General features: G+C 38.9%; 1 protein-coding gene across 1 annotated transcript; it reads right to left on the bottom strand.

Moving 5' to 3' along the window:
* Positions 1-14,781: 14,781 nt before the first annotated feature.
* On the bottom strand, positions 14,782-69,715 carry LOC118857537 (calcium-binding mitochondrial carrier protein SCaMC-1-like). The gene is made up of 13 exons (XM_036768193.1): positions 69,567-69,715; positions 68,814-68,858; positions 66,340-66,356; positions 64,735-64,842; positions 59,216-59,303; positions 48,921-49,032; positions 45,243-45,405; positions 44,897-44,927; positions 41,033-41,147; positions 28,618-28,725; positions 27,651-27,818; positions 25,688-25,838; positions 14,782-14,966 (listed from the first exon to the last, which is right to left on the bottom strand). Exons 1-13 carry the CDS (start codon positions 69,713-69,715, stop codon positions 14,782-14,784), a joined length of 1,440 nt encoding a protein of 479 aa, XP_036624088.1.
* Positions 69,716-72,089: the final 2,374 nt, after the last annotated feature.

The raw sequence follows: 72,089 nt of genomic DNA, 5'->3' as shown, positions 1-72,089 counted from the left end.
TGATGGGGGCCTCTAGCAACAATGTTTGTAAGAATAGCCACACATAGGTATATACCTAGAACTATAGGATTAGTAACCATCACCCTGGTGAGAACCAAATTGGTCAGTGACAGTGTGAACTAGGCAAGTGACTTCCAGGGTTTATGTGTGTGTATATATGTATATATGATACATGGGCAGAGTAAATTAATGTAACTGAGTCTTGAAATTGTTATTCTTTTTTTACAGATTAGGAAAGTGAGATTCAGGGTCTAAGTGACTCGGCTGTGGTCACAGAACTGTGTCAGCAGCAGGATTTGAACTTAGGTCTTACTGACTTCTTGTCTAATACTCTTATCACTTCCTACTAAGAGAATTTCTCCATCCACCTGTATTTGAAGTGTCATGTTAATACATGTTCTTCATTTTGACTAGTTCTGCTGTAAACTGAGTATTTCTTTTAAAAATATTTTATAAATTAAAGACTGTAACTATGATTGACTTCTCAGTAATACAATGATCCAAGACAATTGCAAAAGACTCATGATGGAAAATGCTATCCATATCCAGAGAAAGAACTATGGAGTCAGAATGCAGATTGAAGCACATTATTTTCATGTTTTGTGTGAGGTTTTTTCTTTTTGTTATGTTTCTTCTTTCACAACATAACTAATGTGGGAATATGTTTTACATGATTGCATATGTATAACCTATATCAGATTGCTTGCCATCTTGGGGAGGGGAGAGGAAAAGGAGGGAGGGAGAAAAATCTGGAACTCAAAATCAAAAAGTGAATGTTGAAAATTATCTTTATCTGCAATTAGAAAAAAATAAAATACTATTAAATTTTTGAAAATAAATTAATCAATTGAAGATCATACCTGGAAATTTGGGAAGTTAAACATTATTGTATTGTCTGTGGGAATTCCCATACCTCCTCTGGTATCCACACACACACACACACACACGCTCACATACATATGCATACATATGTATGTATCACACACATATACACATAAACACCTTATAATTCACATTCAATTTTAACATACTAGAATGCATCTAAATTTAAAGGAATGAAAACTGAAACCTTAAAACTAAGTATATTGCTATTGATAATGCTAAGCTTTGAATAGTTTTCTTTCAGTGAAGATAAAGATCTCCTGTGTTATTTTAACAGTTTTACTCTCAATTAAAAATCCTGAATGCACTAAGAAATCTATGTCTCTGACACTTTGTTAGCCAAGAAGTTCCTATTGAGGTTACAAATAGCGTTGATTCAACTCATTGGTCCTAGAATGCAAGTATATCTTAGCAATAAAGGCTAAAGGTGCTATAACTTGAAAGTTCTATTTCTGAACACGTGTACATTACTGAACACTTGGCATTTCTCAGGGGCATAATGGAGTCCAGTTTGCAGCCAGATGAGAAATTAAGAGATGGCTGAGCTGGGCACCTGCCTTAAATTGATGTTCTGGGAAGAGCCATCCAATCTAAGGGAGTGGCCATAGGGACTGAAGGTACCTCTGAGGTGTGAATTCCAAGGCTGAAATGATCTTCTGAAGTGAAGACTTTTCTGTGGTATAATGGAAGAGTCCTAATTACAACCTACGGATAAATAAAGTCCATTTATGTGAAATGGTCAGACCTAAGCTGATCACAATTATTTTCAAAGATATTTGCTGACCCTCTCAGATGTCCTGTTATATATTTTCTTCAAATAGCAAAACAAGAAGTTCTATTTAGTCTACAGAACTTCAACTCCCAAAGTGCAATCTTTTCACATCAGAGAGATACCACTAGTCAGTTACGTGTAAAACAGATTACATTAAAAAAAACTAGATGATTTCTAAAGGCCCTTTCAACTCTAAATCTGTGATCCAATAACCCCGTGGGTAGAATATGGAGTTCTGTTATCACATCTCTAACCATAAACTGAATATTGCTAGGAGAATTTCCTTTACTAAATATTGTGCCTCAGTTCTTCCTTTTGGAAAACATAGCTAGTGATAACTGTCTACCTTAAAACTATCCATGAAGTGCTACAAGATCCTTCGGATACTAATGCCAATGGAGACAAAGGTGTTACTTTTAAAGTGCTTTAAGGTGTTACCTAATAAGGTGTTGACCTGTCAACTCCAATTTTATTGAGAAGAGGAAAGTAATACACACTATTGGAAAGTGTAGCCAAAGCCAAACATCTGTAACAATTGGGGGAAATGATTTGGCTAAACATTTTATTTTTTAATAGTATTTTATTTTTCCCAATTGCATGTAAAGGCAATTTTTAACATTCATTTTTTATAAAATTTTGAAGTCCAAATTTTTTCTTCCCTCCCTTCCTCTCCCTAAGATGGTAAACAATTTGATATAGGTTATATATGTGCAGACATGCAAAACCTATCTCCATATTAGTCATGTTGTGAAAGAAGAAACAGTTTACAAAAAAGAAAAAACCATTACAAATTAAGGAAAGTGAAAATAATATGCTTCTATCCACATTCAGACTCCATCAGTCCTTTCTCTGGATGCGGGTAGCATTTTCCATCATGAGTCTTTTGGAATTGTCTTGGATCACTGTATTGCTGAGAAGAGCTAAGTCAATCATAGTTGATCATTGCACAATGTTACTGTTACTGTGTACAATGTTCTCCTGGTTCTGCTCACTTCACTTTGCCTCAGTTCATGTAAGTCTTTCCAGGTTTTTCTGAAATCTGCCTGCTCATCATTTCTTATGTTGGCTAAATATTTTAAAGGTTTTAATAAGTAGGGCAAAGGGAAGAAGGATGAAACATCAGTGGAGAATCAGTGAAGGAAGATTAAGAGAAGAAAGGTTAAAAAGGTCAGACATGACCGGGGTCTGCTAAGTCCACAGAAACCAAATAAGGCTAAACGGGTCCACCAGAACTCTTAGGAGAACTATTAGAATTTAGCCTATCTCCTATCACATTCTCCTACTATTCAAAGATAAACAACAATGAAAATTATCAGGCAGGATCTTTGGATCAAATTTTTGACTGATAGTCAAAGGATATTTGGAATGAAGAGAAGACTTAATTACAACTGGAACTGATGATGTCCACTCATATATAAACAAGACCAGAGGTTCCATTCAAGGATATTCAATGTACTTTTTCCTTCTTGGCAAGTAAAGCATTGCTGTGATGTACCAGGTGGTCAAGTGGCATTCTCCTACCCAGATGCCATGTGACCATGAGCACAAGGTACCTCTGTTCTTTGTGTTGTTCTTCTCTAGTCTTAGGCAGCTGAGTATCCAGGGGCAGAACTGACCAGGTCATAACCTTGTGAACTTCAGGTCAGAAGAACTACTAGATAGATGTTTCACTGCAATCAGAGAGTTAATAGCAGAGTCCACCAGAGAAAGTAGCAGTGGCTGGTAACAGAAGAAGTGACTACAGATAGATATAGACAGACACCTGATGGTTGTAGCAGCTTCAGGGTTACTGACTCCTGATGATGTGGAAAAGTATTGACTCTCAACTATTGAAAGTCACTGATCCTCAGAGATCAGCAAACAGTCATATCTAAGAGGGAACTTCATAAGAAGGTCCATGAAGTTAGAAAAGAAATTCCAAGGCGAGGAGCTCTTTACACAGAGTACCTCACTACCATCGCTCCTTAAGTGTGAGCTCACTTTCCCTGGGAACCTTGTGTGTGCTAGAGGAAAGTAAGCCTAGTATTGGGAATGGGAAGGAGTGTTTTATAACTACTGTTCTTCTCAGTAAGTCCCTTTTATAAAAAGGGACTGCGTTTGTCTGGAAGACAAACACAGAGAGATTCAGGAAGAAAGGGATCTGGTGGCACTTATTCAGAAGTTAAATGCTCAGCATATGTCAGTACTGAACACCACCATCACCCCCCCCCAAAAAAAAAGAATGCTGAAATGGTTAAAAACAAAGTGTTGTGTGCCTGGGGGTGGGGGGGGATGGGGATGGGTTAATCAATAATCATGAGACTAACTAGACATTGTCATTTCAATCTCTCATTCTGAAACAACTGTTTCTAATTTTCTAATAAAATTTACAAATCAAACATTTCTGTTTCATTTTTGTCTTTCTATTCCCAGTACCTATCACAGTACCTGGAATGTCATAGGTATTTAGTCAATTCTGAATGAATGGTTTTCTTTATAAAAATATCAAGCATTGGGGCAGCTAGGTGGCGCAGTGAGTAGAGCAACAGCCCTGGAGTCAGGAGTACCTGAGTTCAAATTTGGCCTCAGGTACTTGACACATTTACTAGCTGAGTGACCTTGGGCAAGTCACTTAACCCCAATTGCCCTGCCTTCCCCCCCTGCAAAAAATATATGTACATATAAATGTATATTAAATATTTTATTTATTAATAAAAATATTAAATATTTTATTATATTAAATATATTGAAATATTAAATATTAAAAGATATATCTCAAGCATTTAGAAAATAAAATTGTGCCTCTGGCTAAAATTGGATAGGATCTCACTGAATCTCAGCCCTAGTCCCTTTCTACAACATCTTTTTGATTCCCTTTTGACACAGCAAGCTGGCTTTTTTTTTTAAGCTGGAAGGAAGGAAGGGAGGAACCCAGCACTCAGTGGTCATTTGGAAAGTCTGCATAAGCAAGATTTCATGGAGTCATAGACTGTGAGAGCCAAAGAGACCTGTATCATCAAATAATCCAGCCTCTCCATTTTGCAGAGAATGAAGCTATGGCCCAGAAAGTTGAAATTACTTGGCTGAGGGTTGTGGTTTTGGTTGGTTTATGCTTTGTCCATTTGTCTGTTTGATTTCTGTAGCTCTTTCTTCTGAGGACATCAACTTTGCCTTCAAGAATTATTCACTACTTCTTGAACCATGAACTGATAAACAAAAATAAAGAAGGAGGAATAAAAGGAAGAAACAACAGAACAAAAAAGATATAAGAATCATGGAAAATGAGATTCAGGGGGACAAGAATCCAATTCCCCCAAAACCCAAGTTTCTGCCATGAGAATGAAGTTGAGAGTAGCTGGGAAGGCAGTAAGTATGGACTCTGAATCATAGAATCTCAGAGTTGGGACCCATCTAGCCTAACTCTAACCCTTAACCTTCTCCTCCCCTACTCCACTCCCATCCCCACTCCACTAAAAACCTCACTACAACATATTCAACAATCTGTTATTCAACTTTTGCTTAAAGACCTCCAAGGAAGAAGAACCCCACCACCTCCTGAGGCATCCCATTACACTTTTGGGCAGCTGTAGCATGAGGAGGTTTTCTCTGAAATCAAACCTAGATTTGGCTCTTTTCACCTTCCATCCACTGTTTCAAGCTCTGCTTTCTGGGCCAAATTGTAAATACCTGTGGAAGTTGCAAAGAGAAAAGTCTGGGTCTAGATGGCTCTTGTGAGAAGAAATTCGAAAAGGTGCTATCCACTCCCCCACTTCTTCCTGTTTCTGAATTCAAGTCAAGTTAAAAATAAGTGTTTACCATGTGCCAGATACTATGCTAAACCCTGGGAACAAAAATCCAAGCAAACAGAAAGATAATCCCTGAATTCAAGGAGTTTACATTCTAATGGGTGGTGGGGGGGAACAATATTACATAAAAAGGAGTTGAAGGGGGGAGGGAGAAGGTATCCACATGGGGGCATAGTGAAGTCCAGAGAGTATGGAATGAGGCTGAGAGAGAAGTGAAGGCCTCAGCACGAATGGCCTGGACACTTTCTCAAAATGAAGGTTGTAGCAGTACTCACCAGTAAAAGTAAGTGGCCACAGAAACTAAGGAATCTTCCAAAGTGAGAAGGGTGCTTGGAAGAAGATGAGAACAGAGCCAGGAGAGGGGAGAAGGTATGAGCTTGGCTGTCCTGAGACTTTCCTCAAAATGGAAGTTCCAGGACAAACTCACCAAATGGAGAAGGGGGCCACAGGGATGAAAGGGTCTTCCAGGATTTCAAATTAAAGTTCTCTGATCTAAATTTAATTTAACCTCAACCCAATAAAGAGGGTGCCTCAGTGTCATAATCTTCTTATACAGGATTCGGTGACCAATTTTCCTGTTAAATGCTACCCTTTTGGGTAGTATTGAGGTTCTAAGAATCTCCCTGAACAAGCCTGTCTTAAATTGAAACTCCCTTCCAATTACTTTTTTTTTTGGAGGTGATGGGTGTTAAGTGACTGAAATTGGATTTGAACTCAAGTCCTTCTGATTCCAGGGCTGCTGTTCTATCATCCACCACCACCACCACCAGCACTGTTGAAGGGGAGAAGAAACCCAGGGATGCAGGGATCCCAAACCAAAGTTCCCAGGGCGAGGCTGCCTGGAATGAATTCACAGACACAAGCATTCTTTAAGTCAAGGAGGCAAAGATTTATTATGCTTTTTCAGCGGGCAAGAGTTCTTAGGGAACCTGCAACCCTAGAGGGGTGCAGGGGGAATTTTTATAAAGGGTTAAAAGGCAAAACATGTCAGTTTGGTGTTTGCGGGTGGGATTAAGGTGTGTTCAAGGAGTGGTTAATTCTTAAAGGAACATGTACATTTAGTATCTACTGCTCAGGCATATTACTCAGAGTTCTCTAGGAAATAGCCCACAGTGGGGTTATTGGGGCTGTGATTTTCACTGTGAAACGTCACTAAGTTCACTCTCGGGCAGGGGCTGACGGAAATCTCTATATACTTTCTTATCTAGGGTCTTGTTAGACAAAATACTACATCTAGTATACATGTTTGAAAAGGCAGTGAATAGTAAATATGGTTATGACTCAGTGTTCAGTCAATTATCAACATCCAGAAATCAATCTATAATTGGGCATAGTTGCTTACTGAGGAAGAAGCAGAGATAAGTTGGGTCATGCTGCCCTTTAACTGGAGAGAAACAGCCTGAGAGAGAATATGTTTTGAGAACTGTATGTGTTTCGGAATTGGGGTTCAGGCACAGGCACCCAAGCAGAGGCTGTTAGAATTTAGGGTCCAAGCACAAGCACCTCATCACCACCACCACCTAGGAACTTCCGGCAAAACAATGAAATTCACCCTACAAAAATCCCCGAATGAAGACATAGTTACTTGCAACAAACTCAAAAAGAAAAAGAAAAAGCCCCATATTTTATTTTAGTTTAGTTTTTCTTCCTGTTCTTGTACTTTCAGATGTTCATCCTGGATACATTTCTAAAATTAAACTAAAAAAATATTCACCACACATGGAATGTCCCAAAATACTCTCCAGAGTGGCTGCTTTTCACCTGAATGGCTCACTGTATTTATAGCAAATATATCCTTTATACATCTGCAATGGGCCCTTCCCGTTGGAGTGTCGTATGGCCTTTAGGTTTGATTTTTGTCTGCTAAGTAGTTCATTTCTCTATCTCACGCTAGATTCTGTGCACTTGGAGTTCCCAATCTACACCTGTGTGCCATTCATAATGAGCCTGAAGTCTGGTTTTGGTCTGGATGTGATTTTATCACAGTAGAGAACTCCTGGGGAAAAGGCAGGGAGAAGAAATCCTCCCTAGAGATGCAAATCAGCAACTTTCCTTCAATGTATAGTTTTTTGTTTTGCTTTGTTTTTTGAGTGGGGAAGGAAGGGCAATTGGGGTTAAGTGACTTGCCCAAGGTCACACAGCTAGTAAGTGTGTCAAGTGTCTGAGGCCGAATTTGAACTCAGGTCTTCCTGACTCCAGGGCTGGTCCTCTACTCACTGCACCACCTAGCTGCTCCTGAATGTATAGTTTTAGAGAGTGCTTTGATGAACTGAGAGGTTTTACCCAGGTATGTTTCAGAGGCAGGATTTGAACCCAGATGTTCCTAATTCCAACTCAATCCTCTCCACTCTATGCCACATTGCCTCTCAGTAAAAACTACTTAATTTATGGAAAATTTACCAGTAAAAAACAGTCATTACTTGTAATAATAGGCAAGTTTTATTCAGGTTTGTTACATATTAATTGAAAAGCTTCATGCAGTCATTCTTCATTAGGCATTATCAATCTATATTTCTATCATGTATGTACAGTATTTACTTTAGATTTATACTCTACTTTCTTCTTTTTTTTTCTTTTTGGAGGGGTGAAGGCAGAGCAATTGGGGTTAAGTGACTTGCCCAAGGTCACACAGCTAGTGAATGTGTCAAGTGTCTGAAGTCAGATTTGAACTCAGGTCCTCCTGACTTCAGGGCCAGTGCTCTACTCACTTCACCACCTAGCTGCCTCTTATACTGCGCCTTCTTAATTAAGGTCAATAGCTTGGTAATTACTATCCAATCCCAGGGAAACTAGGTGGCAAAGTAGAGTGTTTGGCCTGGAGTCAGGAAGACTTATCTTCAAATCTGGCCTCAGACACTTACTTGCTGTGCGACCCTGGCCAAGTCACTTAACCCTGTTTGCCTCAGTTTTTCTTCTATAAATGAGCTGGAAAAGGAAACAGCAAGAAAACCCCAAATGGAGTTAGGGACAGCTGGAGACAATCCTTAGAATTTATAAATGAGAATACCCACAACCCAGCTGGGTTGAGCCCATGAACACAGGAGGAATTCGATTCTCAGTGGGATGAAGCAAGCATCAAGGGGTCCAGTGAATTTCAACCTCAGCCTCCACTATGAGCATGAGTTATACGAAAAATGCAGGTCAGTGGGATTAACAGGCTGCTTATTTTCTTTCAAGAGAGCCCTAAAACACGGGGTAACTCTCTAAGTCCGGAGAACTGTATGTATGGTCCCTAGTGGAGAGAGATGCTCACCAAAGGACAAGAGGTCATCTCCATGGACCTCAAATGCAATTCCTTTTGGGAGCCGTCACAAGCACAGCATGGCACCATGAGTTTGAAGGATATCCCGCTGACATAGAAAATGGAACTTTGGAGAGGGCAAGAAGAATAACCTTGATTACTTTTAGAACATGTGAGGCCTTTTAAAAAAAATCTGTGAGGTGAAATAAAACCTGTCCTGTATCTGATATATTTAGCTAACTTGAGTGCTTGAATGGTAACTGAGAGCACTTTTCACCCACATTTGTAGAGACCTATTTATTGTTCAGTCATTTCAGTAGTGTCTGATTCTTCATGACCCTATTGGGGGTTTTCTTGGCAAAGATACTGGAGTAATTTGCCATTTCCTTCTCCAGTTCATTTCACAGATAAGGAAACCCAGATAAACAGAGTCACGCAGCTAGTAATGTGAGACCAGATTCAAACTCAGGAAGATGAGTCTTTCTGACCCCAGGCTCAGTAATGTATGTACTGTGTCATTTGGCTGCCCCTGTAGAGACCTAGACACAATCTATATTTTGGTATTCTCAAAGGAGACCCTGAGTCACAGAAAAAAAAATGAGACAAATTCTGAGGTTGTCAGGGAAAACGCTGCGTGGAAATGAGTCAGGATGATTTGTGAAAAGTCTCTCAGATTAAACCCTATCTCTATAAAACCAGATTTAAGATCCTGTGACAAAATTTACTTAAAAGAATTGGAAAGATCTCCAATTCCACCTTAACTGCCTCATCCTCATAACTCTATTCTTACTGTTATGTGCGATGAGGGTCAAGATAAGTTGATGGGGTGGGGGGGGGGGAGGGGAAGAAAGAAATAGTTTCAACCAAGTCTGGGACATGCTAGGGTAAATATAGCCAACAAAGGGCCGATTTTAAAATATTCAGTGATGGTGGTTCCTTGGTTAAAGATGTATATACACTTGCCCTACAGTCTTCTAAGAGTTGCTATTGCCTATTATAAGATTAATGAGTTTAACCAGGTGTTTTCCTCTCTAGATCAAGCAATTATCTCAACAGAGGAATCTGGTGAAACAGTCTTCCCATTCCAGATATCCCGTTAATAAAGCTTAGACAGAAATTTTACTAATCTTGGCATTGAGTCTCCCAGAATAGTTAGAGCAGCTGATGGATGCTTTGAGAACGTGATGCTAAGAAAACTATCATATTTGTTCTGAACAGCTGTAGGAATTAGTGTAAATCTGTAGGAGGCTTATATACACTAAGACATATTGGATTAATCTTATCAGGGGGCTGGATCAAGACTAGGAGAGATATGTCTATAGAGAACAAAGATAGATGCCTTTAAAACTGTGAGTACTACACAAAGGAGCAGGCTGAGCCCTCTGCCTCAATCACCAGCACCTTGCCCTCCTGGAGACAGTCTATACTTCTAAACAATATATCCATATCAAGAAGGCTGCCTAAAACTAAAGGAAAAGATATCTCTGTCTTGAGGTGAGCAGTCATATGTTGGGCATGTTCTTAAGTGGACCCACCTGGGAAAAGCAATCTTGGAAGTACTGGTTTCTTGGCTTGGTACCTAAAAAGTTTACTGCTAGCTTTTCTCGGGCCATCAACAGCAGTCATAGATGCACTTACCTCTCTCCCCACTGTAGTTTAAGGTTCTTTGATTCCTCTTGGCATAGGGTTTGTTGTTGTTCAGTTGTTTCAATCCTGTGCAACTCTCTTTGACCCCACCTGGGGTTTTCTTGGCAAAGATACTAGAGTAGTTTGCCATTTCCTTCTCCAGCTAATTTTATAGATTTTACATTTTACTGAGATCAAACATGGTTAAAAGTTACTTGCCTGGGGTTCGCACAGCTAGTAAGTGTATGAGGAGAGATTTGAACTCAGGAAGATGAGCCTTCCTGGTTCCCAGTCCAGCATGCTATCCACTGTGCTACATAGCTGCCCTTCTTAGCATGATAGTCTCAGATATATTGATCCCTCTTAGTGTTTCCATGGCTTCTGCCATGATAGTAGTCTCAGCATGGCCTAGATATGGCTGCCATTTTCCCTCATCTCCCTGTTTCTCTTTGCCAGCCTGCTTCACAAACCTTCTACAACCCTTGAAAGTGGAAGTGTGAATATGAACTTAGAGAACAGGTTGAGTGGTGTTGCATACTGCAGAGGCTATGCTAAGGCCTCTGGGAATCTAGGATTCTAACTAAAGAGAATTTCTTCTGACAAATGCAGCTCTCTGGCCCCAAACACTGTGGGAACACGGAGGGCATGCTAAGATAGTCACCTTCCCATATACGTATAGATGTTTGGAATATATTATAAGGGCTCTGGGGTTAAAAGAGGAAACTAATCACTAGGAATCAGCATAGCTATTAACCGGAAAAGACCTTTTGAAGTAGGCTCTGAGGATCTGCCCTTTGACCAGTACTATTCAACATTCTTATCAGTGATGAGAAGGAAGGCACAAGATGGCATGTCTGTCAAACTCCCAGATGGCACAGAGTTCAGAGGGACCACTAACAATAGTTAGGATTCAAAAAGATATTGATAAACTAGGACAAAGGACAAAACTTTGTAAGATCAAATTTGGTAGGGATAAAGTCCTTCTGTAAGGGAGGGAAAATTTAGTTCTCAACTGCTCTGTCTACCCCCAAAGCAAAGCATAGACAGAGGGATAATATAGTATTACTATATTGACAAGGTGTTAATATTCAGTGACTCCTTTAATAAATGTGAACCTTTCTCTATCAATGAATCAGGTTGACTGGGCTGAAAAAACGATCCATGCCTCTGGGGACTTCAAGTAGTTTAGCCTGGGGGAGCTTGGGTTAGTGTAGGAAGAAAAGATCACTGCAATTCTGCCTCACTTAAATCCAATTCATATACACGTCAAGACATTCACCCTGTGATGTTAGTGGTCCTCTTTGATAAGGAAGGACAACTAATAACAGAAACAGTGGAAAGGAAAGGATTTCTCTTTCTCCTTCTCCCTCCTACCCCCACACCCTCTACCACTGGCCAAGTCCTCAAATAGCAGAATTACTATATAATGGGAAGAAAACTAGTTTGGCCTGGATTGGAGAGTGCATGAAGGGGAATAATGTATAATCAGACTGGAAGGATAGGTTTGGGGCCAGGTTACAAATAGCTTCAAATACTAATTATTAATACACAAGCATTTATTAAGCAGCTACTACATTCCAGGCACTGTGCTAGACATTATGGATTAAAAAAAACCCCAAACAGTTCCTACCCTCAAAGAGTTTACTTTCTACTGGCCTGAATCTAAAATGGATCTGAATCTAACACCAAGACAGAATTCCCCCTCTTTCTCTCTTCATCCTTCCTCTTGAGGAAACCAAGATTCTTCTTGGTGAAGGGGTGTTGAAGAAATCGTAAGGGGAAGAGGTATTGCCCCTGATCATGAAAGCCCATTCATTAGGTCCTTACCTGTCCACAGTTGACCTACTCACTTCCCTGGGACCATGTGAACATGATACGCTCCATATGTTTCCAGCTTCTGGAACACACAGGACATGGGACAGACATATCCTCAATATACTTCTACTCTCCACCGACCCCAGAAATTCCCAAAGGAAGGAGAGGATCTTGCCCTCTCCCCATTTCTTTCCCTCTTCAGAAGCCCCTTCCAAACACAGACTTACATATATACACATATATACCTCTCACACAAACACCCAGTTTCTTATACATTCACTCCTATGCTCGTCTTAGAATTTACTACCCCTATTCTCTTTCAATCCCCAAACTTATTCCACAGCCCCACACACCACAGGCACATAATTCCTGCTGTCTAGTGCTTCTCTCCTGTTCTCCACCTCCTCCATTAATTCCAACACTAATCATCAGTTAGTTCTCTGATCCTCTCACTAGGAAAATTAAACCTAATTTTTGTGATTTAACAAGAAAAAACACTATATACTATCCCCAATAGGGTTGTTAGGATCTGTATGCCATCTTTATTTTGACGTGAGAGAAAGCTTTGAAGGTAAAAGCTTCCAAGGGGGGGAAATGTCAACAATTTGTCTTTAAATCCTGAACACTATTGGAGGTTCTGTGTGTTATGCGTATACTTAATTTAAATGATATGATTGGGGACATCATAGAAATAAACTGAAGAACAATTTAAATGATCTGGCATCCACTTTTTGATCAGACCACAGGGCTATTAAAAAAAAAACCAGAAAGAACAGCTTTGTAGGATGAGGCACGTGGGTCACCTTAATCTTAACTTTGACCTAGAAGATCAAAATCGGGAACCTATGGCAAATAAGGAAAAACAAATGAAAGGAGTGTTACTCTTTAAATCTTCCTCACTCCTCAGAAGATATGAGGCCATAAGTGGTAGAGGCCTAACTGGCTGGCAGGCCAGTAGATATATTCTATTGTACTCAAGAAGAGTTCAGATCCTTCATTTCACAACCACATGAGGGAAGTGCATAGGAACCAAGGGCAGCACCAGCAATGCTTTGGGTATTGGGACTGAACTGGAAACAAAGTAGATGCCCATCAATTGTGGAATGGCTGAACAAATTTTGATATAGGAATATAATGGAATGTTACTGTGCTGTAAGAAATTGTAGACACGGAGAAGCATGGAAAGGTTCATGTGAATTGATACACACAATGATGACAGAAATACAATGGAAAGAATAACAAATAATTGAAATTGAATGTTTAAAAAAATTAATTACCAAGCATGACCCAAAGAAGAGATATGAGAAGGCACTTCCCACAGATTGTTTGTGCAAGTAGGGAACGATGAGGGTGGAACACTGCCCATAATACCAGAATTTTTTTTATATGTTGATTAGTTTTGCTGAACTCTTTTCCCCTCTTTCATATTTTTTAATACAAGAGATGGCTCTCTGGGAACAAATAGAAGGAAGAGAAATGTAGGAAATCTAGGTAATGTTTAAACAAAGGATATCAATAAAATTTAATTTTTCTAGTATTTTTTGTTTTGGAGGGGAGAAGGCAAGGCAATTGGGGTTAAGTGACTAGGCCAAGGTCACACAGCTAGTAAGTGTCAAGTGTCTGAGGCTGGATTTGAGCTCAAGTCCTCCTGCTTCCAGGGCCAGTGCTCTGTTCACTGCACCATCTAGCTGCCCAAAAATGTAATTTTTAAAAGGAGTAATCTAAGCAACAATGAAATGCCACAGATTTAGCCTGAGATCTATGTATCTGTATATCTGATCTTCATCTACCTCCCTCCCATCCTTTGAGCTGGGATGTCCCATGATGGGCACTAGACATGACAAAAGCTCCAATCAGCAGAGAGAATGAAGACAGTGCTCGCTTTTTACAAAATTGAGGTTCAGGAATGTAAGATTTCCAAGGGCAGTCCCAAGTGGCTTTCTGGAAGGAAGGAAAGGGAGGAAGGGAAGGAAATAAGCATTTATTAAGTGCCTACTGTGTATGAGACACTGTGTGCTATGTGTTTTACAAATATTTTCCTGTTTGAAAAGGCCTGGTGGCTAGAGATTACACCCTTTACTACATCCATGAAGCTCCAGTTCAGCAATCAATTAAAAGACTTTTTGTCATCACACGGTATTATTGTCCAAAAACATTCTCCCAGAACATTCTATTTCATTTTTTAAGGAAAAAAACACAAAACATATTTTGTTTTGCTATTGAATACAATTTTAAATGCACTGATTTCTCTTGGTAGTTTTAAAATACATCCAAAATGCATAAAGCATTTTTAAAATTAAGCAGTGTTATTTAAGTATAAAAGGCTCAACACAAATTGATATGAGTGACCAAACATTTTACAGCTGTACTTTATAAATATAAATGGCACCTAAAATATTTTTCAATTCATTCCAGTGGAAGTCTCTTCAAGGGAGAATCAGAAGGAAGATAAATAGAAGTCTATGTTTTTTAAGGATTTTAACTTAGATTCTGTCACTATAAAATTAAGATAAAATGTTACAAATGCTAGCTGATACATTTCTCCCTCAAGGGATAAAGATATAAGACCTGTTCACAAGGGCTGTTACAAGTTTAAGAGAAAAATCAATCAAAATTGTCATTCCTTTAAGCAATTATGCTAATAACAGCAGTTCAACATTTCACACATCGGCTACTCCCAGCCTCCTCTTTGTTTTCTCATAAATGATGTAGCTTATGCAGACTGCAGGAAGCACCTTCACAACATTTGGTATTATGCCCTTGTAGAATCCTATCATTCCCTCAGTGACAATTATTATTTTAACAAGACTGATCATCTTCATTGGTGGAATTCCTCTCAACGTTTCTAGAAAATGAGGAACAAGAAAAAAAATTCAGCCTAATATTATAATTCAAGTTTGTTTTTCTCCATTGGCTAAGCAAATCCATATGATGAAATAGAACACAATACTAAAATTCAGTAAGCAAATCTGGGATAAATCTCTTTCATGAGAGATTTCAAGGAAACATTTACTAGTCCCTTGCCCTTAAAAAGAGTCCCACTCACAGTTAGGTCATTCATGACAAATTTTACTAGATAGTGATAACATTTTTCATGATAATCTTTTAATTATAGAATTATAATTCTAATGATTTATAAGTATACTTATCTAAAATTCTCTGCCTTCCTGCTCCTCCAAGCACCATAAAGAGCTTTCTCCCTCCCTCCCCACTCCATTTATTTATTTGAAAATGAGTGTCCCTGAAAATTATAGACCAATTTCCCTAATGAATATTGATGCAAAATTTTTTAATAAAATATTAACAAAAAGATTACAACAACTTATCATTAGAATAATACACTTTGATCAGGTAGGATTTATACCAGGAATGTAGGGCTGGTTCAATATTAGGAAAACTATCAGCATAATTGATCCTATCAACAACAAAACTAACAGAACCCATATGATTATCTCAATAGATGCGGAAAAAGCTTTTGACAAAATACAATACCCATTCCTATTAAAAAAAAAAACACTAAAGAGCATAGGAACAAATGGAGTCTTCCTTAAAATTATAAGTAGCATCTACCTAAAACCCTCAGCAAGCGTAATATGTAATGGGAATAAGCTAGACACATTTCCAATAAAATCAGGGGTGAAACAAGGATATCCATCATCACCACTGTTATCCAATATGGTACTAGAAACATTAGCTTTAGCAATAAGAGAAGAAAAGGAAATTAAAAGAATTAGAATAGGCAAAGAAGAAACCAAGTTATCACTCTTTGCGGATGATATGATGATATACTTAGAAAATCCTATAGAATCAAGTAAAAAACTACTTGAAATAATAAACTTTAGCAAAGTTGCAGGATATAAAATAAACCTACATAAATCAAAAGATAGAGAAATTCCATTTAAAGTTACTGTAGACATTATAAAATATTTGGGAGTCTACCTGCCACGACAAACCCAGGAAGCATATGAACACAATTACAAAACACTTTTCACACAAATAAAGTCAGATCTAAATAATTGGAAAAACATCAGTTGCTTGTGGGTTGGCTGAGCTAATATAATAAAAATGACAATTCTACCTAAATTGATTTACTTATTCAGTGCCAAACCAATCAAACTACCAAAAGGTTATTTTATAGAGCTAGAAAAAAATAATAAAAATTCATCTGGAAGAATAAAAAGTCCAGGATATCAGGGGAATCAATGAAAAGAAATGCCAGGGAAGGTGGCCTAGCCATACCAGATCTTAAACTGTATTATGAAGCAGCAATCATCAAAACTGCTTGGTACTGGCTAAGAAACAGAGGGGTAGATCAGTAGAATAGGTTAGGTGCACAGGACACAGTAGTCAATGGTTAAAGCAATCTACTGTTTGATAAACCCAAAGACCTCAGCTTCTGGCATAAGAACTATTTGACCAAAACTTCTGGGAAAACTGGAAAATAGTATGGCTGAAACTGGGCACAGACCAACGTCTGACACCATATACTAAAATAAAGTCCAAATGAGGACATGATTTAGATATAAAGGCTGATACTATAAACAAATTAGGGGAAGAAGAAATAGTTTATCTGTCAGATTTATGGAAAATGGAGGAATTTAAAATCAAGCAAGAGGTGGAGAACATTATGAAATGCAAAATGGATAATTCTTATTACATTAAATTGAAAAGTTGTTGCACAAACAAAGCCAATGCAACCAAGATTAGGAGGGAAGCAGAAAACTGGGAAAGAATTTTTACAACCAGTGTCACTAATAAAGGCCTCATTTGAAAAATATACAGAGAACTGAGTCAAATTTGCAAGAATACAAGTCATTCCCCAATTGATAAATGGTCAAAGGATATGAACAGGCAGTTTTCAGAGGAAGAAATTAAAGCTATCTATAGTTATATGAAAAATTGCTCTAAATCACTATTGATTAGAGAAATACAAACAAAAAACTCTTAGGTACCACATCACACCCATCAGATCGACTAACATGACAAAACAGGAAAGTGATAAATGCTAGAAAAGATGTGGGAAAATTGGAACACTAATTCATTGTTGGTGGAGTTGTGAACTGATCCAACCATTCTGCAGAGCAATTTGGAACTATGCCCGAAGGGCTATAAAAATGTGTATACCCTTTGACCCAGCAATACCACTTCTAGGGATGTATGCCAAAGAGATCATAAAAATGGGAAAAGGACCCACATGTATGAAAATATTTATAGCAGCTCTTTTTGTGGTGGCCAGGAACTAGGAATTGAGGGTATGCCCATCAACTGGGGAATGACTGAACAAGTTGTGATATATGAATGTAATGGAATACTATTGTGCTATAAGAAATGATGAACAGGTGGACATCGCAAAAACATAGAAAGACTTATATGAACTGATACTGAATGAAGCGAGCAGAACCAGGAGAACATTGTACACAGTAATAGCCACAGTGTGCAATGACTGACTTTAATAGACTTGGCTCTTCTCAGCAATGCAAAGACCTAAAATAATTCCAAAAGACTCATGATGGAAAATGCCATCCACATCCAGAAAAAGAAATATGGAGTCTGAATGCATATTGAAGCAGACTATTTTCTTTTGTTTTATGTTTTTCTTCCTCATGGTTACTCCCATTCATTCTAATTCTTCTACATGACATTACTAATGTGAAAATATGTTTAATAGGCGTGTATATGTAGGGCCTGTATCGTATTGCATGCCATCTTGGGGAGGGAGAGGGGAGAGAGGGGGAGAAGATTTAAAACATATGGAAGTGAATGTTGAAAATTAAAAATAAATAAATTAGCTTATTTAAAAAAAAGAAAAGAAACAAAAACGGGTGTCCCTATCTCACCCAGGTTAGAAATGCAATGGCCACTCATTGACCAGCCTCATTGCTGATTGACACTGAAGCTTTGACCAGCTCCGTTTCCAGTAGGGGCTTGGTTCACCCTTTCCTAAGTGACTTGGTTGTCATCTGCTACCCAGGGCTCAGCCCAGTATATTGATACTGGAATTAATGTTGGACCCACTGCAACTCAGAACTCCTGAACTCGAATGATCCACTGGCCTCAGCTTCCCCAGTAGCAGAGACTACAGGCTTGTGCTGTCACACCTGGATGCAGTCAGATTGACATAGCTATACTAGGATGACCCTATCAGAAACGATTCTCAGACCAACATTATCATTTCCATAACAGCCCATGAGAAGCAAGCTGGGAAAATGGGAATGTCTCCTCAGCAGTCTGGGATGGGGAGTCAGAATGCAAGGAACGTCACACAGTATCCCAGAGTCCAACTGTAGGTTCCTGTCATGTAACACTTGGTCCTTCTTGCTGTTTCCACAATCCGGCTAGCAGCTTCTGTGGGGGTGTAAGATCCACCCACAGCCAGCACCCGGAAAGCTGCCAACAGCACAGGTTCTTTTGATCTGCCTTAACTAAGGAAAGCGAGGTGAAGGGGTTAACAAGTTTACTTTAATCCAGCATATAGACAGCATTCATTTAGTTCAGGGGAAAAAACCAGCACCCAGAACTTCAGAACAAAATACAAACAAATTACAAATATCAACAGACAGACCCTATACAATTCACAGTTACCAACATCTAAGTTCAGCCCGGGAGCTCAGAACAAGGGCTGGCCCAGAGTCACGCGCCACCACTGCTGTGGCAAAGAGCTCCAAGGAATGGACAGCCAACCCCTGGTTTTTATATCTTTTTCAGCATCAGGGGTGAGTCACACATGCCTTACCCAAGTGACCCAGAATCATCACAAAGAGGCAGACTTAAACCCCGTGGTCTAAAAGCCTCTGCTCTCCCAGACATGTAAACTAGGCCCTCCCTGGAGTTAGCCCCACCTTAGTTGCCAATCCACACCCACTCAGGTTTTACACCTAATAGGGGTTTGGGCCTGGGGGTTAGCCCCTAGTAAGGCTCAATGAATTACTCAAAAGGAACAAAAGCCAAACTACTCAAGGGCACTTGTTGAACTAAGTGCTAAGGAGCCTGTTTTGCTTACTAGCACACTAGCATAGCTCCCCTTATCAAATTCCTAGCAGATAAGTATTCTTGGAATCAGCTTCCAAGAAGATCTAAGATTCCTGACATGGTGGGTCTTCAAGCACTCTGTACTTAGAAAATAAATAAAATGTAATCTTTTACTAAAACTTACATTAAACTAAGAAAAATGTACCTTTCACTAATTGCCAAACACCAAAATATTCTAAACCATGATAATAAATGACAGCTAGCATTTAGATAGTACTTTTTTGTGAAGTTCTTTACATACATTATCTCATTTCATCCTCACAACGACTGTGTGATGTAGATGCTATTATCACCCTCCTTTTACAGATGAGGCAAGGTTAAGCAACTCACCAGGGTTATAAAATTAATAAGAGTTGGGAATTGAACCCAGGGGTTTCTGATTCCAAGCCCAGTGCTTTACCCATTGTACCAAGATAATATTGAACCACAAACCAAACTGATCACACCAAGGTCCATCACAGACAGAGAGGAGCATCACTCACGAAGGGATATTTTAGCATTTCAGTCAGTAATTCTTGATCTTTTACAAGGATGTTTTTGTACCCCATTCCAAAGTGGTTATTGTTTTAATCAAAGTACAACAAAATGGATTCTTTATTTATTATCTGTCCTTCCCACTACCTAGCCAGAACAGAAAAGTAGGCTTTAACTTAGTTATCTGTGACAAAATGGGGAAAAGAAACAGGTACCTGTAGCCAGAATGGCCTTTGTTTTCTTTGAATGACTCAGCTTACCTCATTGAGCCTCTGGACACTGTGGCTTGCTCTTCCGGGGCAGGAGGCCCGGGGAGCATGCCGGGAAGCAGGACCAGAACTTCCTGTGTGATGAGTCATGGGGCTGGCTGAGGGGAGGTGTTAATGTCTATGCTAGGGGGAGGGGCCAACTCAGGAACCAATCGGCCCTGGTCATTTGGGCGGAGCTTGATGATGTCAAAAACCCTATAAGAGGGGAGAGGACAGCTTGAAGACTCTCTCTTCCTTTTCCGGTTGGAGCCAGCGACAGTTACAACGACAGTTACAGAGGCAGTTACGACAGTTACGTCAGTTACAGCCACAGCGACAGACACAGCTGAAGCAGGAGCTGCCAGTAGCAGAGCTAACCTACGGGAGAAAGCTGAACAAAGACTTCAGGCCATTACAGCGACAGTTACAGCGACAGTTGGAGCCAGAGGCAGTTACAGAGGCAGTTACGACAGTTACGTCAGTTTCAGCCACAGACACAGCTGAGGCAGGAGCTGCCAGTAGCAGAGCTGATCTACGGGAGGAAGCTGAACAAAGACTTCAGTCCAGTGGGTAATCTTATTACCATAAAGGGGGAAACATGATTTTGCTTTACGCAATCATGCTTCTCTGTAGCCTCCTGGTTACTCTTGCAAGGCGTACTTATTGGGCCTGGAAGATTTTGATCAACATATCAAAATGGGGCTTCTGGTTCATGGGTTGGTTACTGTGGAGCCTAAATAAATGTTTTGATTCTTCTGCCTTCTACTTTGAGAGTTTCTTATATCCAGCGGTTCCGAACCTTTCAGACATGTTTATGATCCTCTTTGAGATTATAAACTCTGCCCTCCTGATTACATTTGGCGTCACGAACAGGATCGCTAGGTATAAGATCTCTATTTAGAAGCAGAACAATTTCAGAGGAAGAGATGTATATCCCAGGATGGGAGGATCCATTTTATTCCTCCCTAGCAAAAGAATTGGCTAAAAAAGCTGGACCCTGTGAAAACTGGGAACCAAGGCTACGGAGAGGAGATCCTAGGGATTTGGAAAAGTGTTTACGAGAAGTTGGGATTCAGTCAGGGGCATCACTATCTAGGCAAAGCTGGATAGTGTTATCAGCCTACCGGCTAGTATACGAAAGATTGAGATTAAGTGAAAGACATGGGGGCACTCCTACCCCACAGGAAGAAGGGGAATCTCAGATAGCAGAAGACCAAACTGACTCAAATGAGAACTTTTCTATTAATGTGGCTAAGAGCAACAGGAGACCAAAAAAGCCCAGAGTGCATTTCAACCCAGCCCAGAAAGAGCCTGACTGCCTGCTTCGTCCTAGCCATGGTGGCAGAGGAAGTGAGTGGGGAGAGAATGAGACAATGTTAGGGGCTGAGGCACAAAACACTACTGGGGTTCAGGATGTGCCTCACACAGAGAATAGGAGATGGTTAAATGATCAGACAAGGGCTTGACCCATACAAAGGAGGAAGACAGAAACCCGAGGTGAAGATTCAGTTACAAGGGAAATTCAGGAAGATTTCTCACCGCAAGAGGTCACAGATATTTTGAGTAGATTCAGCCAAAGAATAGGAGAACCATTGATATCTTGGATGGTAAGACTCAGTGATCAAGGGGCCGGTGGAATATCAGTAGATGGGACAGACTGCATGAGATTCATAGGTATCAGCCATGATCCTCTAGTTCAACAAGCTTTTAGGGAACATCATCAGCAAGGAGATGGTGATAGCAGGACTACTCTGTTGGCATTAGCCGCTGTGGGATGCAATAAGAGATATGCTACTGATTCTATGTGGCCCACTGAGCACAGACCCTGGTATTCACTTAGAGATTGTATCATGAGACTAAAGGAGGAGGTAATGAAGACTGCCATTATGACAGGAACTGCAGACAAATATTACAATGATTCAATGGAACTGCCTCATAGGAATTTAATAATTAGGACAGCTCCCCCTGCTTATAAACAACTAATTTTGAATTTATTACTTGGAGAAGTAGGGAGCCGTCTTACAACAGTGATAAATAAGATTTTACAGTTATATGACTTAGGTGACTGGGGAAGGGATAGATCTCCTCAAGAGAGAAGGGTGAATAACCAGCAAACTTGGCGCCAAAGGAGAGTAACAAGGAAAGAAATGTTTACTGCTTTATTGAGAGCAGGAGTAGGTTTTGAAATGATAGATGGAATTCCAACCAATGAATTATATAGAATGTACAGAGATAAAGGCCTTGATAACAGGAGAGATAGGGAAATCAGAACTGCTCCTGCAAGCCCACAAGCCACTCAGAGTGAAGGTGACCTTGTGTGATTAACGGATGAAAACTTGTACATTTGGGGAAAGGCTGGGAGGACAATCTTAGTCTCTATCTAGGGTGGGATCCTCTTGGCTTCCTCATTATGTTCCTTTTGAAAAGAAACATTTCCCACCTGAGTTTGGCTCTGATGTTGGATCTTTGCATAACTGAAATCTCAACCAAACTTGAGATGATTTTATTTGAAGAATTATAGTCCATACTTGTCTATTCTTTTTGTCCTTTGTTTTGGCTAACCTTGTTGCTAGTTTTGTTTCCTTCAGGCTTAAGCACCCTGTACTTTCCGGTGACTGCCTAAGCATGTAGCATTCTTGGAATTCCTGCCAGCTTGTTAAAGAAATGACCTCTGGAATGGGACTTTTTGGGGGCAGGGCCATCTCTACATCCAATTTCAGCATGAAGAAGCTATGGAAAATGAGACCTTCACCCCTCACCCCAAGATTTTGAGCCCCAATCGTTCAAGGGGGGTGGAAATGATGATAGTGTTCTGTTTACTTATTTTGTGTTATCCTTGCTGTGTTGTTTTATTGTTATGATATTATTGATCCTATGTAATGGATACAAGGATTTAGGGGTGGACATTTGAATTATTAATAATTATTTTGGGGATGATTGATTGAAGAGATTATTTTGCTGGGATCTAGGGGTGGATCGCATTTGAATCGTTAACCAATGTTTGGGAATGTCACTGAATGATATGTTTTGCTTTATAATGAATGATATGTTTTAGTTTCCTTTGTAATTGGATCACAATGTATGTTCTAGGATACATGGCTGATTAGATTATGTATCCTATAACAAGGGGTGGAGTGTAGCCAGAATGGCCTTTGTTTTCTTTGAATGACTCAGCTTACCTCATTGAGCCTCTGGACACTGTGGCTTGCTCTTCCGGGGCAGGAGGCCCGGGGAGCATGCCGGGAAGCAGGACCAGAACTTCCTGTGTGATGAGTCATGGGGCTGGCTGAGGGGAGGTGTTAATGTCTATGCTAGGGGGAGGGGCCAACTCAGGAACCAATCGGCCCTGGTCATTTGGGCGGAGCTTGATGATGTCAAAAACCCTATAAGAGGGGAGAGGACAGCTTGAAGACTCTCTCTTCCTTTTCCGGTTGGAGCCAGCGACAGTTACAACGACAGTTACAGAGGCAGTTACGACAGTTACGTCAGTTACAGCCACAGCGACAGACACAGCTGAAGCAGGAGCTGCCAGTAGCAGAGCTAACCTACGGGAGAAAGCTGAACAAAGACTTCAGGCCATTACAGCGACAGTTACAGCGACAGTTGGAGCCAGAGGCAGTTACAGAGGCAGTTACGACAGTTACGTCAGTTTCAGCCACAGACACAGCTGAGGCAGGAGCTGCCAGTAGCAGAGCTGATCTACGGGAGGAAGCTGAACAAAGACTTCAGTCCAGTGGGTAATCTTATTACCATAAAGGGGGAAACATGATTTTGCTTTACGCAATCATGCTTCTCTGTAGCCTCCTGGTTACTCTTGCAAGGCGTACTTATTGGGCCTGGAAGATTTTGATCAACATATCAAAATGGGGCTTCTGGTTCATGGGTTGGTTACTGTGGAGCCTAAATAAATGTTTTGATTCTTCTGCCTTCTACTTTGAGAGTTTCTTATATCCGGCGGTTCCGAACCTTTCAGACATGTTTATGATCCTCTTTGAGATTATAAACTCTGCCCTCCTGATACAGTACCTAATATTTTTTGAGGTAGGTAGGTGGTACAGTGGATACAGCACCGAACCTGGTGTCAGAAAGACCTGAGTTTAAATCCAGACTCAGACATTTAAAAGCTGTGTGATACAGGGCAAATCACTTCTGTCTACCTATTCCTTAATTGTAAAATGAGACTCATAATAGCACTTACTTCACAGAGCTGTTGTAAGGATCAAATGAGATAATATTTGTAAATTGCTTAGCACAGTGCCTGGAACATTACTAGACACTCGATAAAGACACTTCTTCCCTCCTCCCTCTCCTTTCCTTCCTTCCTTTTTAAAATTTTGTTTAAAGTAGATGGCATCTTTGCTACAATCCTGAAGGGTAGTTCCTCATCTCAATCTTCGCCAAGGGGCCAGTATGAATTAAAGAAAATATAAATGATTCCAACTGTAGGGAGAACAGCAATGCGGGAATGCAGAATCAAAAGTCACTAGGACCAACGGCATGATGATCAATTATGGAAAAGAAATTTCTCACCACAACCCGAAGAGAAGACTGAGTTCCTAGATCAGGTAGATTAGCTAGAAACAAAGTAATAGGCTGTCTGAGCTTCTGCTGGCTTTGACTGACTAGCTGCCTCTGACCCACAAAAATTGCTGAAATAGCCTCTGAGGCTATGGTTAAAGAGAGCTGAGACCCCCTTCCTGTTGTGGAGAGGTGACATAGAAACCTGCCACTCAATGGAGAACAAGAAGATGGCAGAAGAGAGTAGGAGAACCGACCAAAAGAGACCAGCAGATGACAACAAAACAGAAGACCAGTAGGTGGCAATACAGCAGAGAGAATAGTCCGGTGGGGAATGCAACCAACTTGACATCTCCAGACCAACATTAATAGCTCTGTAGGAAAGCAACAAGTGGTCATAGAAGGGGTGAAGGAATCTAGCCCTAGGAGTATAAAGTGCCCTGGCAATTTGTGTACTCCCTACACAAGTGCCCCCTCCCACATGTGTTCCTCTCCCACCAGTGGCATGGGAATCTATGGGAAAGTATACCCCTATGAGAGAAATGATATTAATAATCAATTATTGAATTAGGGACTGGATTTTTTCAGAAGCCTATAGTTTGTTGTCTCTGAAGGACATTGCTGATAGTGCAATTGAATTAACTTTCTCCTCAATCTTGTTCAGACCCCACTCAGGTGGGGAACTCCATTATGTTCTACACAGGTATGGGTGGGGGAAAATATTTTGATTAGATTGCCCAAGACTGACCAACTTAGAAGTAAATGACATTATCAAAGTTAAATCCTCAGCTCCTCATTAGAATAAGTCCACCTCTGATTGTAATATTCATTCTCTCTTGTTAGTTGTTAACCAATCAGAGTTGATTGCCACTGTTAGGAACACCCACTCTTCCAAGGGTATGAAAACTGTGAACCCACCACCATGATTCATCTTTGGCATTTGAGAGTGCCACTGACCCATTTTATTGGCAATTTTCTAGCATTGTTAATAAAATGATTACTTACCCAGAAACTATGGCTCTCAATCTTTTTAAACATCACATCTACATGTATGGAAAGAAATGTTCCTTGTCTCTTATTGTACTATATTGTTTAATTAAAATGTCTTTTGCTTTTAACTAATGTATTTGGTTGGTATGGTAAAAGAAACATTACTAAGATATGGTTTTGAATGGATACTGACCTAAAGTGTCCCTCAAACTTGACAAAGCTTTCAATCCCATGATTGGAATGAGAGAAAAGGTTATCAGACTATACAACCAATAAGATATGAAAAGGTCACTCAGCCAAAACTCACCTTCGGCCTGCATGCGAGTTCTCACCAGAGTGAAAGGGTAGCTGGCTAACTGACCACAAGTACTAGACAAGGTACTACATGCCAATAGTACTATGATCCCAGGGTTTACAGAGTCTCTTGAATGATGCTGCAACCAAAAATTCTTCAGCAGCTGCCCAAGAAAAGAGTAGTAAATATGCATTAACCATTATATAAGTTTAGGCAAGATGAAAATTATAAATCAACTATATAACACCTTCTCTCAGCCGAGTAGAGACCTCACCATAACAACTCACACTCTTTTGACTGTCCACTTAGATCCCTTCAAAGAATATGTACAGGAATATTCCTTAAAACTACAGCTTGTACAGAATATGACTCATCAAGCCAAAGGCATCTAACACATTTTGTATGGTCTGCCTGTATGTTTTAAAATATGATGTAACGTCAATAAAATCCAAGTGTTTATGGACCCAAATTACTACAAATTTTGCTCTTCTCCATTTACCGTGTCCTAGCATTTAGATTGGCCAGGGTAGTCCATCTACATGCTTAAAGACAATTAAAAGTCACAGAGCATCATAGACAGAGTACCCTCACTATTAGGCCTGGACTACAAAACTTCAATTTCCTGACCTTCAAAAAAGACTAATCTTTCCAAATCAGATCTCCCAGAAACTACTTTGAAATACTGAGTTTAGAAATAAATTTTAATGTAAAAAACAGAAATTTTGTATCACTGACAACTTTCTTTTTTTCCTTATGTTTTATTGAAGAGATTATAATTTTATTCTTGTATCCTCAGGTAAAATATATAATTTGAAGTGGAATAATAAATTTCAATGATGTCTTTATTCAATGTGCATATATCATCATAGCACAATAATAAAGACAGCTGTTAGGGTTTATAAACACTACATCTAAAGGCAAAAAGTTCTCAGTTATAAAGACAAAAGGCTAAAAGTGGCCCAACACAACACCAATGGTGATGACTCATTTACATTAATGAAAGCAGAATAAAAGAGGCAAAAAGCAAAACAAATAGATTCACCTAGAAAATGGTGAATACTTTAAAATTCTTTAAGATATGATGCTTTTTATAAATCCATAAGAGTAATATATTATCTTTCAAATATGGAAATAGTATGACAAAGCATATTCTTTGGTTTTCTAATAGTGGGGATGGGTCTGTGCTGATTTGATCACACTCAATCATGAACTTCTCCTCGAAATCAGGAGCACTTGCTTTCAAAATGGCCTGCTGGCTTTAATAATGCAGAGTGGCTACACTGTAGCTAGTTGGCACATTTGAGGATTGAATTGGGTCTTGACCTAATCAATACCATGCACTAACCAGCTATTACTGTTTATGTTTCTAAAGGAAGCCTCTTTGCCTTCCTTTTCATTATCTCCAGGATTAGCTGATCATACCTGAACTGGGGTCTAGTATTTTAATTACTATCAAGTAATTCTCAAGGAGGGCAGTTAGGTGGCATAGTAGATAGAGTGCCAGACCTAGAGTCAGGAAGACTCATCTTCATGAATTCAAATCTGGCCTCAGACACTTACTAGCTGTGTGATCCTGGGCAAGTCACTTAACCCTATTTGCCTTGGTTTCCTCATCTATAAAATGAGCTGGAGAAGGAAATGGCAAACCACTCCAGTACTTTTGCCAAGAAAACCCCCAAATGGAGTCATAAAGAGTGGGACACGACTGAAACGACTGAACAACAACAATAATTCTTAAAGAATCCCAGAACCAAGTAGCCCCAGGACAAATAGACCAATGACACATGCAAAAAAAAATGCCAGATAGTACCATAATTCAATTCACTATTTAGTCAGAAAATATTTGCCATTACTTTTCTGTTCCTTTAAAAAAAAAAGTAATATAAGATCAGATTCTACTCATGAGGAGCTGTTTATAAATCACATTTTCCATTGCAACAAATTAGTTGTAAACTCAATTTGGAAATGAACTCACCTCAAATACAGCTAGTTCTATACCTGCATAAGGTATGATGCCCAGTATGTTAGGAACATAACCTTTGTAAAAGGTTTTGAATCCTTCATACCTCAACATCTTCTGGACACAATTAGACATCCCTGTGTATCTTGAAGTCGAATCTAAAGCCAACCGGGTCTTTAAAACCTAGATTAATGAAATACAGTTGATCAGATTTATCCAAACCAGAACTGTGTCACAACTATATTATCTTGCAAGTTTATACAAAACTCATAGATAACCATCTAAAATGGAATTGCATTTTCATCGATGAACTTCTATTGTCTTTTTTGCCACCATTTCCAATAGAGTGTGGGAGTGAAAGTACTAAATAAAGAAAGAAAAAAGGCGTCTTGGCTTCGTGTGGCACATCTAACGCAACTTGCCTCACTAAGCTATACCTTAAAGAAATGCTGGCTATTCATCCACAATAATAATAAATGGCCAATGCAGAGTGGCCAAACTGTAGCTAGTTGTAGTAGCTAGTTATAAACTATAATAGAAACAACAAATCACTTTGTAGACCTTAAGAGAAAAAAGTCATAGAAGTCCCTTAGACTGCATGTGACTGTTCTTCTTTAAAATGGAAGGAATAATATCTGTACTTTCTACTTCATAGAGCCTTTTGTGAGGAGAACAATTTGTAAAGTCCTACACAATTATTATTAAACTTATTAGGCACAGCAACCAGTGGAAAGTCCATTCTTCTATTCACAGAAATACCAACTTAGATGAAATGTTCCTAGTGCAGCTGCAATATTATGTTAATCCTAAAGGAAAGTTAGCTTTACTCAGGATAGTGGCACTTAATGACAAGAGTTTTAAATCCTATAGTTCTAATGCCCAGTGTATACTAAAACCAAACCTAGAGCTGATGTGAAAGAAATACAACCCATAATCAGCACTAAAAGTGTAGGTTTGCCAGTTGTTTCATGGGGACACTTACCTCCAAGGGGTAGACCAAGGTCTGTGCAGTGATTCCAGCCAAAGATCCAGAAACAAACCTATCCAAAATTCCCATAGTGGTCCTCTCAGTAGCAAGCAATTTTTTATACTGTGTAAATAAAGGTATTCAGATGCACATAAATACTGAGAAGGAAGAGAGAGCAAATTCCAAATTTACAGCAGTCATTGGAGGTGTGGTTTTTGAGACCACACCTTGTTTAATAGTACCATCCACCTACCAGAATGTGTATGGCTTGTATGCTTGTGGGCTTGATTCACTAGGCTATTAATCAAAGGACCTCACTTGGGTCACCTTCTTTCAGCATCTGGCAGGAGAAGGGGTATCCAATAAAACTAGTTGAGTACATGGACTGACAAGCCATTCAAACAAAATCCAGACACTCCCTTGTTGGGTACATTGTAAAAGGGAGTCAGGTCAAGTAGAGGGCTGAATCATGATAGTATCTGAAGTCTTATCCAACTCTGACCATTCTGTGGTTGTTTCCTTCCACATCACCATGTCTGTAATGAAGCATGTGCCCCAAGATAGGGTTTGAACCCTTTGTACCACTACCAAAAGTTGCAAATTAATATCATGTGAAAGGGTTCTCATTAGATCATAGAGCTTGAAGGGATCTTAGAAGCCACAGAGACATGGGAGACAGGCTGGGAGAAAGCTGGGCACCCAAAACCAGCGGAGATCCCCAGGCCTCCCAACACAGGATGGCAGTCTGTGGAAGTGACAAGAGGCAGCTCAACGCCACCAGCTGTGAAACACCAACTCCTGAGGCTTGCAGCCCAAAGGTATGAAACCCAGATTCTCAAACTTCTGGGAGACAAAATGGCCAGGTAAATGGCTCTAATCCCTCCCCTCCCCACCCAGAGAATTCCTCAGGAAAAAAAATGCTGGAATAGAGGAGACAGAAGTGGGGCTTCAGTGGCCAAATAGTAGAAGTTCATTAGTCCCAGAGGGGCAGAGCCAGCAGGGGTCAACACCAGGAGCCCAGACGTAATCTTGCTCCCCCAGGGGAAGTGCCCACACCAGCTCAAACAATAAAGAGCTGAGACCATTACTGAAGAGAAACAGTGCTGGAGAGCAACCCCAGGGAAAGAGACATCAGGGAGTCAGACCTCTCCCCAACACCTCAGGAAACTGAAGGCTATAATTCACAAAGCCAACAACTAGACTCACAATCCCCAGAATAAGAAAGCTGGGACAGAGAGCCCTGAGCCCCAAAGGCAGAAATTTATTGTAAAGCCAGGAAGAGGCTAACCAACACGAAGAAGAACGCAAAAAAAACGAGGACCATTGATTCCTTTTATGGAGACAGGCATGATCAAAATACCAATTTGGAAGAGGATAGCAATGACACTATAGCTACATCTGATACCTCAAAAGGTAATGTGAACTGGTCTCCAGCCCAAAAAGCATTGCTGGAAGAGCTAAAGGAGGATTTTAAAAAACAAATTAGGGAGGTAAAAGAAAAAATGGAAAAAAAATCCACTGATGAAATCAAGTCCCTAAAGACTAAGATTGGTGAAATGGCTACAGAGATTCAGAATCTAAATAGAGAAGATGACACCCTGAGAGGTAAAATCAACCAATTGGAAAAGGAGACTCAAAAGCAAAATGAAGACACTAACTCATTAAAAATTAGAGTTGAGCAAGTGGAAGCTAATGAATCTATGAGGCACCAAGAAGTAGTAAAACAAAATGTAAAGAATGAAAAAATAGAATAAATAGAAAAATAGAAAAAAATGTGAAATATCTGATTGGGAAAACAACTGACCTGGAAAATAGATCCAGGAGAGACAATTTAAGAGTTATTGGTCTACCAGAAATCCACGATGAAAAAAAGAGCCTTGACAGTATCTTCAAAGAAATTATCAAAGACAACTGCCCAGAGGTCCTAGAACCAGAGGGCAAAATAGTCATTGAAAGAATTCACCGATCACCCCCTGAAAGAGATCCCAAACTGAAAACACCAAGAAATATTATAGTTAAATTTCATAACTACAAAGTCAAGGAGAAAATACTGCAAGCAGCCAAAAAGAAACAATTCAAATATCGTGGAACTACAGTCAGGATCACGCAGGATCTCTCGGCTTCCACATTAAAAGACAGGAGAAATTGGAATATGATATTTCGAAGGGCAAAGGAGCCGGGACTGCAACCAAGGATCAACTACCCAGCAAAACTAAGCATAATTTTTCAGGAAAGGAGATGGACATTCAATGAAATAAGGGAATTCCAGACCTTCCTGATGAAAAGGCCAGAACTCAATGGAAAATTTGATCTCCAAATACAAAACTCAAGAGAGTCATAAAAAGGTAAACAGGGGGAAAAACCCCCACAAACCTTATTAATCAATAAGGGCAAATTATTTGCATCTTTATATAGGATTATATCATCTTATGTATGTTATACACACACACACACACACACACACACACACACACACACACATATATATATACATATATATGTCAGTCTTGAGAATAGTACAGCTATTATGACAATTGAAAGGAATGCACATAGATTGTGAATGCCTATATAAAATAACTGATATAAGGATAAAAAACATAATTAAGAGATGTAAAAGGAGGGTTATGAGAGAAGAGGTAAGGAGGTAGTAGAAAAGGGTAAATTACACCAAATAAAGAGGCACAAAAAACATATTATAGTAGAGGGAAAGAAGGGAGGGAGAAGAGTAGCATTTGAGCTTTACTGTCATCTGATCTGGTTCAAGAAGGGAATAATATACCCTGATAAGTATAGAAATCTAACTTGTCCTACAGGAAGTAGGAGGGGAAAGGGGGAAAAAAGGGAGGGGGGTGGTCAGAAGGGAGGGGAGAAGTAGCAAGTGGGAAATGGTAAGATAAGGGAGGGGAATAAAGAGGGAGGGTAAACTGAGGTAGGCAGCGGTCAAAAGCAAAACTTTGTTGAGGAGGAGAAGGGGAAAGGGAGAAATAAAAGCATAAACAGGGGGAAATAGGATGGAGAAAAAGACACAGATAGAAATCGTAACTGTGAATGCGAATGGGATGAATTCTCCCATAAAACGGAAGCAGATAGCAGAATGGATTAAAAACCATAATTCTACAATATGCTGTTTACAAGAAACACATTTGAAACAGGGGGATACACACAGGGTAAAGGTAAAGGCCTGGAGTAAAATATATTGCACCTCAGCTAAAGTAAAAAAAGCAGGTGTAGCAATCCTAATCTCAGACAACGCAAAAGTAAAGATAGATTTAATTAAAAGAGATAAGGATAAAACATTACATCCTGCTAAAAGGCACCATAAACAATGAAGCAATATCATTGTTTAACATATATGCACCAAGTGGTATGGCATACAAATTCTTAGAGGAGAGGTTAAGGGAGTTACAGGAAGAAATAGACAGCAAAACCATAATATTGGGAGACCTCAACCTCCCCCTTTCTGAACTTGATAAATCTAACCTCAAAATAAATAAGAAAGAAGTTAAGGAGGTAAACAGAATTTTAGAAAAGGCAGATATGATAGACCTCTGGAGAAAACTGAATGGGGATAAAAAGTAATATACTTTCTTCTCAGTGGTACATGGCACATACTCAAAAATTGACCATGTACTAGGGCATAAAAACCTCACAATCCAGTGCAGAAAGGCAGAAGTAGTCAAAGCATACTTTTCAGATCATGATGCAATAAGAATTATTTGTAACAAAGAACCAATGAAAAATAAGCTAAAAAGTAATTGGAAACTAAATAATCTAATTCTAAAGAATGAGTGGGCCAAAGAACAAATCAGAGAAACAATTAATAACTTCATTCAAGAGAATGACAATAATGAGACAACATACCAAAACTTATGGGATGCAGCAAAAGCAGTTCTTAGGGGAAGTTTTATATCTCTAAATGCTTACATGAATAAAATAGGGAAAAAGGAAATCAATGATCTGGGCATACAGCTGAAAAAGCTAGAAAAAGAGCAAATTGAAAATTCCCAAATAAATACCAAACTAGAAATACTGAAAATGAAAGGAGAGATTAATAAAATTGAAACCAAGAAAACTATTGAATTCGTAAATAAAACAAATAGCTGGTTTTATGAAAAAACCAATAAAATTGATAAACCTTTGGTCAATTCGATTAAAAAAAAAGAAAGAAGAAAATCAAATTACCAGTGTCAAAAATGAAAAGGGTGAGTTCACCTCTAATGAAGAGGAAATTAAAACAATAATTAAGAATTATTTTGCCCAATTGTATGCCCATAAATTTGACAACCTTAGAGATATGGATGAATAACTACAAAAACAAAAATTGCCCAGGTTAACAGGAAAGGAAGTAAAATTTCTAAATAACCCCATCTCAGAAAAAGAAATTGAGCAAGGCATCAATGAACTCCCTAGGAAAAAATCTTCAGGGCCAGATGGTTTTACATGTGAATTCTATCAAACATTTAAAGAACAACTAATTCCTATACTTTGTAGACTATTTGGGAAAATAGGTAAAGAAGGAGTACTACTAAATTCTTTTTATGACACAAATATGGTACTAATACCCAAACCAGGTAGAGTCAAAACAGAGAAAGAAAATTATAGACCAATTTCCCTAATGAATATTGATGCAAAAATTCTAAATAAAATATTAGCAAAAAGATTGCAGCTATATATATGTATATGTTTGTGTATATATATAAGTGAATGTGTATGTACATATATATCTGTGTGTGTATATAGATAGATAGATAGATAGATAGATAGATATAAGAGAGAGAGAGAGCAGACACAGGCTGAGTTGCAGATGAAGGGAAGATATCTAAAAGAAATAAAATCAAATTAAGGGATGAGAGAGCAACATACTGAGAGAGGGAGATAAGGAGAGATAGAATGGGGTGGATTATCTCGCATAAAGGTGGCAAGAGGAAGCAGTTCTGTGGGAGGAGGGGAGAGGGCAGGTGAGGGGGGGAATGAGTGAACCTTGCTCTCATCAGATTTGGCCTGAGGAGGGAATACCATACATACTTAATTGGGTATCTTACCCCACAGGAAAGAAGAGGGAGGAAGATAAAAAAAAATAAAAGGGGGGGATGATGGAGGGGAGGGCAGATGGGGGTGGAGGTAATCAAAAACAAACACTTTGGAAAGGGGACAGGGTCAAGGGAGAAAATTCAATAAAGCGGGATGGGTTGGGAAGGAGTAAAATATAGTTAGTCTTTCACAACATGAGTATTGTGGAAGGGTTATACATAATGATACATGCGTGGCCTAGGTTGAATTGCTTGACTTCTTAGGGAGGGTGGGTGAGAAGGGAAGAGGGGAGAGAATTTGGAACTCAAAGTTTTAAAAACAAATGTTCAAAAACAAAAAAAATGTTTTTGCTTGCTACTAGAAAATAAGATATGCAGGCAATGGGGCATAGAAATTTATCTTGCCCTACAAGAAAGGAAGGGAAAAGGGGATGAGAGGGGAGGGGGGTGATAGAGGGGAGGGCTGACTGGGGAACAGGGCAACCAGAATATATGCCATCTTGGGGTGGGGGGGGGAGGGTAGAAATGGGGAGAAAATTTGTAATTCAAACTCTTGTGAAAATCAATGCTGAAAACTAAATATGTTAAATAAATAAATTTAAATTAAAAAAAGACATTGAAAAAAAAAAGATTGCAGCAACTTATCATGAGAATAATACACTATGACCAGGTAGGATTTATTCCAGGAATGCAAGGCTGGTTCAATATTAGGAAAACTATTAGCATAATTGATCATATCAACAACAAAACTAGCAGAAGCCATATGATCATCTCAATAGATGCAGAAAGAGCCTTTGACAAAATACAACATCCATTCCTATTAAAAACACTAGAAAGCATAGGAATAAGTGGAGCCTTCCTTAAAATTATAAATAGCATCTACCTAAAACCATCAACAAGCATTATTTGTAATGGGGATAAGCTAGATACATTCACAATAAGATCAGGGGTGAAACAAGGATGTCCATTATCACCCCTACTATTCAATTTGGTACTAGAAATGTTAGCTGTAGCAATAAGAGAAGAAAAAGAAATTGAAGGAATTAGAATAGGCAAAGAAGAAACTAAATTATCACTTTTTGCAGATGATATGATGATTTACTTAGAGAATCCTAGAGAATCAAGTAAAAAACTACTTGAAATAATAAACAACTTTAGCAAAGTTGCAGGATATAAAATAAACCCACATAAATCCTCAGCATTCCTATACATTACTAACAAAGCCCAACAGCAAGAGATAGAAAGAGAAATTCCATTCAAAGTTACTGTAGACACTATAAAATATTTGGGAGTCTATCTGCCAAGACAAACCCAGGGCCTATATGAACATAACTATGAAACACTTTTCACTCGAATAAAATCAGATCTAAATAAATGGAAAAATATCAGTTGCTCATGGTTAGGCCGAGCTAATATAATAAAAATGACAATTTTACCTAAATTAATCTATCTATTCAGTGACATACCAATTGAACTACCAAAAAAATATTTTACAGAGCTGGATAAAATAATAACAAAATTCATCTGGAAGAACAAGAGGTCTAGAACACCTAGGGTATTAATGAAAAGAAATGCAAGAGAAGGTGGCCTAGCCATACCAGATATTAAACTGTACTACAGAGCAGCAGTCATCAAAACTACCTGGTACTGGCTAAGAAACAGAGTTGTGGATCAGTGGAATAGGATAGGAACACAAGATGAAGAAGTCAACAACTGTAGCAATCTACTCTTTGAACCCAAAGAGACCAGCTTCTGGGCTAATAATTAACTATTTCACAAAAACTGTTGGGAAAATTGGAAAATGGTAGGGCAGAAACTGGGCATAGACCAATATCTTACACCATATACCAAAATAAAGTCAAAATGGGTTCATGATTTAGGAGTAAAAGCTGATACTATAAGTACTTTGGGAGAGCAAGGAATAGTTTACTTATCAGATTTATGGAAAAGAAAAGAATTCATGACACAACAAGAGATAGAGAGCATTACAAAATGCAAAATGGATAATTTTGATTATGTTAAATTGAAATGTTTTTGTACAAAAAAAGCCAATGCAACAAAAATTAGGAGGGAAGCAGAAAATTGGGAGAAAATCTTTATAATTAGTGTCTCTGATAAAGGCCTCATTTCTAAAATATACAGGGAACTGAGCCAAATATATAGGAATACAAGTCATTCCCCAATTGAGAAATGGTCAAAGGATATTAACAGGCAGTTTTCAGAGGAAGAAATTAAAGATATCTATAGGCATATGAAAAAATGTTCAAAATCACTACTGATTAGAGAAATACAAATCAAAACAATTCTTAGATACCACATCTCTCCTGTCAGATTGGCTAAAATAACAAAACAGGAAAATGATAAATACTGGAGAGGATGTGGGAAAATTGGAACATTGTTACTTTGCTGGTGTAGTTGTGAACTGATCCAGCCATTTTGGAGAACAATTTGGAACTATTCCCAAAAGGCTATAAAAATGTTCATACCCTTTGACCTAGCAATACCACTTCTAGGGTTGTATCCCAAAGAGATCACAGAAGCGGGAAAAGGATCCATATGTACAAAAATATTTATAGCAGCTCTTTTTGTGATAGCTAAGAATTGGAAATCAAAGGGATGTCCATCAATTGGGGAATGGCTGAACAAACTGTGGTACATGAAGGTAATGGAATACTATTGTGCTATAAGAAATGGGGATGATACGGACTTCATAACAACCTGGGAAAACCTACACGACATAATGCTGAGTGAGCGGAGCAGAGCCAGGAGAACATTACACACAACCCTGACAGACTTTGCTCTTCTCAGCAACACAAGGTACAAAGACAACTCCAAAGGACTCACGATGGAGAATGCTATCTACATCCAAAGAAAGAACTGTGAAGTACGAATGCAGATTGAGGCACACTTCATGCTAGCCTTTCCCCCCACACCTCTTTTTCTTTTCTTTTTCTCTCTTTTGTTTTTGTTTTTGGATTGGCTTTTTTTTTGGTCCTGTTCCTTCTTTCTCATGATTCATTTCACTGATCACAATTCTTCTCCATAACTTGAATAGTGTGTAAATTAATTCAACGAGAAGTTATACATGAAAGTTATATGGGATTCCATGCCATCTTGGGGAGGGAGTGGGGAGGGAGGGAAGAAAATCTGGAACTCAAAATTATGTAGAACCAAGTGTTGTAAACTAAAAATAAAAAAAAAGAAAGAAAAGCACAAAAAAAAAGCCACAGAGTCCAACACCCTCATTTTACAGATGAAGAAACAGAATCTCATACACATTAAATGACTTGCCCAGGGCCACCCAGCTAAGTTTCTAGTGCAAAATATGAACTCATGTCTTCATGACTCCAAGATTCCAGCACTTTAACTAGGGAATCACTTGAGGAGGCTGTTGGCCTGCTGCACATGTCAAGGGTTCTGAAATTGTTACCCAACAATAATGCTGTTGATGAGAAGCAGGGTGACTGGTCTTGGAGTCAGAACAACCCAGATTCAACTTCTGACATGTGTGATACCTCCTCTGACACAATTCACTTAACCTCCCCGTGCCTCAGTCAACTCTCCAAAACCCTGAGTGGTAAAGCAGTTGTCAATATGCACTAACAAAGCTCTCACTGAGAAGCCCCCTATGTAAGTGAAATCACAAGCCCAGGCCATCCCCATCAATAACAACCAAAAGTGTTGCTAATGCCAATTAGGTCATTGTGTTCGTAGTTGCCAAATAGCTAAAAAAAAACCCAAGTAAAATGTTCATTAAAACAGTTATGAATCAACATGAAAACATTATCTCTCATTTAAGAAAAAAAACAATGAACCTGAATTGAATGTCATTCAATTCTACAAATATCTATCACCTTACCATGGGTATTCCACAAGGCTCACCTTTGTCCTTGTCTCTTCTGGCTCTACACCTTCTCTATGATTTCAACAGCTTCCATAAATTCAATTATCATCTCTGAGCAGAAAGTTCCCATATTTACATATCTAGCCCTTATCTCTCTCTCAAACTCCAGTCTTGCATCACTAACTACAGGTTGGGCATCTCTACCCAAGTGTCCAGCAAGCACAACACAGCATGTCCCAAACTCCTCCAAGTTTCCGTATTTCTGTTGAAGGCATCACCATGCTCATCTTTGCTCAAGTTCTCATCCTGAAGTCATCCTTTACTCTCTACTCTCCTTCACCATGCATCTCTAGTCAGCTGACAAATCTTATCAATTCTCCCTCCACTGCATCTCTCAAATATATTCCCTTATCTTCACTCAGACTGCCACAATGCCAGTTTAGTCCCTCATCACCTCTTGCCTGGACTTCTACAATAGTTTCCTGCAAAGCAGAATTGCAGTAGCTCAAAAGAAACAGGAGATGCACGCATTTAGAGACATCTAAACTGCAAATGTTCACATGGACTATTTGTGACTTGCCTGTGGCACAGCCTCCTGAGCTCATACTGGTCTGAAGGGATTTGACTCCAACATAGTGATGGCATTTTGATCCTCTTCAAAAACAGACAACAACCATACAATAGACTCCTACTAAAGGTTCCTGCTTCCATTCTCTCCCCTCTACAATAGACCCTCCTTTACAATTGCCAAAATAATTTCCTAGATCACAAGTCTGTCATGTCTGTCCTCTACCCCAGAATCTTTAGGGGCTCCCCACTGTCTCTAGGATCACATATAAACTCTTCTGCTTGGTACTTAGCTTTTTCAACCAAAGTACAAAAAGTATTCTAGTCTATCTTTCAAGACTTATTCGTGTACCCTACATTGCAGCAAGTCAAAGCTACTTGCAGTTCCCCAAACTCAACAGTCCATGGTCTGTCTCCACATCTTTGCACCAGCTGTCCCCATGACTAGAATGCACACACACCCTCCTCACTTTTACCTCTTAAAAGCCTTAGCAAGCTATAGAAGGAAACACTGTCTAACAGGTAAATTGGAGTCAAACTACAGAAAACCATGACTTCCAGGATAAGCAGCATACAAGGGGCCCAAGATGGGTACACATTCCTGGGGACAATCATCAACATGTAGAAATGCCCAATGTCCTGCACACTTATAGAGAAGTCTTAGTCACCTACATTTTCGTTTTCCTTTAGCCTCTGGCTCTCTATTCGTACCACACTACAAATTTCAAATTTACAACCTAAAATAAAGCCTAGAAAACAAATATCCTTACTCAGTCCCCTATCTTGAAGAAGGACCCAGCCTGGCCATCCTTCAATCTCCTTCCAGCTTTGCTTTTCACCTTCCATACTCTGATATCGTTTCTTTGCTACTTCAGCATCTGAGGCCTCCTCCTCCTAGAACATCCCTCTACTGTGTGGGTCCCTGGCTCCCATTGGTTAGTTATTCCCAAGGCCTCAATTTTTAGGAGAGGCCCAGGCCAATCATTCCCCTCCATTTTGCTTTTGACTTTTCCAGACTTTGACACCACACTTTCATATGGGTATGCCACTTCCTCTCCTGCTTTTCAGCTCCCTTTTGTTAGTGTAAGCTCTTTGAGGGCAGGTTCTGTCTTTTTTTTTTCTTGTCTCTGTACCTCTCTCATGCTTACCATAGTGTCTGGTTCTAGTAAGTGCTTAAAAATGTTTCTTGCCTTGTCTTGCCTTGGTGCTTTTCCACATTTCGCTACTCCTCAAATACTCACTGAAGAAGTAGTTTCAACAAGCTCCAATCAGGGTACATTAAGTCCAGTATACCGGTTGTCATTTCATTCTCTTCTGTGAGTTTGCTAGATTCTCTTTCTTAATTGTTAGAGCTAAGAAAAGTTATACTTTTTTAATGTCTCCTTGTTCTCTTCAGGTCCTAAGATGCTACTTTCTACAAGAAGACTTTCTTGATCCTTCTTAATCCCAATACTTTCCCTCTGAGATCATCTCCAATTTATATTGTATATAGCTTGTTGGTATATAGTTGGTTTTGTGTTATGTTCCCAGGGACTATTTTTTGCCTTTCTTTGTATAGCACAGAGCCTGGCACATAGTAGGTGCTTAATGAATATTCGCTGACTTGTTGACTTTTCAAACTTAATCTGGCACTCGGGAAAAGACTCTGGAAAAAGTTATTTGAATTCTACTTGGAGTCAAGTAAAAATAAGGAAAAGGATTTTAATTTAATACTCTTGACAGCCTAAGACACATGTGACTTCAAGGCTGCAGGTTCCCCACCCCTGGTCCAAGATAAAGAGCGAATATTTTTTAAATAATAATATGAGACAGGAGTCAAGGAGTAGTTGAAGACTTCTGACTTAGCAGTTACGCTCATCTCTGTAACTATGGTTAGCAAAAGTTAGATCTTCCAAGTAGCTTAAGTCAAATAGGTATAGATAAAATGTAAAATTTGATCCATTAAAAACATCATTGTATTGTTTATCACTTCAAGGAAGTACAAGGACTTAAACCTTTATAAATGAGATGAAATGTTTATGTAACATTAGTGCTGATTAGAAGACATTAACTTTGACATTTATAAGCGAAGGCTTTTTAAAAAAACTGGGACATATTAATCAGATTTCTGCAAGTTGTGATAATCCAATAAAATATCCAGTGTTGTGACTCCCATTTATTATTTGAGATAATATATAATATATTGTATATAGTATATTTCCTTATTTATTATTATTATTAAAGCATTTATTCATGTGTGACTCCCATTCTGAATCCAAAGTGAATTAGCAAAAAAAAACTGAATTAGTATTATTCTTTTCATTATAGAAAAAAAACAAACAAGGATACATTGAATTTCTTTTATAAATAATAATTTTAAAAAATTTCTGCTGACAGAAAAAATAAAAGCATAAGCCAAAAAGAAGTCAGTTCATTCATTATAATGGCAATATTCAAGATGACAATTTTTAATCAAAATATGTACATTTTCAAATACTCCTTAAGGGTTCTGATCAGATGTTCCAGGGTCATTTGGCTAATTCTTCTCAGTTTCTGAACCTTAACAAATGATAGTGTAACCCCTTACACAGGCAAAGGGTGTTGCTCTCCATCAATGAGGAGAGAATCCCATGCCAATAGGTTTTGGGACTGAGGTTACAAGAGTTAAAAGTTGAAACCACCCAGGTATGGAAAGGACCTTGGAATCACCAGGGTGGCCAAAAGGGGGTGAATATTTTGGACATGGCAGCTCTCAAGAAGCCCTTAAGGCAACTAAAAGAACCATTGTAATTGTCACTAGTGAAAGGGGTGTCCCCACCTATCACATATTGAAGTATGATAAGGAAGGCATCTGTGATAATTACTAATAAAAAGGCCTGTGGAGAAAAACAACTCAGCTTTTTATTATTTATATTAAAAGCAATGTTCATTTTTGTGAGGGTAGTCCTAAGGATTAAAAAAAAGTTTAAGCATTCTTTGTTAAATTCCACCAGCAATAATAATATAGTACCTTTTCATATGACCAGTATTTAATTGATGTCTCAGGTGCAATTTTAAGAACATTCACATAATTTCCCTTCCAAAGGGAAAAGATGCCTCCTTTCCTCAACATAGTCTCAAAGCCACTCTTGAAAGTTATTGTTACAGGCGGTAAAGCTTGAGCCTAGAAATGTAGGGAAAGATTGGACTAATTAATTGGTAAAATGACACTTTTTCTATTGTTTAGAAAGCACTTATATTTGTAAAACACCTTCTCTGTTCATCATTCTTTATATTCTTATGGTTTTCAGCTTTCTTCAAGAGATACATAAAACATTAGAAGGTACTAAACATAAACATTATTTAATTCAATACAATAGTCATTAAAAAGAAATTAGCAAGTTTAACAACCCAGCAGGGATCATATTACGCTCCCATCCATGGCTTGTTATGACTGAAATATACAGTTATGAAAAAATACAATAAAAGTAATCTATGAATCATATAACCTTGGAAGTTATCAATGTGGTGGGGAGTCATAAGATGAAAGTTATTTTAGCTGAGCTTAATTCCCCATTATCATATGGTATTCAGACCTTTCCTCCTAGGGTATGACTCATACACTAATGCCTCTATTAAGAAGTTTCTTTTGGATATACTTTGTCAGAAACTTTCTTATTGGTGACAGAAATTATATTTTTTTAATTTTCAATTTTTTCTTAATTACACATAAACAAAAAATTGTAACATGCATTTTTTAAAAATTTTGAGTTACAAATTATTTCCCTCAATTTTCCTCCTTTCCTTCCCCTCTCCTTAAGAAGGCAAGCAATTTGATATACATTATAAATGTGCAGTCATACCAAACATTTTCACATTAGCCATACTGAAAAAAATGCAGACAAAAAAAGGAATAATAAAGTAAAAAAATCTCAATCTACATTTATACTCCATCAGTTCTTTCCTTGGAAGTAGACAGCATTTTTCATCATAAGTCCTTTGGAATTGTCTTAGATCACTGTATTGCTGAGAATACTAAGTCACTCGCAGTTGATCATCATACAATATTGCTGTTACTTATGTACAATGTTTTCCTGGTTCTACTCATTTCACTTTGTATCAGTTTATGTAAGAATTCTCAGATTTTTCTGAAAGCATCTTGCTCATCATTTCTTACAGAACAATAGTATTCCATCACAATCGTATGGCACATCTTGTTCAGCCATTCCTCAATTGATGGGTACCCCCTCAATTTCCAATTCTTTGCCACCACAAAAAAATGCTGCTATAAATTTTTTAACATATAGGTCCTTTTTCTTTGACCTATTTGGGGTACAGATCTAGTAGTGGTATTGCTCAAAAGATAAGCACAGTTTTATAGCCTTTTGGGCATAGTTACACATAGTTCTCCAAAATGGTTGGATCAGTTCACACTCTGCCAACAATGCATTAGTGTCCCTATTTTTCCACGTCCTCTCCAACATTTGTCATTTTCCTTTTCTGTCTCATTAGCAAAAGGCAGAAATTATACTGAAGGCATAGGGCAGGATAAAGTCAGTGATCATGAATGGCAAATTCATGTGACCTAGTACTATGACAAAGCAGACAAGAAGTCTAATGAGACCTTTGGCTAAAAGAACAGACAACAGTGTCCAGAGAAACCGAGAGAAATAAGTTTCACCACAATCTTCCCAAGTCAGATCACATTTGGAGTACAGAGTTCAGTGTGGGGTGGGTGCCACATGTTAGAAGAGACACTGCCAAACTGAGGCATGTCTAGAGGAAGCAACCAAAAGGTCTCAAAATGTTGCCTACTGAGGATCAGTTGGAAAAAGACGCCCTTTATGTTCTTGTTTTTTTTTTCCACTAGCTGCAGCTCATTCTGAGCTTAAGCCTCTCTGTTAATACTCTGACACAAACAATGCTATGTTGGTAAATATTTAACAACCATCTCCTCTCCCCCGCAAAAAAAAAAAAATTACTCAGGAAGCACTTTAATTTGCATTATTAACATTTTATTCTACCACTTTCTTGAGTCTAGAGACACTCAGCAAAACAATAAATCAAGCCCCGATTTGTATGTAATATTTACTGATTTCCAAGATGTAAGTGCTAACAATGAAAGCTTAGCAATTGGCTGGGGAAGTTGCCACTGGATCCAGAGAACCCCTAAATGACACATTCCTCAGCCACCAACACTTACTTCTACTTTCTTTGTATGTACGTGTTTTTAAACTCTGGGTTAGTCATTTAGTTCCCCCTGCATCCACATCAGCAGTGAAATCACTATATGTTGTTGTTTAGTTGTTTTCAGTTGTGTATGACTCTTAATGACCCAAGTGGTTTGCCATTTCCTCTTCCAGCTCATTTTACAGATGAAAAAACTAAGGTAAAGAGAGTTAAATGACTTGCCCAGAGCCACATAGCTAGTAAGTGTCTGAGGCTGGATTTGAACTCAGATCTTCCTGACTCTAGGCCCAGAGCTCTATCCAAAGGACCACCTAGATAATGAGAGTATTTGACAAGGGCAGATCATTGATTTTTTTTAAATAAGGAGCATTATTTGTGAGGAATATTAAGAACGCCAATATGACTGAATCATAAAATACATGGAAGGAAATAAAGTGTACGAAAAGCAGAAAGATAGGCAGAGGCTAGGCTGTGAAGTTTTCAATGATAGAAATGTTTATATTAGATCCTAGAAGTAATAGGGAACCACTGAAGTTTATTGAGTTGCTGAGTGGCATGGACAGATCCTCTATCTCTAGTTAGGAACATCATTAACAGCTGTGAGGATAATGGATTGGAGTGGAAGGAAGATTTTAGGCAGAGAAACTCATTAGGTGGCTATTGCAACAGACCAGGCAAGAGGCCATGAAGGCTTAAATGAGAGTGAGTGTGGGAGTGGAGAGAAGGAAATGCATACAAGAAATATTCTTTAAGAAAAAAAGACTTAGTAATTGGTTTTCTATTGGGGTGAGTAAGACAGAGGAGTTGAGTATGACACCAAGGTTTCAAACATATGTGATCAGAAAGACGGCAGTATCCTTGACAGTAGTAAAAGAAGAGGTGTAGGTTTGGGGAGAAATCATAACAAACTCATTTTTGGATAGATTGAGTTTGAGATGCCTACAGGACATTCAGCTTGAATTGCCCAATAAGCAATTGGTGATTGAGATTAGAGCTCTGAAGAGAAACCCAGTCACCTGCTGTGTCCACCACCTAGGCCCTCTGACCCCTAATTACACTGTCTCTTTAATGTTGGGACAATGTTTATCAGTAGATATCACATCAAGCCAACTTGATAGGCTCAGTTTCCTGGTTTCTTCTCAGTACCTGCTGATACCCCTAGACCAGGATCTACCTAAGGAATCCCTACTTTCTCAGGGACCACAAAAAGAGGTATGTATCCTGTGCCAGTCCCGCATCTAATTCAGCAAAAATAACTGAATGGATGGATGAGTAAATAGATTGATGAATGAGTGAATGAATGGATGAATAAAAGCGTTTATTAAGTGCTACTATGTGCCAAGTGCTATGCTGGGGATACAAATACAAAAGTGAGATTAGTCCCCGTCCTTAAGAAGCACACATCTTACAAGTGGTGGTCATGGCAGGGAGGGGTGGCGTGGCATTTTGGTTTGAAAAGTCACAGGGATGGTGAGTGAAGTCACAGGGGAAGAGGCTAATACACTCTATCAATAGTGGTGGCAGTATCGATTTGATTATGGTTCCAGAGCTAAAAAGCTGAGGTTGAGGGAGAGGCATGAAGCAGCAAACTTACTCAAAGAAGGGCTCCTTGGCACTACAGTGACACATCATCTGAGAAATGATACAATCATCTGAGCTGTGGGATTGGAAAAAGGCCCTGTTAGGAAATCCCTTTTCTCAGCACCCTAAAACAGGAAATTTATCAGATTTATCAGCTTCAGAAAAGTTCCCAACACTGCTAGATGTAGCCCAGCCTAACTCCTTTGGAAGTGGAGGGGAGCTGATGGTTTGCCTAGGTTGTTTTAGAGATTTCCTTCAAATGACCCTATATCCCCAAACCCTTGATTTGACTCTGCTGATCATCAATAACTAACGTGTATAGCTCTAATCATGACACCCGAAGGCCAGATTAGGTACTGCTAAAGAAGTGCAGTTCTGACACACCTGTCCATGCTCCTCTCGGCAGAAACGTTGCTCACAAATCTGAAATGATTCCTTTGAAAAGTAGCAAACATCTGTGAACCATGTACTCACCTGCATTATGATCTTTAGACGTTCTAATGGAGCTGTACATGTTCGAGAAATGGCGCCAGCTATCATTCCTGCCAACACCTGTCTCCACCACTGGCCAGAGACTCTATCATCTTCAATGAATTCATCTGGAATAGATAAACTCTCCCCTATGTCAATTATCTGGAAAAGTAAAAAGGAAAATTCTATGATATTAAAATTAGAAATAGATTGTCCCAGGATAAGATTTTATGTCTTATTTTCAAATGAAGTGCCAATTTATGTAGATCTCTTTGCAGTTAATTAAGACCAAATTATCCCTAGAATGGAAGCAATCTGTTAAGCATAAATTGTTTTAAATAACCCATTCAGACACTAAACAGTGCAATTTCCATTCAGATGGAATTGGAATGAATAGCAATTACAAATGGCAATCTCCATTTAAATTCTGTTCTAGTGCCTTATTGCAGAATGGAGGTGACCTCTATATTCTTGAAGGCTACACCAGCAGAATTCAAGTTATAACAAGTTCTGCCAGGGTGGAAAGGTTATAAGTACAATGCTGGTGACAGTCTATCACCTGAGGACCATGTTAACTTAATTCAGAGAGGTTAAGCATCACAGCATTGGCCACTAGACAACCCTCTTAACCAGGGATTTTCAAGAAACCATCTGCTAATGTGTGGAGGTTGCCTCAGTGGAGAGAATGCTTGCACCAGGATATATTACAGCTTTTGAAGTACTCACAAATCATAAAAATCATCCCCCCAAAAATCTAATTTTCTTGATCAACACATTTGGGATCATTTTCACCTATCTTTTTCAAGTTCTTTACTATCTTTCCTTAAAATGACTGCCTTCTACCCTAAGTCAGGAATGAAAGAGTAAGTAACATTTTGTCAGGTCTTAAATTCAACTACAGTTGAAATTCAAATGACCTGAATAACACCTTGCCAAACTGTGTGCAATTATGGTGGATAGTGATTGATTTTCCAATTTCTTAAAAATACTTCCTGAATCTTAAACACTGAAGTTATTCTGCCAATATAGTTCCCTTTAGATAAATGTCTTAGGTATTGATAGTCATTTAATATCATTTGAACCTCAATAAGAGCTGGAGCCTGAACTAATCAACCAGAAGAAGAGCCTTGACCTAACAGATATCCCTTTGTTCTCTGAGTAAACTCAGAGAATACCTCTTCCTATGTCAACAAGGCCAGATGGGGCTGACTTAAGAGCATTTTTTTCTCTGTTTATGGCCATTAAGGATGAGACCCTTAACCCGGAGAGAGAAAGAGAAAAGTGAAATAATACCTTCCCTCAACAAGTTAACATTCTGTTGGATAGCTTAAATTCTACAATAAAAATGAGGATATCAGCTAAATTAAATTACAAATTTTGTGCTATATCAACCAAATATCTAAGGAGCTATTTTACAGAAATGACTAGTCAAGATTTTTTAAAAAGTTATTCAAAAGGAAAAAAGTTCCAGAATGGCAAAAGAAACTGGCGGGGGTGGTGGAGGAGGGGGAAACAGGAATTAAAGTGTCTTCCTATGTCAAATCACAAACTATATTATCAAACACTAATCATTAAAACCATATAAAACTGATTAAAAATAGAAAAGGAAATCAGTGGAACAGCCTAACTAATCAAGACCTTGAAGTAACCAAACACAAATCCAGATTCAACAAACTGAAAGGGCATAAATGCCTTCTTTGATGAGAACTACCAGGGAAAGTAAAAAGCCATTCGTCAGATTTATGTAGACTGATCTACTGTTGGATGAAACTTAAATATGAAAGGTCAAATGATTTTTATAAACTGGGAGAACAAAATAAGGTATATTTCATGACTATGGCTAGAGGGGGAATTCTTAACCAACGAGAAGATCTTAAAAGATAAGAGAAAACTTCAATTAAAGTAAGTTAAAATAATTTGCACACACTAAATCAATAGAGATGAAGAAGAAATTGTCAACAAAAAATAAATCTTTGCATCCAATATCTATGTTGTAAGAAAGTCCCCATACACACCAAAATAGTTATAGCAGCACTTTTTGTGACAGCAAAGAATTGGAAACAAAATAAAGTGGGGAATGGCTGGGAAAAAAATTGTGGTACATGAATGTAATGGAATATTACTGTGCTGCAAGAAATGATATATGTGATAAATACAGAAGTATGGAAAGATCTATATGAACTGATGTAGTATGAAGTCAGCAGAGTCAAGAAAACAATTGATGCCATAACTACAACAATGTAAAGAACAACCACACACCAAAAACTCAAAGTGAATGTAACAAAATCATAAAGATCAAGTGGGACTCAAATGAAGAGATATGAAAGGACATCTCCAACCCACCCCTTCATGGGAGGTGGAAGGGCCACAGGTGCTATACATTGCACACCAATACAGTTTTCAATGTATTAATCAGTTGTGCTGATTTTTTTCCTCTTTAATAATGCTATTTAGTATATGGGATTACTCTCTGGGACAGGGAGTAAGAGGGGATAGGATGCTAGAAATAACTATAATGATGCAAAAAAAACCCAGAAGATATAAATAAAAATTTATTTTAAAAAACATCTCTCTTATACGAACCAAAGACTGTGAAAAATAGGTCTCAGTCCTTAGCCTCTGCATTTTTATTTTCTATTTTAGGTAAAAAGACTGAAAGCTCCAACCTTGTGAGTTTTGGAAGGTCAAGTGAGTAAGTGAATCATCTGGCATCCCGAGTGTCTATAATTTGCAACCAAATAAGCATTGAAATCCACAGGACCAAGAAGTGCCCTTTGAGACCCAACCCAGGAATAGCTAAGACAAAGACACATCTGGCAGTCATGCCAATCTGGACATGAACTTGATGGAACTGATGCTATATATAAACTGCTAAGAGTGATCCCACTCTCATTAAAAACCATGTTGGTATCGGCAGAACATGTCACTAGGGTTTTGGTATTGATACGCCTTTGAGGTAAATATTCTTTTGTAAAATCTGATTGATATTAAGTGGTAAATTGGAACTGCTGTTCTAGTCACTGGCACCTAACAGTGGAGGGAATGTAGCCAATAGGTGCTTGAGCCAACAAAGTAGCAAAAGTGATGCTCTAGCCCACAGAGTTCACATTACAGCTAGAAATCAAAAACAGTCTAGTTACTAATTGAGGGACATTTCTATGACACCATATTCAGCTGGAAAGAAGTCCTTAAGAAGCTCTGAGAATACTTTGTATACAGTGGCACAGAGAAATCTATCATGCTAATTAATTCTCTGTTGAATGATCAGAACCTTGTTTGTTAGGCAAGCCAAATGCTCAGTAAACCTCAGGATCATAAATTTAGGGCTGGAAGGAATTCTACAATTCATTTAGTCTAGTTGTCTCATTTAACACATGGGGAAGCTAAGGCCCAGTAGTCACAAGTTAGAAATGACAAAGCCAAGCCTTGAGCCTGGGTTCTTTGGTTCCAAAACTAATGCTCTTTTCCACTGTCCCACACCCTAAAGAGATTGAGAGAGAGAGAGAGAGAGAGAGAGAGAGAGAGAGTGTAGGTATGTGTACATAAATGTGTGCGTCTGTGTATACATGTATATTCTCAGAATCTCCAAAGTTTAAAATATAGTTACCAGGTAAGTCACTCTACTTGAGGCTTTCAGCACAAAACAAAAACTTAAGCAAAACAGAAAGCATACTTACAGTGGAATGTTTCCAAAACTGGATCATTTCTTCATAATTTGTTACCGTATTAAATAAATAATAGTTCGTCCATTCATTCCAGTCCACTGACATGGTCCCCTCCTCATCTAGACTGAAAATTGTAAAGAAAGACATGGCCAATTGGAGAACGACTGAACAAGTTGTAGTGCATGATTGAGAAGGGATACTATTGTGCCATAAGAAATGACGAGCTCAGGGCAGCTAGGTGGCACAGTGAGTAGAGCACCAACCCTGGAGTCAGGAGGACCTGAGTTCAAATCTGGCCTCACACACTCGACATATTTACTAGCTGTGTGACCTTGGGCAAGTCACTTAACCCCAATTGCCTTCCCTTCTCCTCTCCAAAAAAAAAAATAATGATGAGCTCAATGATCTTAGAAAAACATGGAAAGACTTGCAGGAAGTAAAAAAGAACAAAATGAGCAGAGCCAAGAGAACATAATATACAGTAACAGCAATATTGTTTTAAGAACAACATTGAGTGCATAAGTCATTTTGACCATTATAAATACCCAAATTAACTACAAAGAACATATGAAGGAAGGCACTATCTGTATCCAGAGAAAGAACTAATAAATAGAAGTTGTGTATAGAATGGTTTTACATATAGATCCATATTTGTACCTAATGGGAGCCATCTCTAGAGTGGGGGGGGGGGTTGGAGGAAAGGGAATAAATAAAGGAAAAAAGTTACATGATAACTTTGTTATATATTTAAAAGGAATAGCAAATTGTGCATAATAGATTTTCAATTTCAATTTTTCAATTTCTTTTTTCTATTCTGCTATATTATGTAAATGCTTGTTTGATTTCTTAAGTTCAGAAAAAAAGATTTTTAAAATAAAAATAAAAGGATTCACCAAATTGCTCAATAAAAAGACAGAGTCAAAAACAACTATATTTCACTGTAAAAATTAGTATGGGGGCAGAGCCAAGATGGTGGCTGGAAAGCAGGGACTTGCATGAGCTCCCCCCCAGGTCCCTCCAAAAACCTATAAAAAATGGCTCTGAACAAATTCTAGAGCTGCAAAACCCACGGAATAGCAGAGGGAAGCAGGGCTCCAACCCAGGACAGCCTGGATGGTTTCTGGGTAAGGTCTATCGCATGAAGCTGGGAGCGGAGCGGGGCAGAGCCCAACGAGGGCTGCGCCCAGACTAACCAGACCAGGAGCTGGGCGGAACAGCCCCTAGCGCCCTGAATCAGTGAGCTGTGGCAGTTACCAGACTTCTCAACCCACAAACGCCAAAGACAACAGAGAAGGTTGGTGGCAAAAGCTGCGGGGAGTGAAAGGAGTTTGTGGTTCGGCCACTGCCCTGGGGGCAGCAGAGGTGGTGCAGCTCTGAGGACAGAACTACAGCTGCAGTTGCTTCTGGCCCCAGGCCCACCTGGTGGGATGAATGAAGTGCCAGATCAGAGTAGGAGTGCAGAGCCTGCTTAAGATCTGAGTCCGGTGCAGGTTGGTGGTTCTTGGGGGAGGAGAAGCGCTACTGCAGCAGAGCTTGCTGTGAGAAATAGTTCTGAAAACAACAGCACAACCCCTCAAGCTTGGGACAAAGTACTCTCTACTCTGCAAGCAGTCGTACCCCAACGAAAAACTCAAGGGTCAAGTAGTTGGCTTGGCATATGGCCAGGCAGAGAACACAGACTCAGATTTAGATTCAGACTTTGGAATCTTTCTTTGGTGACAAAGAAGACCAAAACATACAGCCAGAACAAGTCAACAAAGTCAAAGAGCCTACATCAACAGCCTCCAAGAAAAACATGAACTGGCCTCAGGTCATGGAAGAGCTCAAAAAGGATTTGGAAAAGCAAGTTAGAGAAGTAGAGGAAAAACTGGGAAGAGAAATGAGAGTGATGTGAGAAAACCATGAAAAACAAGTCAATGACTTGCTAAAGGAGACCCAAAAAAATACTGAAGAAAATAACACCTTAAAAAATACACTAACTCAAATGGCAAAAGATCTCCAAAAAGCCAATGAGAAGAAGAATGCCTTGAAAGGCAGAATTACCCAAATGGAAAAGGAGGTCCAAAAGACCACTGAAGAAAATACTACCTTAAAAATTAGACTGGAGCAAGTGGAAGCTAGTGGCTGTATGAGAAATCAAGATATTTTAAAACAGAACCAAAGGAATGAAAAAATGGAAAACAATGTCAAATATCTCATTGGAAAAACCACTGACCTGGAAAATAGATCCAGGAGAGGTAATTTAAAAATTATTGGACTACCTAAAAGTCATGATCAAAAAAAGAGCCTAGATATCATCTTTCAAGAAATTATCAAGGAGAACTGCCCTGATATTCTAGAGCCAGATGGGAAAAATAGAAATTGAAAGAATCCACTGATCACCTCCTGAAAAAGATCCCAAAAAGAAAATTCCTAGGAATATTGATGCCAAATTCCAGAGCTCCTAGATCAAGGAGAAAATACTGCAAGTCACCAGAAAGAAACAATTTGAGTATTGTGGAAACACAATCAGAATAACACAAGATCTAGCAGCTTCCACATTAAGGGTTCGAAGGGCTTGGAATATGATATTCTGGAAGTCAATGGAGCTAGGATTAAAACCAAGAATCACCTACCCAGAAAAACTGAGTATCATGCTCCAAGGCAAAATATGGATTTTCAATAAAATAGAGGGCTTTCAAGCTTTCTCAGTGAAAAGACCAGAGCTGAATAGAAAATTTGACTTTCAAACACAAGAATCAAGAGAAGCATGAAAAGGTAATCAAGAAAGTAAGGGACTTACTAAAGTTGAACTGTTTTGTTTACATTCCTACATGGAAAGATGATGTGTATAATTCATGAGACCTCAGTATTAGGGTAGCTGAAGGGAATATGCATATATGTATATATGTCTACGAATATATATATACATATATATATATATATATATATGTGTGTGTGTGTGTGTGTGTGTGTCTACACACACACACACACAGAGGGCACAGGGTGAGTTGAAATATGAAGGGATGATATCTAAAAAAATAAAATCAAATTAAAGGATGAGAGAGGAATATATTGAGAGAGGGAGAAAGGGAGAGATAGAATGGGGTAAATTATCTCCCATAAAAGTGGCAAGAAAAAGCAGTTCTGTTGGGAGGGAAGAGGGGGCAGGTGAGGGGGAATGAGCAAATCTTGCTCTCATCAGATTTGACCTGAGGAGGGAATAACACACATACTCAGTTGGGTATCTTACCCCACAGGAAAGAAGGAGGAAGGGGATTAAAAAAAGGGGAAGATAGAAGAGAGAGCAGATAGGGGAAGAGGTAATCAAAAGCAAACACTTTTGAAAAGGGACAGGGTCAAGGGAGAAAATTGGATAAAGAGGGATAGGTTAGGAAGGAGCAAAATATAGTTAGTCTTTCACAACATGAGTACTGTGGAAGGGTGTTGCATAATGATACACATGTGGCCTATGTTGAATTGCTTGCCTTCTTAGGGAGGGTGGGTGGGGAAGGAAGAGGGGAAAGAATTTGGAAAATTGGAAAAAGTAAGGGAAAAGGGGATGGGGGCGGAGAGGGGTGACAGAAGGGAGGGTTGACTGGGGAACAGGGCAATCAGAATATGTGCCATCTTGGAGTAGGGGGAGGGTAGAAATGGGGAGAAAATTTGTAATTCAAACTCTTGTGAAAATTAATGCTGAAAACTAAAAATATTAAATAAATAAATAACATGGGGAAAAAACAAAACAAAAAAAATTAGTATAACTTGCCAATTCAGAATGGCAATGCTAGTAAGTCTACCCTATACAACATTGCACCAACTACCTTTACTTCCCAATAATAATGTCAATGCATAATAAGAAAACACGCATCCCCACAGTAATGTCTTTCAAAATAGTGAATAGCACTTAGATTAGCAGATGGCAGCAAGTCTAGACATTCTAAAAATGATTGCTGGGCTTTTTCCTCCCCAGAATTGGACTAAAAATAGCAGGAATAGTTTAGAGCTTAGAAATACACATGAATGGCAGTGCTAAGAAGAATTAGGATGGGCTGAGGAGTCGAGATAGAAAATGGGAAATTGTAGAAATGTGTCTAGATTGCCAGAGCCTAAAGGAGAACCTGCAGAGTCATCTCCTTCTCAGAAGTCTGAGTCTCTAGGCCAGTGAAGGGAGAAACTTTAGCAGGGGCTTGAGGAAAGAATAGTATTGGCATTATTATATTATTATAAATAATATATTAATATTTTAATTATTTAATTTCTTTAATTAATTATGTTGATTAATTAATAATAAATAAAACTCTCTACCTTCAATATCCATCTTATGTCTCTGGATTTAGGTTCTAGATTGAATTTTGTCAGGCACTGGAACATAGTTCCAGTTGTAACAAGATTTCTATGGGACAAAACTCTTCCCCTTGCCCCCGTCATTTATTGTTTAGTATAACACACTGTATTTTTCCAGGACCAATTAACATGGTTAGACAGGATATGTGCCAGTTCAATAGATCACTTAATTTTTTCTTTCGGTTACTGGTACAGATCTTTATCTTCATTTCATTTCAATCTAATATTTCCTGGGAACTTTACCCCTCTCCTTTTGGTTGACTTCCAAACAGCTGTACATGCTTTATTTACTTTTAGCTTATAGGTATGAAAAGAGGATTTTCACCAGGGAGAGTCCAGAATTCATCTGGAAACCAGGACTATATGTGATCAGATCTACTCTCTGTTGTCCTTTTTATGAATTCTTGATTTGATCCAGGTTTAATGGATATATTATCAGGGGAACCTCTTCACCCATTGGCTCTGGCTGGAGTATCCCCATACAGCCTGCTAGATATTAAACCACTTTCCGTGAAGTGAGTGCTGGCCTTTGGGCAAAGCCTTTTCCAGGGACACATTTGCCCTGGGTCTTTTCTAGAGGGCTACATGGGCTGGCTCACTGGATAGAGCACTAGGGCCTGGAATCAGGAAGACCTGAATTCAAATACAGCCTCAAATACTTATTATCTGTAAGGAAAGTCACCTGGTGTAGTAGCAATTTAGATTTGAAGATCTTTCCCACCTATTAATAGGCCATGTGACCTGCTTACGTCACAGGAAGCCTGAGTTACATGTGGTGGGAGGAGCTTCCTGACAGGAAAAGGAAGTTATGTCACAGGAAATGCTGAGAGACAGAGAGAGAGAGAGAGCAGTTATGGCTGCTAATGGCCGCCCTCATGATTGTTAGAACTGAACAGGCTGACTTAGCTGTACTGTGAGTTTGTTTTGGGGAAGATCCCAGCAGGGGGTTGGAGAGATTTTTGGATGGTGAGGTTACAGGGTGTGACATGGTGTTTTAAGTTCCTTGCTGTTATGATAAAGTGGGCTGACTGGCTGTGGGAGCTGAACATTATGGGACATAGTTTTCTGGTGTCTGAATAAATGTTATGCTTCTTTATGGAGAGTCTCTCATACTTCGCGATACAGAACTACATGGGCATATTCACGATTATCATTGATGTTGTGTTTATTGCCTTACTGATACACCTGGAGAATTCACTTCTTCTCTATGTGAATTTCCTCAGTTGTAAAATGGGATAATAATAGCTCACAGGATCAAATGAGATAATATGTGTAAAGCACTTAGAACAGTGCCTGGCACATAGTAGGCACTTAATTAATGCTTGTTTCCTTCCTTCTTCCTCTGGCATGATGCAGCAGGTAGAGAAGAATGGACTATATCAGTAGGAATTGGCCACTGCATCAGAAAGAACTACCCAATCAATAAACCTAAAAAAGACTGACACACCCTCTAACATACTCTTCCTTTTTTTCTTCCTGCAGCAGATGTGGGACTCTTTTGCTGTGACTTTCCATAAGGAGAGAGAGGAGCATGTCCCTTTCTGCATGTACATAAATTCCTGAAGAGCAATGTTAAGCAATGGGCTTTCTATAAGTAACTACCTCAGAAGCTCCTGAATCCCTCAGTTGGTACTGGCTACGCTACAGAAAGGAATCTTCCCCTTTAGAATATTCCTTAGAGAAGATGACATGTGATAAGAAAAAGAGCCCACCCCAGCCTGGCTTGCCAGACATTTACCTTGTTCAAGAGACCTATTCAGAGAGAACATTGTCAAGGTGAAGGTGAAATACCAATTCAGTAGTTTCACAAAATCTCTCATTTTTGAGATTTTGTACTTTTGAGTCCTTTTCATTTTGAGTTTTCCTTTTATGTGTAGTAAATAAATAGCTGTCCCATAGCTATCTCCACTGAACATTGAGTACCTTTTTATTCCTTTTTGGGGAGACCTTCAATATGAACCATACATAGACCTGGATGATTTTTTTCCCAAGGTTCTGAAATATAAGTGTAAGACCCAGAAAGTTTGTGAGGGGAAAAAAGAACAAGAACGCTCTCTCTGGGAGTCAGGTTCCCTCAGAAGTGAACCTGGTCTTTACCTGTGGGTCCCCTTTTTGTCATTGTTCAGTCGTGTCCAATTCTTTATGATCCCATTTTGGGGCTTTCTTGGCAAAAATACTGGAGTGGTTTGCTATTTTCTTCTCCAATTTGTTTTACAGATGAGGAAACCAAGGCAAACAGAGTTAAGTGACTTGCCCAGGGTCACACAGGTAGTAAATGTCTGAGGTCAGATTTGAATTCATGAAGATGAGTTTTCCTGCCTCCAGGCCCAACACTCTATTCACTATTGTCCCAGGGTCCCTTTAGAAAGGGTTCCTTAACCTTTTCGTGTCATGGCCTGCTCTGGCAATCTGGTAAAGTTTAGGAACATTTCTGAGAATATTTTAAACCCATAAAATATACGGCATTATAACTATATTGAATAGAGATATAAGAATATTTTTTAAAATCCAACTTCTCAGACCCCAAGTTAAAAACCTCTTCTTTAGAGGGAGAGGTCAAGTACCTCAGCCCTGTGATCCTAACAATGATTCTGTGTTATTACAGAGGCATCTAAGTGTAATGCTTTCTGCACTAACATCAAAGCAAAAAGCATAAAAACTGAAAATCCTGGATTTATAATCAATACTCTATAACCTACTACTTATGTGACCTTGAGTAAATCGTTTAACCACCATGGGCCTCAGTTTCCACATCTATAAAATGAAGTGGTTGAACTTATAATTCTAGATTTATGATCCTCCAAAATTGGGCACATTGAGGGGGGAAAAATTCTGTCACGCCAGTAAAATCACTGCCACAGAATTCACCAGTAAATAGAAGGCCCCCACAGCATTTTGCAATAGTAGTAATAGACTGTTAATAGTATTAAACAGTCAGAGTACTGTGTAGTATGATACAATGCCAACATAACCATCACTTTGTATCACCTAATTTTGCAAAAGAATACTTCTAAAATACTACTTTCTGTACAAATGAAAAAAAAAGCCTCTTATGAGGGAATCAACCAGGTCTCTGTCTGAAAATTATTCTCTGTCTATAGCTTTCTCTGTAGGAATTGCTGGTTTGCCCTACCATCTGTCTAGCTTTTCTTAAAATAAAAATGCTGCACCAGTTCAAATACCATCACCACCATGGATGTACATACCATCCTTCAGTAGGAAACTCAAAGAGCTATAGAGAATTGTTTTTGAAATGTGAATGCATTATCTATGTTCAAGGAGATATTACCAAAGAAGAAGGATTGTTGTGATTTCATGGTGTGCTATGGGGGTCATCTTGAAAGAATTCAGATTCAGACCATCGCCAATCCAAGCAAAGACATTTATTGAGAATTGCACTCTCCAGCGGGCTAAGTGCCAAGAGGAACTGGCAGTTTAGTGATAGCAAGATGGATTTTTATAGGGCAAAAGATGTAAGTACATAACATAAATTATGAATATTTTAAAAAGGCAGGATGGGTTTGTCAAGAAATAAGGTAATAGGGGAGTGGTCCCAGCCTCAGTGGAACTGTGCATGTGATTTCCCATAATGCATACAGAAAAACCCATTTAGATGGACATGTAAGTAAGATAATGATATTATAATAAGCCTCTCTACATCATAAGTTCACCTAAAGGGCAGCTTTTGCTAATACTGTGCAGGTGCCTACTTAGGGAAAAGTCCCTTGTATTGTTTTGGGGTCCACATCCTGCTCAGGCATGCTGGTGGTGCTGCTTTCTGATTGGCTGGCTAATGTGGTCATGTAAGGGATTAGATGGATGTCGTTGTGGTTAAGTACATTGACACACCTGCTATTTCTGTGAGAAATATGAGAACTGGGTCTGGGGGCAGTGGCTAGATAGAGACAGTGGCTAGGATTTCATCATATGCTCACACCTGATGTTCTAGTGAGGCATATTTGGGATATTGGGTCTGGGGGCCTATGGTGTGGTTAAAGCCAGATTGTGTGGTCAAATCAGAACATTCCTGGTGTTCAGTGAGGCCCATAAGTAAGTCAAAATATTGGAGCTGGGGGAAGCTTTATTAGGATTCCATCAGGATGGCATGTACCCTCAAGTGTTCCCTGTGACGGAAGAGGATAATAAGCACAAATGAAAACACACAAGAGCACAAAAACATAAACATACACGCAAGGTAATAGAAAAAAAGAGTGGTTGGTAGAGAAAGGTAATGAGGAAGCCATGTTCCTTATACTGTTTATAATTGGAGAAAATTCAAAAGGTTAATTCTTCTTTGGACTTGACCCTTTCTGATGTTTGTTACCACCAGAGTTTTAAGGAAGAATGACTTTTAGCAATACTCTAGTATTTTAATATTCTATGGTCTCCTCTTCTGGAAAGGGATTGAGGATGCAAAACTGACTTCCCTTTTCAGTCAGCAGCTTTGAGGATCTTTTAGCAAGTGTTCAGTAGAGTATAGGATTGACAGAAACTTAATAAAACAGATAGGACTTTCAGAGAGGTAGAGAGAAAACAGGTTAGATAAATAGCATGAGATAATAAACTAATAGACTCTGGGAAATTTTTCTAGCTCAATACAAACATGCAAATCCACTTTTAAAAACTTCTCTAAAATAGAGAATAGAATTTTTAACAATAACCAAAGACAATATAGTGAAAGAGACTGGAGACATTTTGATTTTTATAGTAATACCAATTTTCTTCTTTCCTCAAGAACACAGACAAGAATGTGGCAAATGGGATGCAATTAGATTACCTCTCTTGATTCTGCTCTGGTTATCCAGAAAATAAAGACCTTCCTCCCCAAAAAGAAAGCTTTGGCCTCTGGCTCAGCCAAAGGGAGAAGGAGATGAGCTGCACAGGGGCCTTTCTGCGCCCAACACACAATAGATGAAAAAGAGATGAAAGAGGGAATAGATGTCCTAGACATAAAGAGAAAATAGATGAAAGAGAGAATAGATGCCCCAGATGTAAACAGAGGAGAAAGATGAAAGAGAAAATAAGTATCCCAGATATAAATCGGCCCATAGCCTTCCCACTCTTTACAACCTATTCAGATCATCTTCCTTCTTGTTTCTAACAGAGGTTCTTAACCTGATGTTCATGGACTTGTCTTTAAAAATATTTTGATTACTGTATTTCGATATAATTTGTTTCCTTTGTGATCCTATATGTTTTGTTTTATATATGCAAGGACATTATTCCGAGGAATCAATCCACAGCCTTCACCAGACCGTCAAGAGTCCATGACATAAAAAAAGGATAAGAATCCCTACTCTGTTGACCCCTCCTCATCTCCCCTGAGAGTTCAGAACAAAATCACACCTTCTGTATTCACAGAACTAATGGTCACTGGAGACACCTAACCATTTCCAGGTGACATGACCCTTTTGACTTAAGCAGGGCCAACAACAAAAAGAAAATCAACTTCAATCCATCATCCTATTTGAGCTGAACCCTTCCCAAATCTATTGTTCTTCTGTCGTTGATTGGAGAATGGGGATTGGGGGAGGGGGAGAGAGGAATGGAAACAATAACTGAAAATATATCTTTCAATTTTAAATTCTTTTGGAAAAAGTCTCTGGAAAAAAATCTGAGTTAATAAACTGGAATAAATCACCTTCATTTGAGGTTCTCCACTGAGTAAATTTTTTCTTTGGTCTTAGAGACTAAGGTGAATAGTGTTATTACTTGGCTTCAGCTGGATGCAAATCAGCTTCTCAAGTTGAAGATTATAAATTAATTTCCAAGGTGTATTTTTTAAAAGGACAGAATAATTTTTATAGCTATTATATGCTACATACAAAATTAACCAACACACTACTTGCACAAGTCAAAATGGTACCTTTGTAGGATTCATATATTAAGGGAAAAAAAGATAAATTTGTAGCCAAGGTTTTCTGATATAGAATATTAAAATGAAAGTTAAAAGAAATGTTCCAAATTAAGAATGAGCTGACCTTCGAAGAATGTATTTTGCCTGTAGTTTAGAGACATTTGTACCCAGTATCTTGAAAGCCTGGACAATATCTGAAGGTTCAATTTTTCCTTTAAAAAGAATGAGAAGAAAAATGCACCAGTTGAAAGCCTTTGAAAATACAATGACAGGGGAAAATTTTAGGGAGTAAGTTATAAAATTCTGCCAAACTGTATTGCCATGTTGGATATTTTATCACTGAATCTACTTTCAAAGAAAAAGAAAATAACTGAACATTCCATCCAAAAGGCATGAAAAGTTCTCTCAACATTATCATAAGGGAACTTGAAAAACAACAATAAACCTACATATTTCTTATATCTTAAGCACAGCTATATTTTATATCAACTTAATGCAATTCAACTAGGATTACTAGAACATCTACCATATGCCTACCTAGGGCATGGTGAGGTGCAATAACGGATACAAGAGTACTTTATGAAATAATCCCAACTACCACTAAACTTAAAATTTTATTTTTGTGTACTTTTATAATAGAAAGCATAACATAATGAAATGGTAAAATGTATGATATTGACAATACACACTATGGGTGATGAGAAAGGTCAGGGTCAGTGGTGATGGAAAGTACCAGAGAAGTACTAGAAGAAGTGGAATTTAAACTAGCCCTTGAAAGGAAAGAAGATTTTAGATGGATGAAGAAGAAACATGAGAGCTTTTGCACAAGGAATATTATATAATGTTCTAAAGGTAGCAAAGTTGTTGTTAAATTGTTTTTCAGTCATGTAAAACTCTCCACGACCTCATTTGGGGTTTTCTTGGCAAAGAAACTGGAGCAGCTTGCCATTTCCTTCTCCAGATAATTTTCCAGATGAGGAACTGAGGCAAACAGGGTTGAGTGACTTGCCCAGGGTCACATAGCTAGCAAGTGTCTGCGGCTAGACTTAAACTCATGAAGATGAGTCTTTCTAGTTCCAAGCCCAGTGCTCCATCCACTGCATGACCTAGCTGCCAAGGTAGCAAAGATTATAGCTCAAAAGTCTATCATTACAATAGCAATTATACTTCAATGAATCTTTGATATCAGTGTGCAGACAATTAACAGCACAGATCACAACCCATCCACACTTTCTCAGCCTGAATCACTTTCTCAGCCTGAATAATCCTTATCCATGTCCTTGCATCAATCAACCATGGGGGAGCCCAACCAGTGTGGTGAGGGCCTTCATCTTGTCCCTTTCACATTATGTGTATACCTAAGTAGAAATTGCTGGCTATCAAGGTCATGCCTTGCTGTTACTATACGACCAGCCCAACTCTTCCAGCCATACATATCTAATTATATCTTTAACACTCCTTTGAGTGGATAGTTGTTCATCACAGCCTGCTTATTCCACCATGTCTCTCCATTATCCTTTGAGTAACTCACAACTCTCATTCTTCGAAAACCATGGTATTCTATAAACCATAACAACATAGCATCACTGGAAAAATATTGGTGTTAAAAAGACAGGCCTTTCATCCAAGGAGGAGTTTGAGGACGTTAAAGGCACTGCATAACCTCCCAGACGCAATCCAACCCACTCCCTTCCACCTATTCAATTCTAAGACCAGTTCATAGTTCTTCACAGTGTCAGTCCAAGGTACACATCCTAAAGAGCCAGTTCTACAGGCTGTCCATCTGACGGTATAGCATAGTCTGGATACTAGGCATTTTTTACTCATTGGTTTTTCTTGTGTGGATATTTAGTACAAATTCTTTTGAGCAGGTATGGATCTCAGTCATTTAAAAGGCTCTGCAATATTCCCAAGCCTGGTGCAATCAGGACAATTTTATCTGCAAACAGGAGCATATAGAAGACCTTGACATCTGTGAAGAATCCTTCCTTCTATTTGGATTCTCTACTGGGCATTGTCCATGAGAGCAGCAAACACATTTGGCAAGTATGTATTTCCCTGATTTTGCCTTCCTTATATTCATAATTGTAAAGTTGTCAAAGTTATCTCTCTTGTTGCATCTTTCAAAGAATCTTGTGTGACTGTGACACATACACAGAAAATATTGATTTGCAGGAGAACCTCTGAAATGAATCTGTTCTAGATCAAATGCTTCTTTTTTAGTCAACAAACAATAAATAGCAACTGGTGGATCTTGTGTTTTCTGTGCCTTTCAGTCGACAGTGTGACTAAAGATGTGGTCTGCTCTAAGACATCACTTACAAAAGCCTACTTTTTCCCATTTCATATCTTCACTGAGGAGGCCCCTAAATGATTCTCATTTTCTGTAGAGATTTGGAAAGAAGCCTTGTTAGTTATTGACATTTTGTTAATCACCTTATTACAGTAGTAATGATGGCTGATTTTTTTCCCCAAGAATTTAGTACCCTCTCCTCATACATAGAAATTGAGAGTAGAACCCTTAGTACCTACAGAATTAAATCACCCCCTAGTACAGATCTCTTCTGTTTATATTTGGTTTAGTCACAAAATAACAGAATTATTGAATTTTAGAGTTGGAAGGAGCCTCAGCAGCCATCTTATCCAACCTATACCTAAAAGGAATTCTTAATATAACGTTGCTGTTTAGTTGTTTTTCAGTCATGTCCAACTCTTCGTGACCCCATTTGGGGTTTTCTTGGCCAAGATACTGGAGTGGTTTACCATTTCCTTTTCCAGTTCATTTTACAGATGAGGATAATGAGGCAGAGTTAAGTGACTTACCCAGAGTCACACAGCTACTAAGTGTCTGAGGCCAGATTTGAACTTGCAAAGATGAGTCTTCTATGCATCAGGCCCAGCACTCTCTCCACTACTTCACCTAATTACCCTAATACCACCTCTCCATTCTAAAGATTTCCCAGAAATTGGAGTCAAGCATAGTGGCCAATAGCTTTCAGATTCCATTTCCCTTTTCTGAAAATTTGAATTTTTGCCAACTCTTCAGTGTTTTCCCTGTTTTCCATGATCCACAAGTTAGTTAACAAGCATTTATTAAGTATTTACTGTATGCTCCCATTGTGCTAAGCAATGAGGCAAAAACAAAGACAAGACTGTCCTTACTCTCAAGGAACTCAGTCTAATCACATGAGGAAAACGACATGCCAACAACCATGTACAAAATCTCAGAGAGAAGACACTAGTATCAAGGGGATCACAAAGCCTTCTTTTTTAATTTATTTTTATGGGGGGGGGGGAATCTTAGCTGGGACTTGAAGAAAGCCAAGGAAACCAAGAGGTAGAGATGAAAAGGGAGATTTTTTTTTTCAATACATTTCTAGTACCTAGTAGGCACTTAATGTATTCTTGTTTATTGACTATTAGCACTAACAGAAACTCAGAAATCACATCTGCTATTTCTTTCAGTACCTAAGGATAGAGTGCATCTGTTCAGGTAGCTTGAATTTACCAAGAGCAGCTTAGTGCTTTCTTACTAACTCTCCTTCCCTATTTTGTGCATGAACTGTTAGCCGTTTTTGTTCTATCATTTCCAATGCAAAATTCAGTTTCTTTGGCAAAGAAAATAGAAACATAGTAAGCCTTTGTCAGTTCTGAATTCTGTCTTCTCTCTGTGCTGACTTATCATTGACCCATAGACTCAAGCAGTGTCCCTAACAGTTCTTCCATCCTCTTCTCCTCCTCCCCACATAACTAAAAACAAAAACAAAAAAACCAACCTTTCGGTTGGCATTAGCTAACCTCGACAGCCTCAGTGCACTTTAGCACTAGTGACCCCATTTTTTCATGACTATAACATGTTCTTATATTCATTCTCTATTTTCTGACCATGCCATCACTGATCATATCGATCTTTTAAAAAATCTAAGTTGGCTGATGAGTTCTCTCTACATCAATACTAATCTCTTTAGGCAACTCCCATTTATGCTTCTTATTGGAATCGTTTGTCTTTGTGCCTTCAGAATTTCATGCTTGAGAGTTTCTCCAGTCTCCTAAGATTACTTCCTGTATGGATTCCTTAGTCAACTATTTGGAGCAGCCATGATGCTGACAGAGACCAATGCCATCAGCCCAACATCATGCACAAACCAGGCCCTAAAGAGCAGCTCCTTGTAGAGAGAATCATTTGCCCATTTGGATTTTTGCACAAAACATCCTCCATGACACTAGAAAAGAGTTTTGGTGAATACTTTTCTCCCTGCTTTATGCCTCACATACTGATGATCTGAACCGCTAAATTGCATCCATTTATCGGTTTTCTTCCACTTTCATCTGTAAACGTTCTTTGTATGATCTGGCTTAGTTGGCTCTGATGCCAAGCTTCCTGAACATTTGTTTCCATGTTACCTTTGACCTACTCATGCTATCTAGTCAGTCATCTGCTCGCACAGAAGCAGAAGATTCTGAGATGACCCCCATGGCATCAAATTTCCTGTCTCTTAAGAGAGAGTCCATTTCATTTTTATGATGTTGTTAGTTGCCCATCATGTTTCATGTTTCCAGTTCTCTTCTTGAAGAAATGATATGTAGGCTTGAGACTTCTGAGTGGTCTATAAGCCTTTGGCCTCTTTCATTTCTTGTCTTAAACCATAAATTCCAATAAAATTAAGTTAAAGAAGAACAAATGGGAAATCCTACACTTGGGTTTAAAAAAAAAGTCAACTGTGCAAGTATAGGATTGTGATTCATGACTATATAACAGTTTCTGAGGAAATTAACTCCAAGTTTTAAGGAAGTGAAAGCTCAGTTGAAGTCAACAATCTGATGAGGCCATCAAAAAAAATGAATGCAATCCAAGGATGAATAAATATGAACAATATGCAGAAGAGAGAAGAGGATGAACAGTACTTTCCCCCAGTCACCTTGCATTGGGTTCTGTGTTTTGTTCAAGGATGAGCCATTGTAAGGAGGACTTATTAACTGGAATACATCCAGAGGTAAGAAACTTAAATGGTGAGAAGGTTTGAAACCAGTCTCTTAAAAATGAAATTAATACAGTAAAAGAGGGGCAGCTAGGTGGCGCAGTGAGTAGAGCACTGGCACTGGAGTCAGGAGGACCCGAGTTCAAATCCAGTCTCAGACACTTGACACGTGTACTAGCTGTGTGACCTTGGGCAAGTTACTTAACCCCAATTGCCTTGCCAAAAAAAAAAAAACCCATAAAACAAACAAAAAAAAAACAAAATAAAAATACAGTAAAAGAATGAAAGAAGCAAATAGAGTTAGGTTTTTCAAAATATTTTGGGGGCATAGCTTTTTGTAAAAGACATTTGTAGGGGCAGCATGATGTAGTAGAGAGAAAGCTGGCTTCAGTGCCTGAGAGACCTGGCCTCCAATCCTGCTTCTGACACATGCTGGCTGGAGAAGTCATTTGATGTCTTAGTGCTCTTGGCAACTCTCTAAAACCGTACATTTCAGAGAAAGTGGCTACTTGTACTAGTTAAGGAGTTTCCTCATTTGGAAGTTCCCTATACCAAAGAAATCACAGATGAAGACTCCTTCCCTATCACTAAAAGACCTCTACTGAAATACATACTTAAATCCATAACTATAGGTTCACTTGTGAATTAAAAAAATAAGACATACCACTGCCACTTTTTTCCAGACTTTTAAATGTCAGCTTCAATTTTTTCCCACGGTTTTTAAGATACTTCTTAAATTCATCAAAGACTAGCTTTACATTTTTTCCAGGATCTTCAGATTTCAAAGCACCCTATGAGGAAGGAAAAAAATCATAGAAATTTAGAGACAGCCAAGCCAATTTATATTACTGGAAGTATTTGTCCAAGAAAATCAGTGACCAGTAATCTGTTTTTCAGGACATGGATATGCCAACCAAGTATATTATACAACTTCAACAATTTGACAAATATGTTTAGAGTACCTACTATGTGCCGAAGTACTGTGCCAAGTGCTAGAGATACAAAGGAAAAAATTTAAAAGTCCCCACCTTCAAGGAGCTCATAATCTACTACCTGAAATAGCAACCTTTGCTTTATTGAAGTTGATTCCAAATTTTTGTGATTGATATTTTATTGAGATAATAAAGCAGCAATTTACATAAAACTGTGTGATTATATTTTCAAATGTGATTAGAGTCAAAGGCTAAGTTCTCTGACCTGCCCAATGCAAACCCTAGGGATTTTTTGACTTAATATTAAAATCAACTTCAGAGAAAGACTTACATGAAATTTACAGGAGATAGAATTTTTCCTGCCACTGAGAAATAATAAAAGTAATATTTATATAGCACTTTCTGGGTGCCAAGCACTATACTATGCTCTTCACAAATATTATCTTATTTGATCCCTCACAGCAACCCTGAGGGGTAGGTGCTACTATTATTGTTATACCCATTTTACAGATAAGAAAATTGAGGGAAACAGAGTTTCAGTGACTTGCCCAAAGTCACACAGCCAGTAAGTGTCTAAGATCTGATTTGAACTCAAGTCTTCTGACTCCAGGTGTAGCAGTTTATCCACCCCACCACCTAGCTGCCCCAGAAAAGAAAACTATACTCACTATTCAATCTTCATGATATGTGGACCTTGCCAGTCTGGCAGCTGCTTGCTTGGGAGCCAGTGTGATATATTAAAAAAACCCAGTGAGTTTAAAAAATCAAAAGGATTTAGGTTAGGGTCTTGGCTCTGCCACTTACTAACTTTTTAATCACAGGTGCATCATTTAATCTTTCTGAAACTCAATTTTGTCACCTGTAAAATGGAGATGGTAATCATTTTACTGAGAGGCAGCAGGGAAGAATGGATAAAAACTGGCCCCAGAGTGAGGAAGAACCGGGTTTAGTTCCTGATTCTGACACATACTTGATTACAATCCTATAGACACAACTTCTCAGTATCCAAGCAACTCTAAGACTATCGGTGGCAGAACAGTTACAGGTTTACACTGATAGCAAGAGTTTCCTCACCAAGAGCTCCCTTGATCAATCAAATCAAAGGTCTAGATTTAGAACTCTATTATAATAATAACTAGCATTTATTTACATAGAGCTCTAAGTTTACAAAGTACTTTAGTATTAATTAATACTAAATATTAAAGGATTAATTTCATTTGACCCTCACAATAACCCTGAGGGCTCGGTACTATTGTTTTTTACAATTAAGGAAAAAGACAAATAAGAGTTAATTGATTTGCCCAGGGACACACCACTAATAAGTAACCATAAATAACCACCATATGAAAGAATGCTCCAAGTCACTAATAATTAGAGAAATACAAATCAAAGCAACTAGGAAGTATACTGGTAAATATTTAACAACCAGCTCTCTGGGTAAAAAAAAGTATGCATGACAACTTTTAAGTTTAATCTGTCTTATTAACTTTCTACTCATCATTTTCTTAAGTCTAGATAATAAAAAGAAAACCAATATCTCAAGCTCTAGTTTATAGTGTTTGCTGATTTACAAGGTGTAAATGCTCAAAGGGCAAATTAAGTTAACCATCTGCTCTCCTGAGCCAGCTCCACCTGGCTTCAGCATACTCCTCAAAACAACTCTGAGGTTCCACCTCACACCAGGGATTTCATTGCCTTAGGGAACTTCCAGGTGAGGAAACGTCTTTCTACTGCCACAAGCCAGTTCCTCCTCAGAAATTTACAGTCTCAGAGAGTCTAGGTGATTAACGATCTTCCCCACCCATTCATCCCCTTAATAGGCCTCAGGTAGAGCTAGTTAAGGGAAGCTTGATTAGGGGAGGCTTGTTTGTAGGAAAGCCCAGACCCCTTTTTGCTGATTAGGTGTGAAGCCCTTGAGCCCTAAGAAGGCTATATATACCCTGAGGGTAGCCATTAAGCTCAGAGACCAGAGAGAGCATGAAGGCAAGCAGACAGCTAGGGTTTGTGAGTGAGTGTTTACAGGAAGGCCCCAGGAGAGGGGAAGGTTACGGGATAGCTTAGCTCCTTGCTGCAATATGGTGTTTTAATTTCCTTACTGTTATATTGAAGTGGACTTACTGGTTTTGGGATACAATTATTGCTATGTCGAATTGGAATTATTGGTTTTGGGATTTGATCCTCTGGTGTCTGAATAAATGTTTTACTTTTTCTGCCTTCTATATAGAGAGTCTCTTATATTCTGCAATTCCAAACTGTATAGGCATATTCATGGTCATCATCAATATTGTGAATCTTGTCTTACCAATACATTACGACATGACAAGTTTGAGCGACAAGGTCAGAGAACCAAGATGTGTCAGAGGTGGAACCTGAACCCAGTCTGTTCTGGCTTCTAGGCCAGCTTGCTAACCACTCGATCATGTTGCTGCTCACCTAATGGTAGTTCTCTGAACAACAAACAAAACACTTTGACATAATAATGGCACTTTATAGCACTTCCCATACACTATCTCATCTGATCCTCAAAACAATCCTGTGAGATGGATACTATTACCTTGCCCATTTTACAGATGAGGAAACTGAAGCTGCAGGAGGTTAATTGACTCACCCAGAATCACATATTACTTATGTTTGGTGAGATTCGAACCCAAGACTTCTTGACTTCAAAACAATTCACTATTTCACACAGGATACCTTGGAAAGTGCTTCTTAGTTTGGTGAATAATTCCTTTTAGGCATCACTAGATACCAAAAGGCCTTCTTTATCACTCTTATTTTCTATTATCTTTGCAAACTTTAAAGTCATATAAACATATAATTGAAATATATATTATTTTATATAAACATTATAACATAAATATATAAATAAATATGCATATATAAAGTATATAAATAAAACAAATGTTATCTATTATTGGTACAGTTGCAGCTTTGTTGTGTTTTTTAAGTGTTTTAAGTTAGAAAAGTACACACGTGCAGTACCATCTAGGAGAGACCAGAATTTCCCAAAATAAGTTAACTTGGGGATTAAACATATTAAAAGTGCCATTGGATAAAAAATGAAAGCTACACATTGTAACTTTTTTAATTAGCTGAAGAGTACCAGGTCATTTGGCCTACAGAAGGGAAAACATGTCAAATATTTTAAACAAAACCCTCAGAATAATGTCAACAAAAAAGTTTTATTTACTAATGTCAAATACCATTACTGAACAACTGAACCCCACTGGGCCTCCAAACTGTCTTTTCTAACATGAATTGTGTTTTGAACGGATGAATAAATGAGTGAATGTGCAAAGTCCTATGCTAAGCTCTGGGAATACAAATGGAAAAGTGAGGCAGTCCCTGCTCCCTAGGACCTCCCATTCTAACCAGGGAGGCAATGCATGTGGTAAGTTTCAGATACAAATCAGATGGATGGAAAGGTCCCACAGTCCTTGGGGTGCAGCAGCAAAGCATATGGCCATTCCTCTTCTTTAATGTAATTTCCACTAATAAAATCATTACCGGTTTCTGATGTTGCAGTAGTTGACAATGCCAAAGACTGGTTTTAAGAAATTTCTTTTCTGGATCTTCAACAGATGCAGCTGCGGTACCTTCAGAAACAGCAGCCAGGCTGCATCTCCACAGTGATGGCTGATGGCTAGAAGCATTGCTCATCCAAAGGTTTTGGATTTGTGGGCTGTCTTCTTTGGGGAGATGCTGACCAGAGTGGTGGTGATTCTTCTTGTCTGGCATATGGTGCCTGCTGTCTCTCACTCAGGGTACCTTTCTGCTTCAGCTGGGCTGGCTTGCCTGCCCTGTGGGTGACAGTTGGTCGGCAGTTGGTGTCAATGGCTGGCCCAAGTTTTTGTATCTACCTCATCATCCAATTCAGCACCTTGCTTAATAAATTTTTGTTGTTGAAGTTGGTGATTATTTGAAATTCCTATTGATAAGGCTGGAGGGGTCACATGGTGGATAACACTGCAGCAGTCTCTATCTGGGGTGCAGTCATCTTTTTAAAACCTATTTTTCATTACAACAGAATGAAGAGGTAATTCAATGCAGTGGATGAAGGACGTTAACTAGAGCCAGAAAGTCCACGACTCAAATCCTGCCTCTGATGTTTGGGCAAGTATTATTTAAACTCTCCTACCCACAGACCGCTAATTCCCTGGGATTTTTATACTAAATCAGTAAGATGGGTTGTGATCTGAGTTGTTAGGAGGAGTTCTCACACCAGAAAACTCTCCACTGGCCAAGGCTGTATATGTGTTCATTATGGCAAGTGATTTTAAGAAGTAGGATACAAAGTTTCCTAACTGGGTTATTCACAGTATATAGCGGGGTTATCAGGGGGTGGTCCATGGGAAGTGTCCCTGGCCAGCAAATGAGGAGCTCCCAGCTCGTCATCCCTGTTACATCCCTGTAAAGAAGCATCTCCTAGGAGTAGGTAAGAAGTATGGGGGCTAGAATTCCAGTGAAGTTTTTTTGGCTGAGCCCAACGTCTCTGCTGGCCCCGCCTCCCTCCTTCCCCGCACCCCCCATCTTTCCTACCGAACTGGGCATTGTACTCAGCCACAGGAGGCCCTGCTGCAGCTGGATAATGTCCACCTTCCCGGTCCCGTAGCGGTCCAGCTGCCAGAAGAGGTTTTCATAGCGGAAGTTGGACTCTCTGTCTTCAATATTGCCGCTGGTGGGCAGCACGAAGCCACGCACCCAGCGGAGCATCGCGCCCAGAGGCGGTGCTGGGGGGTCCCGCGGGCGTGGGGAAAGCCTCCTTCGGCCACCAGTCGCCGGGCCTGACCGAGTACGGAAGGAGGTGACGGCTCGGGCCTCGGGTCTCTGTCCGCGCGGAGTGGTGGCGGTGAAGGGGAGGGGGCTCCCAGTGGAACCGGCATGCTCGAGATCCCTGCTGGCGTGCAGGGAACGACAGCCGCCCTGCGCTCACTCTGCCGAGGCAAGCTATAACCTGAGGCTCTTTCACTGACTTTCATTCGGCCCATAACTTTCTTATACTCCCCTTCCCCCATTAGCAAAAGGGAGCAGGGCCCCTATTCCTTCCCAGGACCCTCGTTGTTCAGAGTAGAAAACTTGGGGAGGTTAGGAGGAGATGGGCAGGATAGATAAAGATTTGCCCTGAATCAGCACAGTCCTAGAAATGTGTCACTGTGTCCTTCTGCCCGCCCCTCTCCGGCATTCCAGAGGGATAATCCTGTCCTGTATTTGCCCCAGTATATTGTTCTTTAGAGAAGAGATTGGTTTTAAAAAAATTACCAGAATGCCTTCAATTTTTTAAAAATTTTATTTTTAAAAATTTAAATTTTATTAAAATGTATTTATTAAATATAAATATTTTATTTATAAATACATAAAATGTGTTCAGCAATTGTGAGGTTGCTGAAATGTATTGGTGGAGGGAGTTTTCACACCAGAAACTCCCTACATTAATGAAATCATAGGTTCTAAACAACAGTAAAAAACGTGCCAGGTACATGGTTGGTGCTAGAAAAACAAAATATAAGAAAGTCCCTCAAGGAGTTTACATCCTAAAAGGGAAGCTTTTCTTTGATTTGTATCCCCTCTGTAAGAAATGAACCAAGCTTTTGTTTCCACAGAAAATGTCATATGCCAGAAAGTCTTATATTTGTTAAGGAAGGCAGGAAAAGGAATGGATTAGAAAGTCTTGGCAATGTTAATTAACATTTCACTCCACAAGGATGTGAGTGCCTGCTTATTCTCAGATCCATAGACCAAAAACTCCTGCTTTGTGCTTTAGAGAAAATCCACAACTTCAAAGGCCAGAGGAGAATTTCATTACTCTTCTTATGTTAAAGGTGAAGGAAGCTTAAAACATCCAGGGTCTGGCCTCTAAACAATTAAGGAAATTCCTTTCAGATATGAAGATTCACATGAGGGTGGGGTTTAGTGAACCCTGGAATGCTGACCAATGGAGTTCAAGGCAGGAGTTTCAAATCAAGACAACTATAAAAAGTTTCATAATTATCTTGGGTGTGCTTGGACCTAGAAAGGGACCCTTCTTCACAAGGGCAAAAAGGCCGAGTCACCCATCAGATGATGATGTGAAATAAAAATCTTTTTTTCTAAATTCACTCATGGCCAGGTGAAATTCTTGATAAAATGATTATTTCTAACAATTGCCACATATTGATTCTGGCACATTGAAAGCACTAAAAGTTTGGTGACTGACCAGTAAAAAGTTGGAGATAGAATTATAGAATTTTTTGGTTACCAAGGCTATTTTATAGCTGCCAATGCTGCTTCATCTAGCCTATGCCCACCCCTATTTTACTAATGAGGGATAAATTTAAACCCTCAAATAGTATTGAACTGACAGCCCACTTCATTTCTTCCAAATTAAAGTTTTATCCTAGCATCTTGGTTGGGTCCTCCTTTCTCCCCAACTTGAGGTAGTGGCAGCCTGCCAATTGTAAGGCTTTTAATCTTTGCTCAAAAATCACTTTTGCCAAGAAGGAAGTCTTCTAGTATTACACCAGAATCTCATTTATCTTCAGTTCAAAGTAAACATACTTATCAAGACAGAACACCAGGATGTGGATCAGCAGAATGTCTCTTTTGCTTATCTGGGCAGACTTCAAGAATATTCTTCCCTGGGGAAAAGTGCAAATGGGAGCACTAGGGTTCTGATCACAAAGGAAGGTCCTATCGAACCCTTTGTGTCCAGACCAGGTAAGACTGTAGTTGCTAATCTTCTGCAACCCTTATTTATATCATTTATTGACTTACTTAATCCTGCCTTCCCAAGTGACCACATTTCTATTGCTACTTGATCTATTAAGCACTTGTAACAACAATGTGGCTTGCAGCTGCTGTGGGGGTATAAGACCAATAACATCAGCACATAGGAGGGCTGCTAGCACAAGTTCTTTGATCTGCTTTTCTAAAGGAAAACAGCTTTAAAGGGGTCAACAATCTTACTTTAATCAAATACATACACATACGTGTGTGTGTGTGTGTGTGTGTGTGTGTGTGTGTGTGTGTGTGTGTATCATTCACTTATTCCAGGGGAAAAGTCAACATCCTGAACTTCAGAGCAAATACAAACAGAAATTACAAGCAGAAG

This window comes from Trichosurus vulpecula, chromosome 7, assembly GCF_011100635.1.
Source record: "Trichosurus vulpecula isolate mTriVul1 chromosome 7, mTriVul1.pri, whole genome shotgun sequence".
Taxonomy (NCBI): Eukaryota; Metazoa; Chordata; class Mammalia; order Diprotodontia; family Phalangeridae; genus Trichosurus; species Trichosurus vulpecula.
The sequence above is the reverse complement of the archived record's forward strand: the minus strand, read 5'-3'. Positions and strand labels throughout refer to the sequence as shown.

Bases quoted from the DNA above. Each gene is read 5' to 3' on its own strand.
- LOC118857537 (XM_036768193.1), bottom strand. From the start codon at position 69,715: ATGCTCCGCTGGGTGCGTGGCTTCGTGCTGCCCACCAGCGGCAATATT. The intron at 27,819-28,617 runs GTAAGTGTCCCC...TCATTAATCTAG, and splicing joins CCTTGGTCTACCCCTTGGAG to GTTTTAAAGACCCGGTTGGC. The intron at 25,839-27,650 runs GTGAGTTCATTT...TTTCTTGGGCAG, and splicing joins TAGAACTAGCTGTATTTGAG to CTGCTGAAGAATTTTTGGTT.